The sequence below is a fragment of the Lolium perenne genome, chromosome 3 (genome assembly GCF_019359855.2).
Source record: "Lolium perenne isolate Kyuss_39 chromosome 3, Kyuss_2.0, whole genome shotgun sequence".
In the NCBI taxonomy this organism is placed as follows: Eukaryota; Viridiplantae; Streptophyta; class Magnoliopsida; order Poales; family Poaceae; genus Lolium; species Lolium perenne.
In genome coordinates this window covers 290,840,375-290,912,463 of record NC_067246.2, presented here as the reverse complement: position 1 = coordinate 290,912,463, position 72,089 = coordinate 290,840,375, and the positions used below count along the sequence as shown (strand labels likewise).

At 44.3% G+C, this 72,089-nt stretch overlaps 2 protein-coding genes across 3 annotated transcripts; both read left to right on the top strand.

Annotated features, from left to right (window-relative positions):
* The first annotated feature begins 48,338 nt into the window (after positions 1-48,338).
* On the top strand, positions 48,339-53,528 carry LOC127345199 (protein trichome berefringence-like 7). 2 transcript variants are annotated; one of them, XR_007878488.2, is made up of 5 exons: positions 48,339-49,637; positions 50,661-50,819; positions 50,989-51,266; positions 51,968-52,148; positions 53,250-53,528. XR_007878488.2 is itself a non-coding variant. In XM_051371641.2 (4 exons), exons 1-4 carry the CDS (start codon positions 48,820-48,822, stop codon positions 51,988-51,990), a joined length of 1,278 nt encoding a protein of 425 aa, XP_051227601.1. In that variant the 5' UTR covers positions 48,339-48,819; the 3' UTR covers positions 51,991-52,392. The 2 variants fall into 2 exon arrangements, 1 of the variants encoding a protein (XP_051227601.1); XM_051371641.2 differs by lacking the exon at positions 53,250-53,528 and having other exon boundaries at positions 51,968-52,392.
* A 4,647-nt stretch (positions 53,529-58,175) lies between these two features.
* Positions 58,176-61,409, top strand: LOC127340207 (probable pectinesterase/pectinesterase inhibitor 51). The gene is made up of 2 exons (XM_051365981.2): positions 58,176-59,179; positions 60,571-61,409. The coding sequence occupies exons 1-2, from the start codon at positions 58,246-58,248 to the stop codon at positions 61,257-61,259; spliced, it is 1,623 nt and encodes a 540-aa protein (XP_051221941.2). The 5' UTR covers positions 58,176-58,245; the 3' UTR covers positions 61,260-61,409.
* Positions 61,410-72,089: the final 10,680 nt, after the last annotated feature.

Below are 72,089 nucleotides of genomic sequence, written 5' to 3'. Positions count from 1 at the left end.
GATGATGCTGCTGCCCATCTTAATAATTTTGTTGAACTTTGTGAAATGCAAAAGTATAAGGATGTTGATGGTGACATTATAAAATTGAAATTGTTTCCTTTCTCCTTAAGAGGAAGAGCTAAAGATTGGTTGCTATCTTTGCCTAAGAATAGTATTAATTCATGGACTAAATGTAAGTATGCTTTCATTGGTAGATATTATCCTCCTGCTAAAATTATATCTTTGAGAAGTAGCATAATGAATTTTAAGCAATTGGATAATGAGCATGTTGCCCAAGCATGGGAAAGAATGAAATATTTGGTTAAAAATTGCCCTACCCATGGACTGACTACTTGGATGATCATACAAACCTTTTATGCAGGATTGAATTTTTCTTCGCGGAACCTATTGGATTCAGCTGCTGGAGGTACTTTTATGTCCATCACTCTAGGCGCCGCAACAAAGTTTCTTGATGATATGATGATTAATTACTCTGAATGGCACACGGAAAGAGCTCCAGAAGGTAAGAAGGTAAATTCTGTTGAAGAAACCTCCTCCTTGAGTGATAAGATTGATGCTATTATGTCTATGCTTGTGAATGGTAGATCTAATGTTGATCCTAATAATGTTCCTTTAGCTTCATTGGTTGCTCAAGAAGAGCATGTTGATGTGAACTTCATTAAAAATAATAATTTCAACAACAATGCTTATAGGAATAATTCTAGTAACAACTATAGGCCGTATCCTTCTAATAATGGTAATGATTATGGTAATTCTTACAACAATAATAGGAGTGTACCCTCTGGTCTTGAAGCCATGCTTAAAGAATTTATTAGTACACAAACTGCTTTTCACAAATCTGTTGAAGAAAAGCTTGGTAAAATTGATATTCTTGCTTCTAAAGTTGATAGTCTTGCTGCTGATGTTGATCTTTTAAAATTGAAAGCTATGCCTAATGATGAAGGAGATATGCCCTAGAGGCAATAATAAAGTGGTTATTATTTATATCTTTATGTTTATGATAAATGTTTATATATCATGCTATAATTGTATTAACCGAAACATTAGTACATGTGTGATATGTAGACAAACAAAGAGTCCCTAGTATGCCTCTTAACTAGCTTGTTGATTAATAGATGATTAGTTTCATAATCATGAACATTGGATGTTATTAATAACAAGGTTATGTCATTGTATGAATGATGTAATGGACACACCCAATTAAGCGTAGCATAAGATCTCGTCATTAAGTTATTTGCTATAAGCTTTCGATACATAGTTACCTAGTCCTTATGACCATGAGATCATGTAAATCACTTATACCGGAAAGGTACTTTGATTACACCAAACGCCACTGCGTAAATGGGTGGTTATAAAGGTGGGATTAAGTATCCGGAAAGTATGAGTTGAGGCATATGGATCAACAGTGGGATTTGTCCATCCCGATGACGGATAGATATACTCTGGGCCCTCTCGGTGGAATGTCGTCTAATGTCTTGCAAGCATATGACTAAGTTCATAAGAGACCACATACCACGGTACGAGTAAAGAGTACTTTTCAGGAGACGAGGTTGAACAAGGTATAGAGTGATACCGAAGATCAAACCTCGGACAAGTAAAATATCGCGTGACAAAGGGAATTGGTATTGTATGTGAATGGTTCATTCGATCACTAAAGTCATCGTTGAATATGTGGGAGCCATTATGGATCTCCAGATCCCGCTATTGGTTATTGGTCAGAGTGAGTACTCAACCATGTCCGCATAGTTCACGAACCGTAGGGTGACACACTTAAAGTTGGATGTTGAAATGGTAGAACTTGAATATGGAATGGAGTTCAAATATTTGTTCGGAGTCCCGGATGAGATCCCGGACATCATGAGGAGTTCCGGAATGGTCCGGAGAATAAGATTCATATATAGGATGTCATTTTATGTGAATTAAAATGATGCGGAAGGTTCTATGGAAGGTTCTAGAAGGTTCTAGAAAAGTCCGGAAGAAACCACCAAGGAAGGCGGAGTCCCGAAGGGACTCCACCTCCATGGCCGGCCAACCCTAGAGGGGGAGGAGTCCCAAGTGGACTCCCCCAAGGGGGGCCGGCCACCCCCTCCATGGAAGGTGGAACTCCCACCTCTAGTGGGAGTCCTAGCTTGGGTAGGTTTCCCTATCATATGGAAGGTTTTGGGTTCGGGTCTTATTCGGAGACTTGTAGTCCAACCCTTGGGGCTTCCACCTATATAATGAGGGACAAGGGGAGGGGGCCGGCCACCTCAAGACCACAAGCTGGCCGCACCCCTCAAGTGGCCGGCCACCCCCTCCCAAACCCTAGCCGCCCCCCTCTCCTCCATAGCTCCCGCGTGCTTTAGCGAAGCTCCGCCGGAGTTCTCCACCACCACCGACACCACGCCGTCGTGCTGTCGGATTCAAGAGGAGCTACTACTTCCGCTGCCCGCTGGAACGGGAGGTGGACGTCGTCTTCATCAACAACCGAACGTGTGACCGAGTACGGAGGTGCTGCCCGTTCGTGGCGCCGGAGGGATCGTGATCAAGATCTTCTACGCGCTTTTGCAAGCGGCAAGTGAACGTCTACCGCAGCAACAAGAGCCTCCTCTTGTAGGCTTTGGAATCTCTTCAAGGGTGAGACTCGATAAACCCCTCGTTGCTACCGTCTTCTAGATTGCATCTTGGCTTGGATTGCGTGTTCACGGTAGGAAATTTTTTGTTTTCTATACAACGTTATCCTACAGTGGTATCAGAGCCGTGTCTATGCATAGATGGTTGCACGATTAGAACACAATGGTTTTGTGGGCGTTGATGCTCTTGTTATCTTTAGTTTGAGTACTTTGCATCTTTGTGGCATAGTGGGATGAAGTGGCTCAGACTAACTTTACATGACCGCGTTCATGAGACTTGTTCCTCGTTCGACATGCAACTTGTATTGCATAAGAGGCTTTGCGGGTGTCTGTCTCTCCTACTATAGTGAAGATTCAATTTACTCTTCTATTGACAACATTAGTATCAACGTTGTGGTTCATGTTCGTAGGTAGATTAGATCTCTCTCGAAAACCCTAAACCACGTAAAATATGCAAACCAAATTAGAGACGTCTAACTTGTTTTTGCAGGGTTTGGTGATGTGATATGGCCATAATGTGATGATGAATATGTATGAGATGATCAGTATTGTATTGTGGCAACCGGCAGGAGCCTTATGGTTGTCTTTAAATTTCATGTTGAGTAGTATTTCAAAGTAGTTGTAATAGTTGCTACATGGAGGACAATCATGAAGACGGCGCCATTGACCTTGACGCTACGCCGACGATGATGGAGATCATGCCCGAAGATGATGGAGATCATGTCCGTGCTTTGGAGATGAAGATCAAAGGCGCAAAGACAAAAGGGCCATATCATATCACATATGAACTGCATGTGATGTTAATCCTTTTATGCATCTTATTTTGCTTAGATCGCGACGGTAGCATTATAAGATGATCCCTCACTGAAATGTCAAGATAATAAAGTGTTCATCCTTAGTAGCACCGTTACCAAGTCTTGTCGGTTCAAAGCATCTCGTGATGATCGGGTGTGATAGAATCAACAAGTACATACAACGGGTGCAAGACAGTTTTGCACATGCGGATACTAAGGTGGCCTTGACGAGCCTAGCATGTACAGACATGGTCTCGAAACACGTGATACCGAAAGGTAGAGCATGAATCATATGGTTGATATGATGAACACTTTGAGTGTTCGCCATTGAAATCACACCTTGTCTCGTGATGATCGGACTTAGGTGCGGTGGATTTGGTTCGTGTGATCACTAAGACAATGCGAGGGATATTGTTTTGAGTGGAAGTTCACCTAGATTTTTAATTATGTTGAATTAAAATTTGAACTCAATTTGTCATAAACTTAGTCTAAACTTTTGCAAATATATGTTGTAGAGATGGCGTCCCCAATCAATTTTAACCAGTTCCTAGAGAAAGAAAAACTTAAGAGCAACGGTAGCAACTTCACCGACTGGTTCCGTCATGTGAGGATCTTCCTCTCTGGCGGAAATCTGCAATATGTGCTTGATGCACCGCTAGGTGACCCTCCTGCAGAAACTGAAACCGATGAAGTAAAAGCTGTTTACGAGACTCGGAAAATTCGGTACTCTCAAGTTCAGTGTGCCATCCTGTGCAGTCTGGAATCCGATCTTCAAAAACGTTTTGAGCACCACGATCCTCATGAGTTGATGAAAGAGCTGAAAGCTATTTTTGAGACTCATGCGGGCGTGGAATGCTATGAAGCATCGAAACAATTCTTCAGCTGCATGATGGAAGAAGGCAGCTCCGTTAGTGAGCACATGCTCGCCATGACCGGGCATGCGAAGAAACTCAGTGACTTGGGAATAGTGATTCCTAACAGACTGGGGATTAATCGTGTCCTTCAATCACTGCCACCAAGTTACAAGAACTTTGTGATGAACTACAATATGCAGAACATGAATAAGGAGTTACCTGAACTTTTTGGCATGCTAAAAGCTGCTGAGATTGAGATCAAGAAAGAGCACCAAGTGTTGATGGTCAACAAGACCACCAGTTTCAAGAAACAGGGCAAGTCTAAGGGAAATTCAAGAAGGGTGGCAAGAAAGCTGCCACGCCTCCTGTGAAACCTAAGAACGGCCCTAAGCCTGATGCTGAGTGCTATTACTGCAAGGAGAAGGGACACTGGAAGCGTAATTGCTCCAAGTATATGGCTGATCTGAAGAGCGGCCTTGTCAAGAAGAAGAAAGAAGGTATATCTCATATACATGTTATAGATGTTTATCTCACTGGTTCTCGTTCTAGTACATGGGTATTTGATACTGGTTCGGTTGCTCATATTTGTAACTCGAAACAGGAACTAAAGAATAAACAACAACTACTGAAAGATGAAGTGACGATGCGCGTTGGAAACGGATCCAAGGTCAATGTGATCGCTGTCGGCACACTTCCTCTACATCTACCTTCGGGATTAGTTTTAAGCCTAAATAATTGTTATTATGTACCTGCGTTGAGCATGAACATTATATCTGGATCTTGTTTAATGCAAGACGGTTATTCATTCAAGTCTGAGAATAATGGTTGTTCTATTTTTATGAATAATATCTTTTATGGTCGAGCACCACAAAAGAATGGCTTATTTCTGTTAGATCTCGATAGTAGTGATACGCATATACATAACGTTGATGCTAAGCGAATTAAATTGAATGATAATTCTACTTATATGTGGCACTGTCGTCTTGGTCATATTGGAGTGAAACGCATGAAGAAACTCCATACTGATGGATTACTTGAATCACTTGACTTTGAGTCACTTGATAGATGCGAAGCATGTCTAATGGGTAAAATGACTAAGACTCCATTTTCTGGTATGATGGAGCGAGCTACTGACTTATTGGAAATCATACATACCGATGTGTGCGGACCAATGAGCGTAGCATCGCGCGGTGGTTATCGTTATGTTCTAACCTTCACAGATGATCTGAGTAGATATGGGTATATCTATTTCATGAAACATAAATCCGAAACTTTCGAGAAGTTTAAGGAATTTCAAAGTGAAGTAGAAAATCAACGTAACAAGAAGATTAAATTTTTACGATCTGATCGTGGAGGTGAATATCTGAGTTATGAGTTTGGCATGCATTTAAAGAAATGCGGAATACTTTCACAATTGACACCGCCGGGAACACCACAACGAAACGGTGTGTCCGAACGTCGTAATCGAACTCTCTTAGACATGGTTCGTTCTATGATGTCTCTTACTGATTTGCCGTTATCATTTTGGAGTTATGCATTAGAGACAGCCGCATTCACTTTAAATAGAGCACCATCAAAATCCGTAGAAACGACACCGTATGAATTATGGTTTAATAAGAAACCTAAGTCATCGTTCTGAAAGTTTGGGGTTGCGAAGCCTATGTAAAGAAGTTACAACCGGACAAGCTAGAACCCAAAGCGGAGAAATGCGTCTTCGTAGGATACCCTAAGGAAACTATAGGGTACACTTTCTATCACAGATCCGAAGGAAAAATCTTTGTTGCTAAGAACGGAACCTTTCTTGAGAAAGAATTTCTCACTAAAGAAGTGACTGGAAGAAAAGTAGAACTCGATGAGATTGATGAATCTATACTCGTTGATCAGAGTAGCGCGATCGAAGTTGTACCTATATCGCCTACACCGGCAACAGAGGAAGCTAATGATAATGATCATGAAACTTCGAACGAGGAAACTACTGAACCTCGCAGATCGACAAGGGAACGTGCCACTCCTGATTGGTATGATCCTTGTCTAAATGTCATGATTGTGGATAACAATGATGAGGACCCTGCGACGTATGAAGAAGCGATGATGAGCCCAGATTCCAACAAATGGCAAGAAGCCATGAAATCCGAAATGGGATCCATGTATGATAACAAAGTATGGACTTTGGTAGACTTACCTGATAGCCGAAAGGCTGTCGAGAATAAATGGATCTTCAAGAGAAAAACAGATGCTGATGGTAATATTACTGTCTATAAAGCTTGACTTGTCGCAAAAGGTTTCCGACAAATTCAAGGAGTTGACTACGATGAGACTTTCTCACCTGTAGCGAAGCTAAAATCTGTGAGGATTTTGTTAGCAATAGCTGCATTTTTCGATTATGAGATTTGGCAGATGGATGTCAAAACAGCGTTCCTTAATGGAGACATTGAGGAAGAGTTGTATATGGTACAACCCAAAGGTTTTGTCGATCCTAAAAATGCTGACAAAGTATGCAAACTTCAGTGTTCAATCTATGGACTGAAGCAAGCATCAAGAAGTTGGAACCAACGCTTTGATAAGGTGATCAAAGACTTCGGGTTTATACAGTGTCATGGAGAGGCCTGTATTTACAAGAAAGTGAGTGGGAGCTCTATAGCATTCCTGATATTATATGTAGATGACATATTATTGATCGGGAATGATATAGAACTATTAAGCAGTGTAAAGGGTTATTTGAATAATAGTTTTTCAATGAAAGACCTTGGTGAAGCATCGTATATATTAGGCATCAAGATTTATAGAGATAGATCAAGACGCCTAATAGGGCTATCACAGAGTACATATCTGGACAAGATTCTAAAGAAGTTTAGAATGGACGAAAGGAAGAAAGGGTTCTTACCTATGTTACCAGGCAAGGTCTTGAGTAAGACTCAAGGACCGGCTACGGCAGAAGAAAGAGAAAGGATGAGTAATATCCCCTATGCCTCGGCAGTAGGATCTATCATGTATGCCATGCTATGTACTAGACCGGATATAGCACATGCTGTTAGTTTGACTAGCAGATATCAAAGTGATCCAGGAATGGAACACTGGACAGCGGTCAAGAATATCCTGAAGTACTTGAAAAGAACTAAAGATATGTTTCTTTGTTATGGAGGTGACCAAGAGCTCGTTGTAAGTGGTTACACCGATGCAAGTTGGAACACTGATCCTGATGACTCTAAGTCACAGTCTGGGTACGTGTTTATATTGAATGGTGCTGCAGTAAGCTGGGCAAGCTCGAAGCAAAGGCACGGTGGCGAAGTCTTCAACAGAATCGAGTACATAGCGGCTTCAGAGGCTTCATCAGAAGCGGTATGGATGAAGAGGTTCATTGTAGAGCTCGGTGTGGTTCCTAGTGCATTGGACCCATTAATCATTTACTGTGATAACATGGGTGCCATCGCCAATGCACAAGAGCCAAGGTCACACAAGAGGCTGAAGCATATCAAGCTGCGTTACCACTCGATTCGCGAGTACATCGAAGATGGAGAAGTAAAGATTTGCAAAGTACACACTGATCTGAATGTAGCAGATCCGTTGACTAAAGCTCTCCCTAGGGCAAAGCATGACCAACACCAGAATGCCATGGGTGTTAGGTATATTACAATGTAATCTAGATTATTGACTCCAGTGCAAGTGGGAGACTGAAGGAGATATGCCCTAGAGGCAATAATAAAGTGGTTATTATTTATATCTTTATGTTTATGATAAATGTTTATATATCATGCTATAATTGTATTAACCGAAACATTAGTACATGTGTGATATGTAGACAAACAAAGAGTCCCTAGTATGCCTCTTAACTAGCTTGTTGATTAATAGATGATTAGTTTCATAATCATGAACATTGGATGTTATTAATAACAAGGTTATGTCATTGTATGAATGATGTAATGGACACACCCAATTAAGCGTAGCATAAGATCTCGTCATTAAGTTATTTGCTATAAGCTTTCGATACATAGTTACCTAGTCCTTATGACCATGAGATCATGTAAATCACTTATACCGGAAAGGTACTTTGATTACACCAAACGCCACTGCGTAAATGGGTGGTTATAAAGGTGGGATTAAGTATCCGGAAAGTATGAGTTGAGGCATATGGATCAACAATGGATTTGTCCATCCCGATGACGGATAGATATACTCTGGGCCCTCTCGGTGGAATGTCGTCTAATGTCTTGCAAGCATATGAATACGTTCATAAGAGACCACATACCACGGTACGAGTAAAGAGTACTTGTCAGGAGACGAGGTTGAACAAGGTATAGAGTGATACCGAAGATCAAACCTCGGACAAGTAAAATATCGCGTGACAAAGGGAATTGGTATTGTATGTGAATGGTTCATTCGATCACTAAAGTCATCATTGAATATGTGGGAGCCATTATGGATCTCCAGATCCCGCTATTGGTTATTGGTCAGAGTGAGTACTCAACCATGTCCGCATAGTTCACGAACCGTAGGGTGACACACTTAAAGTTGGATGTTGAAATGGTAGAACTTGAATATGGAATGGAGTTCGAATATTTGTTCGGAGTCCCGGATGAGATCCCGGACATCACGAGGAGTTCCGGAATGGTCCGGAGAATAAGATTCATATATAGGATGTCATTTTATGTGAATTAAAATGATGCGGAAGGTTCTATGGAAGGTTCTAGAAGGTTCTAGAAAAGTCCGGAAGAAACCACCAAGGAAGGTGGAGTCCCGACTCCACCTCCATGGCCGGCCAACCCTAGAGGGGGAGGAGTCCCAAGTGGACTCCCCCAAGGGGGGCCGGCCACCCCCTCCATGGAAGGTGGAACTCCCACCTCTAGTGGGAGTCCTAGCTTGGGTAGGTTTCCCTATCATATGGAAGGTTTTGGGTTCGGGTCTTATTCGGAGACTTGTAGTCCAACCCTTGGGGCTTCCACCTATATAATGAGGGACAAGGGGAGGGGGCCGGCCACCTCAAGACCACAAGCTGGCCGCACCCCTCAAGTGGCCGGCCACCCCCTCCCAAACCCTAGCCGCCCCCCTCTCCTCCATAGCTCCCGCGTGCTTTAGCGAAGCTCCGCCGGAGTTCTCCACCACCACCGACACCACGCCGTCGTGCTGTCGGATTCAAGAGGAGCTACTACTTCCGCTGCCCGCTGGAACGGGAGGTGGACGTCGTCTTCATCAACAACCGAACGTGTGACCGAGTACGGAGGTGCTGCCCGTTCGTGGCGCCGGAGGGATCGTGATCAAGATCTTCTACGCGCTTTTGCAAGCGGCAAGTGAACGTCTACCGCATCAACAAGAGCCTCCTCTTGTAGGCTTTGGAATCTCTTCAAAGGTGAGACTCGATAAACCCCTCGTTGCTACCGTCTTCTAGATTGCATCTTGGCTTGGATTGCGTGTTCACGGTAGGAATTTTTTTGTTTTCTATACAACGTTATCCTACAAATGAAACTAAAGATATTAAGTCATTTGCTACAGCAAACTCTATCCAAGTTCGAATTAATGAGAATATTAGATTGATGGCTGAATTGCATGCTAGGTGGGAAAAAGAAGAAAATGCTAAAAAGAATAATGTAGCTAAAGTTTGGACTATTACCACCACTAGTAATTTTGATACTTCACATGTTGCTACACCCCCTACTATCAATGGTAAAATAATTGGTGTTGGCAATGTTTCTACTCCTAATGCAAAGCGTGCAAAACTGCCTGAAACTGCTAAAAACTCAGAACTCGCTTGTGATAAAACTGCTGAAATTTTTCAAAATATTGGGGACAATGATCCCATTGCTGTAGAACATAATGGTTTAGATTTTGATGATTGTCACATCTCTGAAGTTATAAAGTTCTTACAAAAACTTTCTAGAAGTCCTAATGCTAGTGCTATAAATTTGGCCTTTACAAAACATATTACAAATGTTCTCATTAAAGCTAGAGAAGATAAATTAAAACTTGAAACTTCTATTCCTAGGAAGTTGGAAGATGGTTGGGAGCCCATCATTAAGATGAAGGTCAATGATTTTGATTGTAATGCTTTATGTGATCTTGGTGCAAGTATTTCCATTATGCCTAAGAAAATATATAATATGCTTGACTTGCCACCATTGAAAAATTGTTATTTGGATGTTAATCTTGCTTATAATTCTACAAAGAAACCATTGGGGAGGATTGATAATGTTTGCATTACGGTTAACAATAACCTTGTCCCCGTTGATTTTGTTGTCTTGGATATTGAATGCAATGCATCTTGTCCCATTATTTTTGGAAGACCTTTTCTTCGAACTGTTGGTGCTATTATTGATATGAAGGAAGGCAATATTAAATATCAATTTCCTCTCAAGAAAGGTATGGAACACTTCCCTAGAAAGAGAATTAAGTTACCTTTTGATTTTATTATTAGAACAAATTATGATGTTGATGCTTCATCTCTTGATAATACTTGATTCACACTTTCTGCGCCTAGCTGAAAGGCGTTAAAGAAAAGCGCTTATGGGAGACAACCCATTATTTTACTTCTGCACTTTTATTTTATATTTGAGTCTTGGAAGTTGTTACTACTGTAGCAACATCTTCTTATCTTTATTTTATTGCATTGTTGTGCCAAGTAAAGTCTTTGATAGTAAAGATAATACTAGATTCGGATTACTGCGCAGAAACAGATTTCTTGCTGTCACGAATTTGAGTAGGATTCCCTGTAGGTAACTCAGAAAAATCTGCCAATTTACGTGCGTGATCCTCAGATATGTATGCAACTTTCATTAAATTTGATCATTTTCATCTGAGCAAGTTAAGTGCCCCAGAAAAATTCGTCTTTACGGACTGTTCTGTTTTGACAGATTCTGCCTTTTATTTCGCATTGCCTGTTTTGCTATGTTTGATGGATTTCTTTGTTCCATTAACTTTCAGTAGCTTTGTGCAATGTCCAGAAGTGTTAAGAATGATTATGTCACCTCTGAATATGTGAATTTTTGATTATGCACTAACCCTCTAATGAGTTTGTTTTGAGTTTGGTGTGGAGGAAGTTTTCAAGGATCAAGAGAGGAGGATGATACAATAGGATCAAGAAGATTGAAAACTCTAAGCTTGGGGATGCCCCCGTGGTTCATCCCTGCAAATTTCAAGAAGACTCAAGCATCTAAGCTTGGGGATGCCCAAGGCAACCCCTTCTTCATCGACAACTTATCAGGTCACCTCTAGTGAAACTATATTTTTATTCCGTCACATCTTATGTGCTTTACTTGGAGCGTCTGTATGTTTTTATTTTTGTTTGAATAAAATCGGATCCTAGCATTCTTTGTGTGGGAGAGAGACACGCTCCGCTGTTGCATATGAACACATGTGTTCTTAGCTTTACTCTTAATGTTCATGGCGAAGGTTGAAACTGCTTCGTTAATTGTCATATGGTTGGAAACAGAAAATGTTGCATGTGGTAATTGGTATAATGTCTTGAATAATTTGATACTTGGAAATTGTTGTGGTCAAATAGATCATATTTAAGCTCTTGCATCATGTACTTTGCACCTATTAATGAAGAAATACTGTAGAGCTTGTTGACATTTGGTTTGCATGATTGGTCTCTCTAAAGTCTAGATATTTTCTGGTGAGGGTTTGAACAACAAGGAAGACAGTGTAGAGTCTTATAATGCTTGCAATATGTTCTTATGTAAGTTTTGTTGTAATGGTTCATACTTGTGTTTGCTTCAAACAACCTTGCTAGCCAAAGCCTTGTACTGAGAGGGAATACTTCTCGTGCATCCAAAATCCTTGAGCCAAAAACTATGCCATTTGTGTCCACCATACCTACCTACTGATACGTCTCCAACGTACCTATAATTTCTGATGTTCCATGCTTGTTTTATGACAATACCTACATGTTTTGCTCACAATTTACAATGTTTTTATGCGTTTTCCGGAACTAACCTATTAACAAGATGCCACAGTGCTAGTTCCTGTTTTCTGCTGTTTTTGGTTCTAGAAAGGCTGTTCGGGCAATATTCTCGGAATTCGACGAAACAAAGACCCAGTATCTTATTTTCCCCGGAAGACCCCATAACACCGAAGGAGAGTCGGAGGCGGGCCAGAGGGCCACCACTGACGTGGGCATTACCCTTCGGGTAACCGACATTGCCCTATCCTGTGTTGACTAATTGGAGGCCCATGAAGACACCTGGAGGCAAGATGGGCCACCTGGACGGCGCACCAGAGGAATCCTTGACGAGCAAGACAAGGAAGCAGCCGAACAAGGAAAGATTAGATCCAAAACTACTGTAAACCAAGTCGTATTCGGTTAGACCTCTTGAGACCTGGCCTCCTATATAAAGGCCATGAGAGGGGCTGCCGAGGGGGACAATCAATCATAGCAACCGTAGCCACCAAAAAATCTAGAGCTAGGTCGCTGTAGCACTTAGCCTCTCGACGAGATCTCAGCCGAACTATTCGGCACCCCATTGTAACCCATTATCATCATAATCAAGAACAGACAGGCAGGACGTAAGGGTTTTACCTCATCGAGGGCCCCGAACCTGGGTAAATCGCTCTCCCCGCTTGTCTGTGAACCGATGTCTCGTGTCAGCTTGCAGGATTCCGCTAACCCTAAGCCCCAAACGGAGGGCATTGCCGAGGAGTACCCTCGACAATTGGCACCGTCCGTGGGATCCCTGTCGGCACAAGATCGGACATCGGCGGAGCCCGTCATGTCATCAGCAGCTTCATCAACACCATCATCGCCTCATCTGGTAAGCCCGGTTCGTTTAGGCTCCTATGAATTCACCCCGCACAGCGATTCATCTCGCTCGACCTTCTCCGATCTGCAAGGCAACATGGAGATGACCTTCGGGAGCGTCCACTACAACATCAACTCGGAAGGAATCCTTCGGCTGCTGGAATCACCCATCTCCAGATCAACGAGCCCAAGCGCGTCATCATCACTCGACCTTTCGGCTGGCCTGACAAGCCCGTCGAGTTCGCCTGCGCCTTCGACTCCCCGTTCGGCATCTTCCATGTCGGTCGGATCCGACGATCCCGCGTCCTCGGAGCTAACCTCGTACTACTGCATGAACTGTGATACCAGACATGGGCTGGGATCGAGCGACACACCGTTCATCTTCAATGCCCATTATTCATCGGGAGAGGACAGCATCGACAGCATCGCCCGAGGAGACACCCGAAGAGCAGCGCCCCACCAAGTCTATTTCGCTAACAGGGGAGACGGAGATCGCACCCCCCGTTCCAGCATGCGAGCTAGTTTTGAAAACAGCGCCAGCAACAATAACAGCGACCACACCATCGCAGAGGAGGAGTGGGCAGCAGCCAAGGCAGCCGTGCTTAACAATACGCCACTTCCGGCAGGAACCACGGTTGGCACTCTCAATGCTTACCGTTCCATATTGGAGAAAAATCGGGAGCGACTGTCCAAGGAACAAGCCACCCTTGAAAGACGCCTATCTGCAGCAGACCGATCCAGCGAGCGGCGAAGGGCCTCGCAAGGAAGCGCCTCTCGAAGTACTCACGGGGGAGGCAAACATCGATCAAGAATGTCCAGGCTCTCGGAAGACGACGCTAGAGAAATAACATCAAATCTGACCAAGTCCTTCATGACCACGGATACCGCGGGCATGCCACGACCAAAGACCGTCGCGGGAGCAACCGCCAATCTCGCTGCATACCTCATCAATCAGCGTCCTGAAGGTTCCATGGTTCAAGCCCACCGAGGTGCCCTAGAAAGTCTCGCGATATTGGGAGACAATCTGGTCCCAAGAAAGGACAAGACCACGTTGCAAGCTAGTGGTTCAAAACATCATGCGAGAGATGCTCGGGATGAAATTACCCAGAGCAGGATCGATAAAGCGAGGCGGCGACGCGCCGCCAGGGAGGAACACGACAGTGATTCTTCGGATGAGAGTCAGGAGAACGACGGCGAGCTTAGGGGAGCCGATTGTTTAAGCTACAAAAGTAGGGAGGCGATGCCACCCAGGAAGTTCAAACCCACCCCTACTGACGCTGCCAAATACGATGGGCAGCAGGAGCCGAGATCCTGGATAGAGGATTATCTACAGACCGTGATTCTGCAAAAAGGGAACCAGATAGCAGCAATGCAGTGCCTGCAGCTTTACCTAAAGGACTCAGCACGAGCCTGGTTAAGAGGTCTGCCGAAGGGTTCCATCAAATCATGGGACGACCTAGTAGAAGCCTTCATCGCCAACTTCCAAGCAATGTACAAAAGGCCCGTCGGGATCGAAGAGTTACGGCATTGTCAGCAAAAGTAGAAGGAATCGATGCGCGCATACATCGGGAGATTCACCAAGCTCCTGAATGCTGCAGAAGACGTATCTGTCGATAGAGCAATCGACGCCTTCAGCGATGGCATTCGACGTGAAAGCTACATAGAAGAACTCAGACGCAAGAAGCCGAAAACCATAACCAAGTTAATGGAAATCGCCAACAGCTGGGTCGATGGCGAAGACAATGTTCGAAAGCCACGACAGCGCAGCGACGACGAAGACGATGACCAGCCAAAGCACGACTCGGGTGGTCGAAGGGATCGCAACAAGAGAAGGAAGAACCGCAGCTATGATGACAACAACTTGGTAGCGGCAGGGTACTCTGATCGGCAGGACGATCGGTATGACGACAGGCGAGATGATCGACAGGATGGTAATCGGAACAACTCTGGGAACCGTGGCAACTATAAACCACGACAACAGAGAACTCCCGAACTACCCTACGCTGAGCAGATCAACGCTCCCTGCTACCTGCATTCGTACACCAATTCCAAGGATGGTAAAATAAAGTCCAGCCACCTACTCAGGGACTATCGGCAGTTCATTGATATGCATAAACTCATCCAGCAGGCAGGCCAGCAGCAGCTACCACCACCACCACCACCCCCATCGCAACACCAGGTCCAGCAAGCTCGGCCTCATCAACCCAACGAGGCATTTCCACCACCACGTGGGCAAATGAGTATGATCCACAAGACAGGTGTTTCAAGGAGAGAAATGAAGAAGCTCACTCGAGAAATCAACCTGGCAGAAAGCATCATGGCGAACATCCCTGAGTATGTCGAGTGGTCGTCTCAGAACATCACGTTCAGCCGAGCGGATCACCCGATGACTATACCAAAACCAGGACACGCTGCCCTAGTGGTCGAAGCGCAGATAGGAGGATTCAAGATGAGCAAAGTCTTCATGGACGGAGGAAGTGGACTCAATCTGATATTCCTTGACACAATCAAGAGTATGAGGATCACCATGAGAATGCTAGAAGAATCAGACACCCGCTTCCATGGGATCCTCCCTACTTCACCAGCGTACTCTCTTGGCAAAGCGTACCTGAACGTCATCTTTGGCAAACCCGACAATTTCAGGAAGGAAAAGATCGAGTTCGAAGTCGTGAACTGGGAGTCGCAGTATCACGCTATACTCGGGAGACCAGCTTATGCCAAGTTCAGGGCTGTACCGCACTACGCATACCTCAAGCTGAAAATGCCTCAGAACAACGGGACAAACATTACAGTCTATGGAAGTTTCTCACGCTCGGACAATTGTGATCGGGACTTTCAGAGGATTGCTGCTAAGTTTGGCCTGAGGCAGGAAATTGTTGACCTTCCGCCGAAGACTTCGTCACGTAGTATTAAATAAGAAGAACGCGTTAGAGGAGCAAAGAAGAAGTCAGCCGACCTCGCCCTTGAAGCTCCGGCAGCACAAACTTCGGCAGCCCAAGCTTCGGCAGCAAAAGCTTCGGCAGTTGACGATGCAGAAGATATAGGAGGCAGGAAGACACTGACAATCGCTGCCCAGACCCCTGACGAAGTCAACGACGCTTCAAAAAACACCAACACGGTGACTAAGCCAGAAGATGAGAAGAACCCCTTCAATACATAAGCAATCTACTAGTGTTTAGTTTCATTTTTTCCAAGCAGGGTTTCCCCTTTTTTCGCCCTTTAGTCCCGCATTTTTAATTAATAAGAACTTAAGTTTTGATTCCTTAAAAAGCTTTGCAGTTGACTGGAGCACCTAAAACCGCATCTTTGTAAACCTTGTCCACGCCCCGTGGCAAACGATGGTCCAACACAGTACGCGGCAAAGGATTGTGCTCCGAAAAATGCCTCTACGAGTGCTACAGGATGCAAAATAAACAAGGACATTAACCCTTCCCTCTGCTATAGATGCCTCTACGAGCGCCGTAAATAGCAAGAGTCCGGAAGTACACATCAACACAACCCACGTTCGATATTTTACTTACGGAAATATCAAGGAACAACGGGTTCACCGGCAGTCATTACACCCGAATAATTCGGGAGTGACTGTCGAAGCATACATCGGTTGAAGGCAAAGTTGCGCATACAACGGGATTAGCAAAACCCGCAACACGAGCTGATCACTCAAAAGATTTGCCGACCAACGAAATACATACACGACTAAGCGAGCAATTAAGATTTGCTCCATCAAAATTTGCCAACGGCATCAACATGGTAAAAATACATATACATGTATCTACCAAATACTAAAAGATCCCAACACTTGGATCAAGTAGTCAAAATATCTATACAAACAACCTTAACTCCTGAAATCACCCTTGCGGAGTGTCTTTTTCTTCAGGTGCCTTCGAATCCTTCTCCAGCTTGTCGACAATCATATTGGCAGGTAGCAAAACCTTTGGATACAGCGTCTCCAAGTCACCAGTTGCATTGGCAATAGACAGTTTACTCGCTGAAGGATAACGTGCAAGGATAAGAGCAAGCGTAAACCTGGCCCCTGCAAAGACTTGAGCTCGCACCAAGTCCCGAATCTTCTTGGTATTCCCAAACTCCGACATCAGAGTTAATAGCGTGGGAGGAACTCTGTTCAAGGGAAACATTGTCCTCCAAACCACCCTCAGGGCTTTGTAGCATTTGTCGAAGAAATGGTGGACCTGTTGGACCCGATCTTGAAAATGTGCAACAGCCGAAGCTTTCGACTACTCCCGCCAAAAAATTTCTTCGGCTGACGACAACTGGGTTAATGCGTGTACGCGCTCATGGACCCGCTTGTTCTCTTCGGCACGATTCAAAGATATGACTGGCAAGGCAATCGACGGAAGATCAGCCAAATATGGTGTTAGCGGAAGAACAATGAATGCAAGGGTCAGGGAACTTACAGTTTAAACTTTCGGTGGCTTTATGAAGTTCAGTAAGGGCGTAGCGGTCCACATCAGCCGCAATCTCGCCCTTCTTCTTGATGATGGCAGCCAAAGCGTAGGTGCTGCGTAGATCCTTCTCTAACTGTGTGATCTGATCCTTCATACGTTGGATCCGATCACCTTCAGAAAGAGCACCCGAAGAATCTTCGACAGATGCGGGCACGGGGAACACCTGCAGGAAACAACGCCAACAAGCATGACGGACTGATTCACACCAGCATCGGAAGATACTCCCATCGGGAGAATGCAAGTGACAATATTATAATGAAGAGTGTGTTAGCAACATTGCTAGCACAAAAGTTTATTACAACCAAAGGTTATCCAAGCAAGACAATGTTTCACATCCAATCGAAAGAAAAGTCTGCTACAACAATCAGAGGGCTTGGGTCTGAGTTGATAAACTAGGGCCTGTCGATGCCTTCCTTGATGAAACCAACTCGAGGAGCTGGCGTGCACATCTAACGGCTGACGCCTTAAAGGTGCTCAAATCAACAAACCGCCCATCCTCCTCCTTCGGCAGTTCCTTGGACATTTCTTCAATATCGGCCTTAAAGCCGTGACCCATCATAAGCTGGAAGGCAAGGACGGCATCATAGGTACGCGAAGTACGTTTGAATACCTCGATAACCTCCTTGGTGTCAACCGCGAAGGCATCAATCAACTGCCCCAGAGTTTTATCTTGACTGATTTTGGGGAAGATCATCGAGTGTATCCGCGCCATGGCACCCTTTCCCTTCTCAAGAAGCTCCCGCGTGAGCTGATGGGAGGCAAGAGTCATCGACAGGCCGTTGGCCGGAGAGTTGTTTGGAATTTTGTCCAAGGCGTCGGCAGGAATGTTAGCGGCCTCTGCAGGAGAAAAATGAGAAAGATCATTGGTAAAAGGCCGAACCCATAAGTGAGATAATCAACAGAGGAGCACAAAGGAGATTACCAAGTAAAGCCAAGGAAGACTGACGAAGGAGTTCATCCTTTTCAGCCGCCCAAGCTTCGGCAGCCATCGTGGTCGCCTCTTCCTCCTTCAACTTCTCCTTTAGCTTGCTTAGCTCCTCCTTCAGGGAGTCGACTTCTTGGCGGGCCTCGGTAGCTATCTTGACCGCACCATCCAACTTTGAGGAAGAAGATTTGACCTCCTTCTGCAGCAGAACCTTCTCTGCCTCTAGAGAAGTGAATTGGGAAGCGAAGGCCTCCAAAGAGGAGATAACTCCTCGCAGGTCCTAAAGAAAAAAAAAGAGAAGAGAAATTCGATTAAGCAAGGTACACACCAGAAAGATTCGCGTTGCAATCAAAAGGGACTTACAGAAGGAGGAGTCCTGGTGACGGCAGTTGAAGGAGCATCTTTCCCTTTAGAAAGGGAGGAGGCTGTTGATACCTGGGCCGCGGGGGCTGCTTTAGGAACCGACGCTTCAGAAGCAGCGACATCCGGCAGAACAGCTCCGGATTTGGCCTTCTTAGCCGGCGGCTTGACAAAACCTTCATCACTGTGATTGACGAAAAGGAATGAAAGGAATGAAAGGAATGCAAGGAGTAAATGGACACTATGCAACTTCACGGAAAAAGATGCTTACATGTCGAAGAGGTCGTCCTCATCGGCAAAGCCGCCAGTCGATCTCTTCGCAGGTGAAGCCCTGGCCTCCTCCACAGGTGCATCAATAAAGGCATCATGATCAGCGTCATCATCACGCACTGATCCCTCTGTGTTGCAAGCATCGTCGGCTGAGGAAGGAAGGTTGGCATTGGCAGCTTCCGAATCTATCGGGTCATCATATTCGTCTTCTGGGTCTACATGTTCGGCAGTATGAAAATCAACGGGGACTGAGGAGCCTCTTCCTTCAGAATTGTCATTTGGTGAATCTTGTAAGTTTCCAGAAATTATGGGAACCTGCTGAAGAAAGGAGCAAATAAGAACAATGGAAAATATGTTGACTAATCGAAAGCAGCATAATAAGAGTATGAAGAAGAGAATTACCCCTGATAGCGGATGGTTGACGTCGAAAGGAGTATAGGAAGATATCAATGGGATCGAGTCCTCTTGGCTGAAGAGAGTAAGACGACGGACTTCATCGAGCAGCTCCTTTTCTGATAGTTCAGCGACATTGATCCTGGTTTCATCTTTTGGACCCGTATACAACCACATTGGTCGAACTCTCGCCATGATTGGCTGGACCCGACGCTTCAGGAACACCGCTGCTACCTCTGTACCAATCATAGTTTGTCCATAGGCTTCTTTGATCCGGAGGAATTTGGTGAATAATTCATCAGCAGCTACCCTTTCGTCGGGAGAAAGAATGTTCTTCCAGGAATCCTTCGGCTTAGCATCAAGGACATCGGCAAAGCAAGGGAGCTGGGACTCGGTTGTCACAGAGTCTTTGACATAAAACCATTTCAGTCTCCATCCTTGCACAGATTCTCTCATCGGGAAACTGAAATAGTTAACCTCCGAGCAAGCCACGAACCCCACGCCTCCAATGACGAAGGACCCATTGCTACTGTTGTACCTCTTAACATAGAAGATTTTCTTCCACAATCCAAAATGAGGCTCGATGCCCAAAAATGCCTCACAGAGAGTGATAAATACAGCAACGTGAAGGATCGAGTTGGGAGTAAGTTGCCACAGTTGGATTTCATAAGTCCGTAGAAGACGAAGAAGAAACTCACGGGCAGGGAGCGAAAGACCCCGATACAGGAATGATAAGAACACCACAGTAAAACCAGCAGGGGGATTGGGCCGAGAAATCGCACCTGGAAGTATCACGTTCCCCTCGTCAGGGGAGACTAATCCAAGGCTTCGATCTCTCTTCTCATCACGTTTCGTGATGGAGGACGCCAGCCAATCTCCTGGCTTGGCTATTGAGCCTGGCGGCGCCGGCGGCGCCGGAGCTGAGGGAGGAGCATCTAAAGAGCTCTTCTTTGGAAGAGTAGAGGAAGATTTGGCGGCGGCACCACCGGTCGAAGAGCTGCCGGCAGCAGTAACGCTCTTCTTCTTCACCATTGTCTGGATCTGGGGAAGATTGGAGAAACGGTGGTGGCGGCGCAGCAGTTGCGGAAGGAAGAAGAAAGGCAAAGGCAGATGCGGGAAAAGATTAGGGATTTCTTGCCCTCCGGAGATCTTAAAAGGAGAAGAGTTGTGATGTCTACGGGTGCTTCTATTCTTGTAGACAGTGTTGGGCCTCCAAGACCAGAGGTTTGTAGAACAGCAGCAAGTTTCCCTTAAGTGGATCACCCAAGGTTTATCGAACTCAGGGAGGAAGAGGTCAAAGATATCCCTATCAAGCAACCCTGCAACCACAAAGCAAGAAGTCTCTTGTGTCCCCAACACACCTAATAGGTGCACTAGTTCGGCGAAGAGATAGTGAAATACAGGTGGTATGAATAAGTATGAGCAGTAGTAACGGCGCCAGAAAAGTGCTTTGCTGTCCAGGACTGGCGTGTGGTTGATGGTGGAAATATTGCAGGCAGTACAGATGCAGAAAAAAGTAAACAAACAGCGATGATTGCAGTATTTAGGAACAAGGCCTAGGGATTATACTTTCACTAGTGGACACTCTCAACATTGATCACATAACAGAATAAATAGATAAATGCTATACTGTACACTCTCTTGTTGGATGATGAACACCACTAATTGTGTAGGATTACATGAACCCTCAATGCCGGAGTTAACAAGCTCCACAATATTCGATATTCATGTTTAAATAACCTTAGAGTGCATGACAGATCAACATAACCAAACCAAGTACGAACATAGCATGCACACTGTCACCATCACACTATGAAGGAGGCATAGATCACATCAATACTATCATAGCAATAATTAACTTCATAATCTACAAGAGATTACAATCATAACCTACGCCAAGTACTACACGATGCACACACTGTCACCATTACACCGTGCAGGAGGAATAGACTACTTTAATAACATCACTAGAGTAGCACATAGATTAATAGTGATACAAAACTCATATGAATCTCAATCATGTAAGGCAGCTCATGAGATCATTGTATTGAAGTACATAGGAGAGAGATTAACCACATAGCTACCGGTACAGCCCTTAGCCTCGATGGAGAACTACTCCCTCCTCATGGGAGATAGCAGCAGTGATGAAGATGGCGGTGGAGATGGCAGCGGTGTCGACGGAGAAGCCTTCCGGGGGCACTTCCCCGTCCCGGCGGCGTGCCGGAACAGAGACTCCTGTCCCCCAAATCTTGGCTTCGCGATGGCGGCGGCTCTGGAAGGTTTCTCGTACCGTGGCTTTTCCGTATCGATGGTTTAGGCCAGGGACCTTTATATAGGCGAAGAGGCGGAGTCGGAGGGCTGACAAGGCGACGACACAACAGGGGGGCGCGGCCCCCCTCTGGCCGCGCCAGGGTGTCATCTGGTGGCCCTGTGGCCCCTCTCTGGCGGCTCTCGGGTGTTCTGGAAGCTTCGTCCAATTCTAAGACTCTGGGCGTTGATTTCGTCCAATTCCGAGAATATTTCCTTACTAGGATTTCTGAAACCAAAAATAGCAGAAAACAGGAACTGGCACTTCGGCATCTCGTTAATAGGTTAGTGCCGGAAAATGCATAAATATGACATAAAGTATGCATAAAACATGTAGATATCATCAATAATGTGGCATGGAACATAAGAAATTATCGATACGTCGGAGACATATCAGCATCCCCAAGCTTAGTTTCTGCTCGTCCCGAGCAGGTAAACGATAACAAAGATAATTTCTGGAGTGACATGCCATCATAACCTTGATCATACTATTGTAAGCATATGTAATGAATGCAGCGATCCAAACAATGGTAAATGACATGAGTAAACAAATGAATCATATAGCAAAGACTTTTCATGAATAGTACTTCAAGACAAGCATCAATAAGTCTTGCATAAGAGTTAACTCATAAAGCAATAATTCAAAGTAAAGGCATTGAAGCAACACAAAGGAAGATGAAGTTTCAGCGGTTGCTTTCAACTTATAACATGTATATCTCATGGATAGTTGTCAATGCAAAGTAATATAACAAGTGCAATATGCAAGTATGTAGGAATCAATGCACAGTTCACACAAGTGTTTGCTTCTTGAGGTGGAGAGAAATAGGTGAACTGACTCAACAATAAAAGTAAAAGAAAGGCCCTTCGCAGAGGGAAGCATTGATTGCTATATTTGTGTTAGAGCTTTGGTTTTGAAAACAAGAAACAATTTTGTCAACGGTAGTAATAAAGCATATGTGTTATGTAAATTATATCCTACAAGTTGCAAGCCTCATGCATAGTATACTAATAGTGCCCGCACCTTGTCCTAATTAGCTCGGATTACCTGGATTATCATCGCAATGCATATGTTTTAACCAAGTGTCACAAAGGAGTACCTCTATGCCGCCTGTACAAAGGTCTAAGGAGAAAGCTCGCATCGGATTTCTCGCTATTGATTATTCTCAACTTAGACATCCATACCGGGACAACATAGACAACAGATAATGGACTCCTCTTTTATGCATAAGCATTCAACAATTATTAATTTTCTCATATGAGATTGAGGATATTTGTCCAAAACTGAAACTTCCACCATGGATCATGGCTTTATTTAGCGGCCCAATGTTCTTCTCTAACATTATGCATGCTCTAACCATTCTAGCGGTAAATCTCCCTTACTTCAGACAAGACGGACATGCATAGCAACTCACATGATATTCAACAAAGAGTAGTTGATGGCGTCCCCAGGAACATGGTTATCGCACAACAAGCAACTTAATAAGAGATAAAGTGCATAAGTACATATTCAATACCACAATAGTTTTTAGGCTATTTGTCCCATGAGCTATATATTGCAAAGGTAAAGGATAGAAATTTAAAGGTAGCACTCAAGCAATTTAGTTTGGAATGGCAGAGAAATACCATGTAGTAGGTAGGTATGGTGGACACAAATGGCATAGTTTTTGGCTCAAGGATTTGGATGCATGAGAAGTATTCCCTCTCAATACAAGGCTTAGGCTAGCAAGGTTGTTTGAAACAAACACAAGGATAAACCGGTACAGCAAAACTCACATAAAAGAAATATTGTAAACATTATAAGACTCTACACCGTCTTCCTTGTTGTTCAAACTCTTTACTAGAAATTATCTAGACCTTAGAGAGACCAATTATGCAAACCAAATTTTAGCAAGCTCTATGTATTTCTTCATTAATAGGTGCAAAGTATATGATGCAAGAGCTTAAACATGAGCACAACAATTGCCAAGTATCCAGTTATTCAAGACATCATACCAATTACTACATGTACCATTTCCCGTTTCCAACCATACAACAATTAACGAAGCAGTTTCAACCTTCGCCATGAAAATTAAAAGCTAAGAACACATGTGTTCATACGAACCAGCGGAGCGTGTCTCTCTCCCACACAAGCATTTATTCAAACAAAAACAAAAACAAAAACAAACAGACGCTCCAAGTAAAGTACATAAGATGTGACCGAATAAAAATATAGTTTCAAGAGAAGGAACCTGATAATTTGTCGATGAAGAAGGGGATGCCTTGGGCATCCCCAAGCTTAGATGCTTGAGTCTTCTTGAAATATGCAGGGGTGAACCACCGGGGCATCCCCAAGCTTAGAGCTTTCACTCTTCTTGATCATATTGTATCATCCTCCTCTCTTGACCCTTGAAAACTTCCTCCACACCAAACTCAAAACAAACTCATTAGAGGGTTAGTGCATAATCAAAAATTCACATGTTCAGAGGTGACACAATCATTCTTAACACTTCTGGACATTGCCCAAAGCTTCTTAAAGTTAATGGAACAAAGAAATCCATTCAACATAGCAAAAGAGGCAATGCGAAATAAAAGGCAGAATCTGTCAAAACAGAACAGTCCGTAAAGACGAATTTCTAATAGGCACCAGACTTGCTCAAATGAAAATGCTCAAATTGAATGAAAGTTGTGTACATATCTGAGGATCACTCACGTAAATTGGCATAATTTTCTGAGTTACCTACAGAGAATTAGGCCCAGATTCGTGACAGCAAGAAATCTGTTTCTGCGCAGTAATCCAAATCTAGTATGAACCTTACTATCAAAGACTTTACTTGGCACAACAATGCAACAAAACTAAGATAAGGAGAGGTTGCTACAGTAGTAACAACTTCCAAGACACAAATATAAAACAAAATTTCTGTAGTAAAATAAACACATGGGTTATCTCCCAAGAAGTTCTTTCTTTATAGCCATTAAGATGGGCTCAACAGTTTTAATGATGCACTCGCAAGAAATAGTATTTGAAGCAAAAAGAGAGCATTAAGAGGAAAATTCAAAACACATTTAAGTCTAACATGCTTCCTATGAAAAGGAATCTTGTAAATAAACAAGTTCATGAAGAGCAAAGTAACAAGCATAGGAAGATAGAACAAGTGTAGCTTCAAAAATTTCAGCACATAGAGAGGTGTTTTAGTAACATGAAAATTTCTACAACCATATTTTCCTCTCTCATAATAACTTTCAGTAGCATCATGAGCAAACTCAACAATCTAAGTATCACAGAAAGCATTCTTATCATGAGTCTCATGCATAAAATTATTACTCTCCACATAAGCATACTCAATTTTATTAGTAATAGCGGGAGCAAATTCAACAAAGTAGCTATCATTATTATTCTCATCATCAAATATAGGAGGCATATTGTATTCATAATCAAATTTATCCTCCATAACAGGCGGCACCAAAAGACTACTATCATTATAATCATCATAAATAGGAGGCAAAGTATCATCAAAGTAAATTTTCTCCTCAATGCTTGGGGGACTAAAAATATCATGCTCATCAAAGCCAGCTTCCCCAAGCTTAGAATTTTCCATATCATTAGCAACAATGGTGTTCAAAGTGTTCATACTAATATGTTCCATGGGTTTTTTAATTTTCGGATCAAACCATCCATGTCTTAAATCAGGAAATAGAATAAGAAGCTCATTGTTGTCCATTATGCCTTACTAGTGTAAACAAGAAACAAAAAGATGCAATTGCAGGATCTAAAGGAAATAGCTTCAAGCACAAACACAATGGCGCCAGAAAAGTACTGTTACCTAGAACCGGAGTATGAGTGCCTTTTACCTTTCCTCCCCGGCAACGGCGCCAGAAAAGTGCTTGGCGTGTGGTTGACGAGGGAGGAAATGGTGTAGCTTTCCTTCGTTCCCCGGCAACGGCGCCAGAAAAGTGCTTGATGTCTACGGGTGCTTCTATTCTTGTAGACAGTGTTGGGCCTCCAAGACCAGAGGTTTGTAGAACAGCAACAAGTTTCCCTTAAGTGGATCACCCAAGGTTTATCGAACTCAGGGAGGAAGAGGTCAAAGATATCCCTATCAAGCAACCCTGCAACCACAAAGCAAGAAGTCTCTTGTGTCCCCAACACACCTAATAGGTGCACTAGTTCGGCGAAGAGATAGTGAAATACAGGTGGTATGAATAAGTATGAGCAGTAGTAACGGCGCCAGAAAAGTGCTTTCTTTGTCCAGGATCGGCGTGTGGTTGATGGTGGAAATATTGCAGGCGATGCAGATGCAAGAAAACAAGAAAAAAACAGCGATGATTGCAGTATTTAGGAACAAGGCCTAGGGATTATACTTTCACTAGTGGACACTCTCAACATTGATCACATAACAGAATAAATAGATAAATGCTATACTGTACACTCTCTTGTTGGATGATGAACACCACTAATTGTGTAGGATTACATGAACCCTCAATGCCGGAGTTAACAAGCTCCACAATATTCGATATTCATGTTTAAATAACCTTAGAGTGCATGACAGATCAACATAACCAAACCAAGTACTAACATGGCATGCACACTGTCACCATCACACTATGAAGGAGGCATAGATCACATCAATACTATCATAGCAATAATTAACTTCATAATCTACAAGAGATTACAATCATAACCTACGCCAAGTACTACACGATGCACACACTGTCACCATTACACCGTGCAGGAGGAATAGACTACTTTAATAACATCACTAGAGTAGCACATAGATTAATAGTGATACAAAACTCATATGAATCTCAATCATGTAAGGCAGCTCATGAGATCATTGTATTGAAGTACATAGGAGAGAGATTAACCACATAGCTACCGGTACAACCCTTAGCCTCGATGGAGAACTAGTCCCTCCTCATGGGAGACAGCAGCGGTGATGAAGATGGCGGTGGAGATGGCAGCGGTGTCGACGGAGAAGCCTTCCGGGGGCACTTCCCCGTCCCGGCGGCGTGCCGGAACAGAGACTCCTGTCCCCCAGATCTTGGCTTCGCGATGGTGGCGGCTCTGGAAGGTTTCTCGTACCGTGGCTTTTCCGTATCGATGGTTTAGGTCAGGGACCTTTATATAGGCGAAGAGGCGGAGTCGGAGGGCTGACGAGGCGACGACACAACAGGGGGGCGCGGCCCCCCCTCTGGCCGCGCCAGGGTGTCATCTGGTGGCCCTGTGGCCCCTCTCTGGCGGCTCTCGGGTGTTCTGGAAGCTTCGTCCAATTCTAAGACTCTGGGCGTTGATTTCGTCCAATTCCGAGAATATTTCCTTACTAGGATTTCTGAAACAAAAAATAGCAGAAAACAGGAACTGGCACTTTGGCATCTCGTTAATAGGTTAGTGCCGGAAAATGCATAAATATGACATAAAGTATACATAAAACATGTAGATATCATCAATAATGTGGCATGGAACATAAGAAATTATCGATACGTCGGAGACGTATCAAGTTGCGTGGGCACGTGTCGTTGATGCCAGTCTATCAAGCGGACCTTTTCCCAATTGATGGTTGCGGGAATCGAGGAGACACCTTGGTAACTGTGCGCAGAGGGCGAAAATTGCTTGAAAATAGGACCAAACAGAGAGAGAATGGGCCCAGCGGGTCACGTCTTGTCAGTCAAAATCAAGACATCGATAAAACGTCATCAGTGACGTCATAAAGAATGCCTGGAGCACTCGAAGGAATAAAAAGCTATCGGATGGTGAATTTGAGTCTATGCGCACATTGCGAAGCATCTGCGCTTAGACTCGGGGGCTACTCCCATCGGGAGCGCTGACGCGCACCCGATATATTAAGGACTCGAAGAAAAAGGATGAAGAAAAAGATGATTGTTTAGCTCGAGTCTGCGCTCAGTTGCAAGCACCCGTGCCCAGACTCGGGGGCTACTCCCATCGGGAGCGCTGGACGCGCACCCGACTAAATTTTTGCGATCCAGGATCATGCCCGGGGACTTGATTCTGTGTAGAGTAACGTTGTTTTGCCATCGGTAGTTAACCAACAAAAGTTGGGCACGTTACTCATTATCCCTTGCAAGAGGAAAATATATCGGATGACCTATGAAGACCTGCGGAAAACTTTGGCATAGAAGAATGTTCGAGTAGTACAACTTGAGTCTATGCACGGAGTACAAGCATCCGTACCTAGACTCGGGGGCTACTCCCATCGGGAGCGCTGACGCGCACCCGACAAAAAGGACGATGCTGATTTAAGATGAACAAGGACAATCAAAAAGAAGAATATCAACAGAAGACATGCTTCAGTCTCTACCCGAACAACGTTCGGCTAGAGACTCGGGGGCTACTGACGTGGGCATTACCCTTTGGGTAACCAACATTGCCCTATCCTGTGTTGACTAATTGGAGGCCCATGAAGACACCTGGAGGCAAGATGGACCACCTGGACGGCGCACCAGAGGAATCCTTGACGAGCAAGACAAGGAAGCAGCCGAACAAGGAAAGATTAGATCCAAAACTACTGTAAACCTAGTCGTATTCGGTTAGACCTCTTGAGACCTAGCCTCCTATATAAAGGCCATGAGAGGGGATGCCGAGGGGGACAATCAATCATAGCAACCGTAGCCACCAAAAAATCTAGAGCTAGGTCGCCGTAGCACTTAGCCTCTCGACGAGATCTCAGCCGAACTATTCGGCACCCCATTGTAACCCATTATCATCATAATCAAGAACAGACAGGCAGGACGTAAGGGTTTTACCTCATCGAGGGCCCCGAACCTGGGTAAATCGCTCTCCCCGCTTGTCTGTGAACCGATGTCTCGTGTTAGCTTGCAGGATTCCGCTAACCCTAAGCCCCAAACGGAGGGCATTGCCGAGGAGTACCCTCGACAACCACACCATAAGGCGGCGCGGCCCCAGGCCTGGCCGCGCCAGCCTATGGTGAGGAGGCCCCAGGCACCTCCCTGCGCCGCCTCTTCGCCTATAAGACCCCTTTCGACCTAAAAACGCGATACCAATTGACGAAACTCCAGAAAGACTCCCGGGGCGCCGCCGCCATCGCGAAACTCCAATTCGGGGGACAGAATCTCAGTTCCGGCACGCCGGGACGGGGAAGTGCCCCCGGAAGCCATCTCCATCGACGCCACCGCCTCCATCATGCTCCGTGAGTAGTTCCCCCATGGACTACGGGTTCTAGCAGTAGCTAGTTGGTACTCTCTATCCCATGTACTTCAATACAATGATCTCATGAGCTGCCTTACATGATTGAGATCCATCTGATGTAATCGGTGTTGTGTTTGTTGGGATCCGATAGATGATACATTATGATTAGTCTATCTATAAAGTTTGTGAAGTTATTGTTGCTGCAATCTTGTTATGCTTAATGCTTGTCACTAGGGCCCGAGTGGCATGATCTTAGATTTAAGCTCTATAATTATTGCTTAGATTGTATCTACAAGTTGTTTGCACATATTGCTGTCCGGAACCCGAGGCCCCAAAGTGACAGAAATTGGGACAACCGGAGGGGAAGGCTGTGATATGAGGATCACATGTTTTCACCAAGTGTTAATGCTTTGCTCCGGTGCTCTATTAAAAGGAGTACCTTAATAGCCAGTAGATTCCCTTGAGGTCTTGGCTGCCACCTACCGGGTAGGACAAAAGATGTCATGCAAGTTTCTCATTGCGAGCACGTATGACTATATATGGAAAACATGTCTACATGATTAATAATCTTGATGTTCTGTCTTAATTCTTTCAATCCTATCAATTGCCCAACTGTAATTTGTTCACCCAACACTTGTCACTTGTTATTGGAGAGTTACCACTAGTGTAGATCGCTGGGAACCCCGGTCCATCTTTCATCATCATATACTCGTTCTATATGTCATTGGAAGTAGTATCAACTATTTTCTGGTGCCATTGCCTCTGTGTTACTGTTGTTGCTGCTGTGTTACTGTTACTATTGCTCTCATATTACTGCTACTTTCACATCACCCCTGTTGCTAGTGCTCTTCCAGGTGCAGCTGAATTGACAACTCAGTTGTTAAGACTTATAAGTATTCTTTACCTCCCCTTGTGTCGAATCAATAAATTTGGGTTTTACTTCCCTCGAAGACTGTTGCGATCCCCTATACTTGTGGGTCATCAAGACTATTTTCTGGCGCCGTTGCCGGGGAGGCATAGCTCTACTCATAAGCTCACCTGGGGAGTACACTCTACCTCTCTCTTGTTTTTATTTTATTTTGTTTTGCTTAGTTTACTTTTGTCTAGTTTATTTGTGCTTAGTTTATTTCTGTCTAGTATTATTTTTCTTAGTTTACTTTTGCTTAGTTTGTTTTTGTCTTGTTTTATTTTTCTCATATACCCAAAAATCCATAAAAATTTGAAAAACCGAAAAATTAAAAACTGTTGTTATGAGAGAACCCACAACCTATTTGGAGCTTATTGAGATATATAATAATTATAGAGAATCAAGAACGGGTAAAGTCATGAGTGTTGTGATAGAATAATTGAATACAATTGCTAAAATCTTGCTTAAACGTCATAATATAAACTGTTGCTCTAAACAGAATACTAAACATCTGAAATTCCAATGTGGCTTTAGTGAAGAAGTTTTAATTAAGAACTACAATTGGAATAACTATATTCATTTTGGGTTCGAAGAGGTAGAACAATTTTTCTTATTTATGGGAGCTTCTGAGATCGAATCCTTCATGGCAAAAAATTATGAAACTTGTGTTGTTTGTAAGGACCTCAAAGATTATGTCTCTTCTATCCTTAATTTTTGCATAGAAAGTTACAGTGATAATCCTTATATCATTGATTATAAAGAGAGACTCATTAATGCACAAGAACGCACTCACAATTTGCAGAAACCTGTGGAAGAAGAAATTGATGAACCTGAAAGCTCATTGGATGAAAAAGAAGAGGAGAGTGATGAACAAAAGGAGGAAGAATGGATTAGCTACCCATGCCAACCTTCTAATGAGAGTAACTCTTTATCTCTTACACTATTTGATTGTCATCCATGCTTACCAAAGGAGGTTGAATATTATGTTCATGTGGATTCTCTTGAAATATTGCCTATGAGTAAAACTTGTGAGAATAATTATGCTACTGTTATCTATGATAATCCATGCTATTTTGATAAATCTTATGATAATGCTTTTTTGTGCCTGATGTCGAAATGCATGGTACTAAAGAGTTTTGCTTAGCAAATGTTTATGATAAAGCTCTAGATGATGGTCCTATGTTACTTGATAATATTAATTGTACTACTAATGAAAATGGTATTTTGAGGTTACTCTTGTTTTATCTTCCTATGCTTGCCACTTTGTTCTTCATAAATTTATTTGTGTACAAGATTCCTATGCATAGGAAGTGGGTTATACTTAAATGTGTTTTGAATTTGCTTCTTGATGCTCTCTCTTGCTTCAACTCTTATTTCTTGCGAGTGCATCATTAAAATTGCTGAGCCCATCTTAATGGCTATAAAGAAAGCACTTCTTGGGAGATAACCCATGTCTTTATTTTGCTACTGTTTTGTTGTGTTTTGGAAGTTGTTACTACTGTAGCGACCTCTTCTTATCTTTATTTTATTGCAATGTTGTTCCAAGTGAAGTCTCTAATAGAAGGTTGATACTAGATTTGGATTTCTGCGCAGAAACAGATTTCTATCTGTAACGAATTTGGGCAGGGCTCTCTGTAGGTAACTCATAAAAATCTTCCAATTTACGTGTGTGTTCCTCAGATATGTACGCAACTTTCATTAGTTTTGAGTTTTATGATTTGAGCAACGGAAGTACCTCTTAAAAATTCGTCTTTACTGGCTGTTCTGTTTTGGCAGATTCTGTCTCTGTTTTTTGCATTGTCTCTTGTGGACTTTAAGTGAGGATTTCTAGACGTGGAGAGCTGTAGCTAATGTTTTCTTGATTTCTTGCAATGTGTCACTACAGGACTAAAGTGGATTAAAGTCTTTTTTTACTACTAACCATCTAATGAAGTTTATGAGAAGTTTGGTGTGAAGGAAGTTTTCAAGGGTCAAGAGAGGAGGATGATATATGATTAAGAAGAGTGAAAAGTCTAAGCTTGGGGATGCCCCCGTGGTTCATCCCTGCATATTTCAAGAAGACTCAAGCGTCTAAACTTGGGGATGCCCAAGGCATCCCCTTCTTTATCAACAACTTATCAGGTTTCTTCTATTGAAACTATATTTTTATTCGGTCACATCTTATGTGCTTTACTTGGAGCGTCTGTGTGTTTATTTTCGTTTGTTTATGTTTGAATAAAATCGGATCCCAGCAATCCTTGTGTGGGAGAGAGACACGCTCCGCTTTTTCATATGAAAACTTGTTCTTCGTTTTACTTTTAATGTTCATGACAAAAGTTGGAAGCTACAACACTTATTGTTATTTGGTTGGAAACAGAAAATGCTTCATATTGTCTTGGATAATTTGATACTTGAAAATTGTTTTGAGCTCTCAAGTAGATCATGATTAAGTTCTTGCATCATGTAGTTTAAACCTATTAGTGGAGAACTACCGTAGAGCTTGTTGAAATTGGTTTGCATGATTGGTCTCTCTAAGGTCTAGATATTTTCTGGTAAAAGTGTTTGAGCAACAAGGAAGACAGTGTAGAGTCTTATAATGCTCGCAATATGTTCTTATGTGAGTTTTGCTGTACCGGTTCATACTTGTGTTTCCTTCAAATAACCTTGCTAGCCAAAGCCTTGTACTGAGAGGAATTGCTTCTCGTGCATCCAAAACCTTGAGCCAAAACCTATGCCATGTGTGTCCACCATACCTACCTACTATGTGGTATTTCCTGCCATTCCAAGTAAATACTTCATGTGCTACCTTTAAACAATTCAAAATTTATCATCTCTTATTTGTGTCAATGTTATATAGCTCATGAGGAAGTATGTGGTGTTTTATCTTTCAATCTTGTTGGGCAGCTTTCACCAATGGACTAGTGGCTTCATCCGCTTACCCAATAATTTTGCAAAAAGAGCTGGCAACGGGGTTCCCAGCCCCAATTAATCACAAATAGACACTCCTCCATGGTATGTGAAATGTTGGAAGGCACCCGAGGATTCGGTTAGCCATGGCTTGAGAAAGCAAAGGTGGGGAGGAGTGTCATCTCTAAATAAAACTAAACTAAATAGACACTTCTTCATGGTATGTGATTGTTGGAAGGCACCCGAGGATTCGGTTAGCCATGGCTTGTGAAAGCAAAGGTTGGAAGGAGTGTCACCCAAAAATAAAAATAAACTACATCATGGGAGCCGCTCTTTGAAAGTCTGTTTGGCAAGGGGGTTAGAGTGCCCACTACCATTCGTTGACAACAACAAACACCTCTCAAAATTTTACTTTTATGCTCTCTATATGATTTCAAAACCTGAAAAGCTCTAGCACATGATTTAATCCCTGCTTCCCTATGCGAAGGGCCTTTCTTTTACTTTATGTTGAGTCAGTTTACCTACTTCCTTCCATCTTAGAAGCAAACACTTGTGTCAACTGTGCATTGATTCTTACATACTTGCTTATTTGCACTCATCATATTACTTTGTGTTGATAATTATCCATGAGATATGCATGTTGAAAGTTGAAAGCAACTGCTGAAACTTATATCTTCCTTTGTGTTGCTTCGATGCCTTTACTTTGAATTTATTGCTTTATGAGTTAACTCTTATGCAAGACTTTTGATGCTTGTCTTGAAAGTACTATTCATGAAAAGTTTTGCTATATGTTATCTATTTGTTAGCAACTATAGATCATTGCCTTGAGTCACTGCATTCATCTCATATGCTTTACAATAGTATGATCAAGGTTATGTAAGTAGTATGTCACTACATAAATTATTCTTTTTATCGTTTACCTACTCGGGGACGAGTAGGAACTAAGCTTGGGGATGCTGCTACGTCTCCAACGTATCTATAATTTCTGATGTTCCATGCTTGTTTTATGACAATACCTACATGTTTTGCTCACACTTTACAATGTTTTTATGCGTTTTCCGGAATTAACCTATTAACAAGATGCCACAGTGCCAGTTCCTGTTTTCTGCTGTTTTTGGTTCCAGAAAGGCTGTTCGGGCAATATTCTCGGAATTCGATGAAACAAAGACCCAGTATCTTATTTTTCCCAGAAGACCCCAAAACACCGAAGGAGGGTCGGAGGCGGGCCAGAGGGCCACCACACCATAAGGCCTTGTTTACTTCTCTCGTATTTTTCTTCCCAATAGGTATGGGGATGGGAGGGGATTTGGTGTTCACCCAATCCCCTCAAATACCCTTCCCCAAAAATACACTAGTATGATGGAGAGTTTTTGATTTAGGCAAAAAATGTGGGGATGGGAGGGGATGGGAGGGGATATCTCGGGATTATGTCGTTCAAAACCGGAGAAGTAAACGGACTAGTGGGGATTTTCCGGGATACGAAATAATCCCCTCCCATCCCCATAAATACCCTAGAAGTAAACAAGGCCTAAGGCGGCGCGGCCCCAGGCCTGGCCGCGCCAGCCTATGGTGAGGAGGCCCCAGGCACCTCCCTGCGCCGACTCTTCGCCTATAAGACCCCTTTCGACCTAAAAACGTGATACCAATTGACGAAACTCCAGAAAGACTCCAGGGGTGCCGCCGCCATCGCAAAACTCCAATTCGGGGGACAGAATCTCTGTTCCGGCACGCCGCCGGGATGGGGAAGTGCCCACGGAATCCATCTCCATTGACGCCACCGCCTCCATCATGCTCCGTGAGTAGTTCCCCCATGGACTACGGGTTTTAGCAGTAGCTAGTTGGTACTCTCTATCCATGTACTTCAATACAATGATCTCATGAGCTGCCTTACATGATTGAGATCCATCTGATGTAATCGGTGTTGTGTTTGTTGGGATCCGATGGATGATACATTATGATTAATCTATCTATAAAGTTTGTGAAGTTATTGTTGCTTCAATCTTGTTGTGCTTAATGCTTGTCATTAGGGCCCGAGTGGCATGATCTTATATTTAAGCTCTATAATTATTGCTTAGATTGTATCTACAAGTTGTTTGCACATATTGCTGTCCGGAACCCGAGGCCCCAAAGTGACAGAAATTGGGACAACCGGAGGGGAAGGCTGTGATATGAGGATCACATGTTTTCACCAAGTGTTAATGCTTTGCTCCGGTGCTCTATTAAAAGGAGTACCTTAATAGCCAGTAGATTCACTTGAGGCCCGCCACACCTGGTAGGACAAAAGATGTCATGCAAGTTTCTCATTGCGAGCACGTATGACTATATATGGAAAACATGCCTACATGATTAATAATCTTGATGTTCTGTCTTAATGCTTTCAATCCTATCAATTTCCCAACTGTAATTTGTTCACCCAACACTTGTCACTTGTTATTGGAGAGTTACCACTAGTGTAGATCGCTGGGAACCCCGGTCCATCTTTCATCATCATATACTCGTTCTATATGTCATTGGAAGTAGCATCAACTATTTTCTGGTGCCATTGCCTCTGTGTTACTGTTGCTGCTGCTGTGTTACTGTTACTATTGCTCTCATATTACTGCTACTTTCACATCACCCCTGTTGCTAGTGCTTTTCCAGGTGCAGCTGAATTGACAACTCAGTGGTTAAGACTTATAAGTATTCTTTACCTCCCCTTGTGTCGAATCAATAAATTTGGGTTTTACTTCCCTCGAAGACTGTTGCGATCCCCTATACTTGTGGGTCATCACCTACTACATGGTATTTTTCTGCCATTCCCAGTAAATACTTCATGTGCTACCTTTAAACAATTCAAAAGTTATTATCTCCTATTTGCGTCAATGTTTTATAGCACATGAGGAAGTATGTGGTGTTTTATCTTTCAATCTTGTTGGGCAGACTTTCACCAATGGACTAGTGGCTTCATCCGCTTATCCAATAATTTTGCAAAAAGAGCTGGCAGCGGGGTTCCCAGCCCCTAATTAATTAACTTTCATTAATAATTCTCTTCACATGTTTTGCTCTGATTCATCAGTAAGCAACTTTATTTTGCAAATAGACACTCCTCCATGGTACGTGAAATGTTGGAAGGCACCCGAGGATTCGGTTATACATGGCTTGAGAAAGCAAAGGTTGGGAGGAGTGTCATCTCTAAATAAAACTAAAATAAATAGACACTCCTTCATGGTATGTGAATGATTGGAAGGCACCCGAGGATTCGGTTATCCATGACTTGTGAAAGCAAAAGGTTGGAATGAGTATCACCCAAAAATAAAAATAAACTAAACTAAAGTACATGTGTAAACAAAAGAGAAGAGGGATGATCTACCTTGCTGGTAGATATAACGTCCTTCATGGGAGCCGCTCTTTGAAAGTCTGTTTGATGAGGGGGTTAGAGTGCCCACTACCATTCGTTGACAACAACAAACACCTCTGAAAACTTTACTTTTATACTCTCTATATGATTTCAAAACTTGAAAAGCTCTAGCACATGATTTTATCCCTGCTTCCCTCTGCGAAGGGCCTTTCTTTTACCTTTATGTTGAGTCAGTTTACCTACTTCTTTCTATCTTAGAAGCAAACACTTGTGTCAACTGTGTGCATTGATTCCTACATATTTGCTTATTTGCATTCATCATATTACTTTGTGTTGACAATTATCCATGAGATAAACATGTTGAAGTTGAAAGCAACTGTTGAAACTTATATCTTCCTTTGTGTTGCTTCAAAACTTTCTACTAAGAATCTATTGCTTCATGAGTTAACTCCTATGCAAGTCTTATCGATGCTTGTCTTGAAAGTACTATTCATGAAAAGTCTTTGTTATATGATTCAATTGTTTAATCATTGTCTTTACCATTGCTTCGAATCACTGCATTCATCTCATATGCTTTACAATAGTATTGATCAAGATTATGATAGCATGTTACTTCAGAAATTATCTTTGTTATCGTTTACCTACTCGAGGGCGAGTAGGAACTAAGCTTGGGGATGCTTGATACATCTCAAACGTATCTATAATTTCTTATGTTCCATGCTACTTTTATGATGATACTCACATGTTTTATACACACTTTATGTCATTATTATGCATTTTCCGGCACTAACCTATTGACAAGATGCCGAAGAGCCGGTTGCTGTTTTCCGCTGTTTTTGGTTTCAGAAATCCTACAAAGGAAATATTCTCGGAATTGGACGAAATCAACGCGGGTCTTATTTTTCCACGGAGCTTCCAGAAGACCGAAGGAGTTACGAAGTGGGGCGACGAGGCGCCAACACCACAGGGCTGCGCGGCCAGGGTGGGCCCCACGCCGCCCTATGGTGTGGGGCCCTCGCGCCGCCTCCAACCCTACCCTTCCACCTAATTAAATCCTTCGTCGCGAAAACCCCAGTACCGAGAGCCACGATACGGAAAAACCTTCCAGAGACGCCGCCGCTGCCAATCCCATCTCGGGGGATTCAGGAGATCGCCTCCGGCACCCTGCCGGAGAGGGCAATCATCTCCCGGAGGACTCTTCATCACCATGATCGCCTCCGGATTGATGTGTGAGTAGTTCACCCCTGGACTATGGGTCTATAGCAGTAGCTAGATGGTTGTCTTCTCCTCATTGTGCTATCATGTTAGATCTTGTGAGCTGCCTATCATGATCAAGATCATCTATTTGTAATGCTACATGTTGTGTTTGTTGGGATCTGATGAATATGGAATACTATGTCAAGTTGATTATCAATCTATCATATATGTGTTGTTTATTGCATGCTCTCCGTTGCTAGTAGAGGCTCTGGCCAAGTTGATACTTGTGACTCCAAGAGGGAGTATTTATGCTCGATAGTGGGTTCATGCCTCCATTGAATCTGGGATAGTGACAGAAAGTTCTAAGGTTGTGGATGTGCTGTTGCCACTAGGGATAAAACATCAATTCTTTGTCTAAGGATATTTGTGTTGATTACATTACGCATCATACTTAATGCAATTGTCTGTTGTTTGCAACTTAATACTGGAAGGGGTGCGGATGCTAACCCGAAGGTGGACTTTTTAGGCATAGATGCATGCTGGATAGCGTTCTATGTAATTTGTCGTAATGCCCTAAGTAAATCTCATATTAGTCATCATGATATGTATGTGCATTGTTATGCCCTCTCTATTTGTCAATTGCCCAACTGTAATTTGTTCACCCAACATGCTATTTCTTATTGGAGAGACACCACTAGTGAACTGTGGACCCCGGTCCATTCTTTTACATCTGAATACAATCTACTGCAATCATTGTTCTCTATTGCTCATTGCAAACAAACATCATTTTCCACACCATACATTTAATTCTTTGTTTACAGCAAGCCGGTGAGATTGACAACCTCACTGTTAAGTTGGGGCAAAGTATTTTGATTGTGTTGTGTAGGTTCCACGTTGGCGCCAGAATCCCTGGTGTTGCGCCGCACTACACTCCGCCACCAACAACCTTCACGTGTTCCTTGACTCCTACTGGTTCGATAACCTTGGTTTCTTACTGAGGGAAAACTTGCTGTTGTACACATCACACCTTCCTCTTGGGGTTCCCAACGGGCGTGTGCTTGACGCGTCATCAAGAATGTTTTCTGGCGCCGTTGCCGGGGACCTGAAGAAAAGTTACACTACAGAGATCTCTAACTCCCACGTCAACTTCACGCCAGCAACCGCCTTCGCACCACATATCACATGTAATATGTACAAGCTAGCTATCTGAGAATCCATGTGGCTTCTTCCGGTGTCCGGCCGAATCTGATGGAAACTGACCGGATTTAAACTAGGGGTACACTTTCTGTCGCTCAATAAATTCCGGGGAAAATGTTTTTAGGTCTACGACACATCACTTTATGTGCTAATTTTTTCTGTTTAGCGCGATGGTGAACGGGTGCACCAGCGCGCCCGGTACTGCCATATCGCATCTCCGTGGGGCCCCGTTTTGGCCAAATGACAATTTAAACGAAGTCAAAAAAATCCCGTGGAGCCGCATGGTATCATTTTATGTGTCCTAGTAACCACTCCAAAAGTCAGAATTAGGATACTGCAATTTTTTTTGGAAAACTCTTCACAAATAGGACTATCACGTCCGGAGTTCTATGGCTTTTAGGGCAAATGAGTAGGAAACGGCCGGTGACATCTCATAGTTTGTCGGAACGAGCCATATTTGGCACATGTGTGGTCCCTGGGATGGGAAGCAAGGCCCCGGGAGCGGATTTCCAATCCGACCCATGGGCGATGATTTTTTCATTTTCGAGGTGTCAAAACGGTTTTTTTTTTTGTGAAGCATCTATATGGAGCGCATTTTAGTATTGCGCGAGACCTTCGCGTAGTGTTAGGACACCGCCTCCGGACCACATATCACATTTCATATGTGCGCGCTAGGTATCTGGCAATCCCTGCGGCTTTCTGCGGTGTCCCGCCGAATCCGCTGGAAACTGACCGGATTTGAACTAGGGGTACACTTTCGCCGCTCAATAAATTTCACGAAAAATATTTTTAGGTCTATAACACATCACTTTATATGCTATTTTTATCCGTTTAGCGTGTTGGCGAACGGTGCACCAGCGCGCCCGGTACAACCATTTCGCATCTCCCGAGGGGGCTGTTTTGGCCAGATGGTAAACTGAACGTCATATTTGGATTCCTCTAATTTTTAGGTTCAAATGATGATATGGATGTTATATTTAGATTCCTCTCATTTTTCTGATCTATTTAGACATATTATTTGTAGAATTTCGATTTTTTGATTTAAAGATATTAATTATTCCATATTAAATAGAAAAAAAACAAACAAAATCATTTTATAGTTATTTGAATTCAATATTATTATTACTTATATATTCATTGTTGTTTAGTTAAGTAATTATTTGGAATTCAAAAATAAAGAGGTGTGACATCACGGTCCAAGGGTTAATAGGGTTGATATGCTATTATTATCAGCAAGGTGTTAATTCTGTAATGAAAACTTATTCAAATGGAACCAAGAAGTTAAGCGTGTTGAGCCTGAAGTAGTGTGAGGATGAGTGACCGGCTGAGAAGTTTAACCATGATTGTAATTTGACCTAAGATTAAGTATACTTAGAATTAAAAGTGTCTTGGGTGAAAGATAAATAAGTAAAAAAAGAAAAAAATAATGGTGTAAAATAAATTAAAATTTAATTTTTTTTAAAACTATATGCCGGGGGTTTTGCAGTCAGCATAGCCAAAAATGATATTTTTCCGATTTTTTTTTGGAATTTATTTTAAAATGGAAATTTGATTTTTTAATTTGTATGCCGGCGGTTTTGCCGTCAGCGTAGCGTCCTACGCCGAGGGCCTGGCTACGCCGACGGTAATGATGACTCTGCCGAGGGAGGTAGCCGCCGAGGAGATATGCCGAGGGTGGCCCTCGGCGTAGCCTATGCCGAGGGCCAAAACAGGCTACGCCGAGGGTTCCCGGCCCTCGGCATATCGCCCCATTCCTGTAGTGATTAGGTGTTCTAATCATGCAATCAGTACATGTTAATGTCATGCCTAATGACGAATTTAGTCTAACAAAGTATATGGAGTGGGGAGCAGTGATCTACCTTTGAAATGAATAAAATCCGTGGACAAAATCTTCAAGGTGAACAATCAATTTGATTTAGGTATATGTATAATGGAGCCACGAGCCATTTCAGAGGAGTGACAAACTAATAGATCGTTCCCTCTCGATACAATTGATCGAGGGCTTTATTCGTATATATAGAGAGAGATAGTTGTTACGGGGTAAGTCGGTACCAGATAGTATACAATACGTGATACTAGTTACAGGATCATACTAGAAATCGTAATAGCTATAGAATCTGAAACTAATTTCATCTCTAGCACCCTCCATTAATCATAACTTCGTAAATTGAGATTATTCTTGAATCCTTCAAAAGATACGTACTGGCAAAGGTTTTGTAAAACCATCGGCCACTTGATCCTTTGACGATACAAACTGAATCTCCAACTGTTTGTTCAGAACTTTTCTCTAACAAAATAAAAATCTATTTCAATGTGTTTTGATCTTCCATGAAACACTCGATTTTCTGAAAGATATATGTTATTCCCATGTTGTCACACCATAAACACGACGGCTGATCTAATTTAACTCCAACTTTATTAAGTAAGGATTGCACGTAAATTACCTCAGTTGTAGCATCAGCAACAAACAGACTTAGGGTCTGTTTGTTTGGGCTACAACTTTTGAAAAGCAGCTTTACCTGGTGGGCTACGAAAAAGCAGTTGTGAGAAGCAGCTGTTGGAAGCAGAGATTTAACGTTTGGCAGAAGTGTTTTTTGTGGCTGCAGCTGTAGGTTTTAGGAGTGAAATACCCAGAATGCCCATAACTACTGAAGATGTCATATAAATACAGATTTGAAACAAATTAGCTATTTCTAATTGTTTTATTACGTAAATACTATGTTTAGTAACTGAAATAGCTATTTCTAATTGGCATTTGGCTTGTAACTCGAAGTTTTCACGGCTTCTGTAAAAAGTGTAAACGCTATTACAAGATGTATCCACATAATCAAACAAATAACATATACATCAATAAAATAATTTTATCAAAATTTATATATATTTGATTAACTCCAATGTACATGTTCACCATCTCACAAGATATCACACCAATATATTAGCTATTCAATTCATAAGCATGCATACATATTTCAGCAATTTAATCCAATTCGATCCAAATTTACGTATGAATAAATTGGGGAATGTATTAATCCAATTCATCTCACTAGAATGTATTTCTGAGATTATTTGGTGTAGTCGTCGTAGTTTCTTGTGCAGCAGGGAGGTGGAGATCGCCTGCGGCAAGCTGGCGGGGTCAGAGAAGGACGTCGGAGAAACGGCTGAGAAGGTCACAGGGACGGCGGCGAACGAGGAAGGGCAAGGCGGCGGCTCCATCTGCTCCCGTCTCCTGCGGTCAACAGGATCGAGTTCGATCCGTGGTGCGCCCGGTCGAATCTGGGACGGCAGGAGGTGGAAGAGGTCGGGAACAGAGCGGGGGAAGAAGGATTGCACGTCGGCGGCGGGTATCAGCGAGGTAAGCGGCGGGGAACGGCGGTGGCGGTGGGGAATTGCTAACCCTAACCCGCCATTAGATGAGGACGGGGTGGGAAAATCCGTTCGCTGGGGGCATCGAGAACTACAGCAAAAGCTGGGGAAAGCACCCCTCGACTAGCTTTCAGTTTTCCTCGTCTGCCCCGTTCATTTCCTGGCAGCGCTTGTCAACCACACTTTTCTATTTCGTGCTGTTTGTTTGGGTTTATGTTTTTTGGACCCAAAAGCAGAAGCACAAGCCCAGATAAACACAGCCTTATACCTCCGCTACAGTACTAGATTTTGACACCGTGCCATGTCGCAAGTCGCAAGCCAGCGGCTTTGTTCAGACTTGTTTCTTTTTGGTTGATCATTCCGAGGCACTCCGACGCCACGTGCTGGTTGGTTGGACGCCGCCACGAGGAGGCTGTCAAAAATGTCACCACATCTCATCGTTGGCAGGGTCTTTGTACGGCTGAGGTATATGAGTATGTTTGGTTCACGCCCCAGCGCGCCCTACCAACTTGCGGGCGTGCCAATTTATTGGCGAACGAATCGCCCACCCGCAGATGGCCCATGCTTTGGCTAAAAAAATACACTGTGCCCACCTTGCGAACTAGGGCTCGCCAACAAATTGGAGGCAAACCAAACAGCAGCTGTGGGTCACGGGCTTGCCAAATTTTTGGTCCGGCAAGCTTTGGCCAAGAACCAAACACACCCTATATCTTCTTTACAAATCTGGATCCTTCTACATATTTGAGGGCCTCTTTGGAGAAAAACACACAAATAGGATATAATTACATATGGATTGAAAAACCACATGAATGTTGTGAAATTAAACTAGTGCACCGTATAACCCTCGACTGATAGTTTTGGATAATATCAATACAACCACAAACATATACATATACACTAACGCATCTAAGATACCCCCAAATTGTCCTATAGGTAGATAATGGTTTTCCATCTAGTTATGAGTCGTCTATATACATTTATAAGTAATTCGCTTTATCAAAATATGCAAAACGAAGACATAACACAATTTGTACCGCAAAGAGTTTTACTTTACAATTGGAGTATTTACAATCGTAAAGGTTTCATTTGTGTAACATACACTTCGTATTATCTTTAAAAAAATTGTTGAGATTGTATCGTGATTTTTGTATCAATAAAAAAGGTTATAATATGTAAGGCTAAAAGAAAGTTAATATATAAGGTAATAATGTTTAGTACAAATATGATCGTTCTGACAAAAAACAAGTTTATTGTAGAAAACGAGCTGACTGCCGACGAAAAATAGAATGTTGCACAAAAATAAAACCACACTCCACACAATTTGGCCCCACAACACTCAGTTTTGGAAACACATTTTCTACTGAACTAAACCACTATCAATTCTTACGACACAGTATTGAAGAGTAAGAAAAATGATGATCTTTGGACAATTCGACCGCACGCTTATAGAAAACTATAAATCTAGTTTAAATCGATCTCAATTGACCCTTGGGATATCATATTAGAAAGTTTTGGCGTGGCGTGGGATGTCATTGATGCTTGCCAGACATCTGTGGAAGAATGATCAATATCCCATCATATGATTGATTGACATACAACTTGATCTGTAAGACCGTAAATTAACTATGTTGGAAATATATCCTAAAGGCAATAATAATATTGTTATTATCGTATTTCAATAAATATTTATACTCCATGCTAGAATTATATTAACAAGAAACATAATACATGTGTGGTTTCATAAACAACATTGTGTCCCTATTAAGCCTCTACTAAACCAGTCCATTGATTAATGATAGTTAAAGTTGCCGGACCATAGACACATGTTGTTAATTAATAACGGGGTTACATAATTAAGAGAATAACGTGATGGACAAGCCCTAACTAAGCAAATCAATATGATCGTGATACTATGTTCAAATTGATGTAACTTTCCAGTGTCAAATATATACCAATCCTTAGACCATGGGATTATGCTACTCCCTAGTACCGGAAGAATTACTTTGAGGGCATCAACCATCACTTATTTCGGTGATCAGAAATGTGTTCTTTGGGTATCTTACAAAATACTTGTTGGGTAGTATGTATCAAAAGTGAGATTTGTTCATCCACGCGATAGAGAGATATACTCAACATCTGATGAGGTAACACACATTTTATATCGCTTGAAAGCACGTGATTGATGAGTTGATCACAATGAATGTTGTATAAGAGTAAAGAGTACTTGGTAGGAACATGATTGAACTAGGTATGATGATACCGACGATCAAATCTTGGGCATGTAAAATATTGCGACACAAAGGAAACATAATATGGGATTGTTTGAATCCTTCACATCTTGGTTCAACCGATAAAGATCTTCGTGGAATGTGTGGGAAATGTTATAGACATTTAGGTCATGCTACTGATTATTTATCAGAGAGATGCCTCGATCATGTCGGCATATTCTCGAACCCTTAGGGTCACATACTTAGCGCTCAATAGCAATAGGATAGTAATGGGATATTAATATGTTGGAGATAATGCTCTAGAAGCAAATAATAAAGAGTATTTATTATTATATATCAATAGTTCATAATAAGTTGTATGCCATGATATAACTATATCAATCAAAAACATTGGTGCACGTGTGGTATGTTAACAAACCAGGGTTCCTACAAGCTTTATGCGAACTAGATCATTGGTCAACGGATGATCCAGGTTTCCCCATCATGGAAATTTATGTCAATTGACAACGGGATAATGTCATTGGGTGAATGATATGATGAACATTCCTAATACAAGTATTGCAACACGATCAAGTCAAAAAATTCACGTTGCATAATTATGAAAGTGTAGTAACCTAATCCTTAGACCACGAGGTCATATCTAATCACTATCACCGGAGGCTACCTTGTCTGTACCATCTGTCACACCGTAACATGGTGATCATAAAAGTGTGACTCAGGTATTCCAGAGGGATAGGATGAGGCGTATGGATCAAGTGCGGGATTTGTTCATCTGCATGACAAAGATACTCTAGGCCCACTCGGTGAGATTACATCCAAGTTGCGCAACACATGACTAGGTCATGAGGATGGGATCACATAGGAACGAGTTGAATGGTCTTGTCGGTAACGAGATCGAACTAGGTATGGTGATATTCATGATCAGGTCTCAAACTAGTGCCGGTATCGAAGTAACAAATTAAAGGGAATGGGACTCGACGTTTGCGGTTCAACGACTTGATGCATTCGTAGAATACATGGGGATCATTATGGTTCTCCAAAACCCATGGTGATCATTTATCAGAGAGGCGTCTCGATCATGTCTGTGTCGTTCTCGAATCGTAAGGAAACACGCTTAAGGGTTCAATGAAACTTAAGATAGGTTTGGATTCATTGGATACATCGAAGAAAAGAGAAGAGAGAACCGGAAAGGGTTTCGGGATAATCTGAAGGATCTTCAGAGTGGTTTGAGAGGTGTCTCCGATCATAGGGAATTAAATAGTATGTATTATGTATTAATTTAAGTGAATTAGTATTTAATCATATCTATTTATTAATTAAAAGGAGCAGCCCGTTAAGTGGTCGGCCACCCCCCATGGGGTAGGGTTAGGCTGTCGGGGAGGGGGGTGGGCCTTAAGAGGGCCCAGCCGGCCAACCCCTCCTCTCCTTGCCTAGCCATATGCTTCTCCCTTCCGCTTCCACTATATATAATGGGGCACTTCAGGGTAGGAGGAGACAGAAAAAGGGCAATTCCCTTGAGGAAAAGGAGAGGCCCCCTTGGGCGCCTCTCAACAAACTACAAAGTTCATGCATCATACAGGCGCACGGTACGAGCAGGCTCTTCCCATACCAGTGCTCGTTAACACCACTAGATTCATCTCTACGCCTCCATTTGACTTGTGTATATTGGCAACTCCCGATTCTTCCCTTTTTCTCTCGAGATTTCCCCATAAAAATATGATTTCCTATATCACACAATTTAAAGCAGAGATTTGCACATCTTTGCAATAATTAGTCATTAGCAGCAAAGCTAGAGAGATATTTCATCAATTTCTTGACCTAATATATGATTTAAACACGGATAAAGATTGTTGTTTTCACAGCCATCAACATCTCCAAGCTTAAACCTTGATCGTCCTCGAGCAAGAAACCAAAAGTTATAAGGAACTCGACGTTTAAAACTGAAACAATGAGAAAACAAGTTCACTTATAATTGGTAGTTTCATATCTCCATCACTTCTTAGCATATATAGAGTAAGTGCAAGAACATCATACACGCTTTGTTAAATCAAGAAATCACAATAGATATTTTATAAGCATAACTAACTAGAAGTCAAACAAATACTCTAATTCCTCTAGTCAACTCTCAGCTTGCCCGATGAACACTCGAGAATTTCATATTAGCATATTAAATGTGAGAGATCATGTCAAAAGAAGCATAACAATGGCGTGTCTTATTGGCACCACATCAACAAATCAAGACTATCAAATACTTGTTTCTAACAAAACAAGATACTCAAGCACGAAGGCTATCACGCAAGTAAATAACACAAGTAAAGAGATTGGTTAGAAATAACCGAGGCATGCGGAGACGAAGATGTATTCCCGTGTTCCCTTCCTTGAGGGGAAGGTACGTCACACTTGGAGAGGTGTGGGCTCCACGAAGGACTAAACCTGTGTGTATACTTAGAGAAACCATTAGTCCGCACAATAGCTCCGGTGTTATTGTTAATCAAAATAGTGGTTAAAGGTAAAATACCCTTACAGTTGTGGCGTACCATGAGTGCGTCAAAGGTGCAGAAATTCATAAGTAATATTATACTTTGATCAACAACTCAAATTTTGGCATGCTCTCAACTACCACTAAGCATTCATTCAATGGAACAAAAGGCCTTTCAAGAGTATCAATTCTATCATTATATCTATGGGCTGAGTATCTTCATGGCTAAACTCCGAAGATAATTAAACATCACATAAGTTATAATTCTAGACTTTTCTTGTTATATTGTTTGACAATATTATTTTCAAGGCAAGACTCGGTTAACTACAAGGACTGGAGTAAAAGCTACACAACTAATTATCCATACAAATAAAAAGCTTCACTCTAACTCCCTTTGTTTACTATCACTAGCACAACATTTTACAAATACTACTAACTAGCATAAACATTTCAAACTTCCAAAGTGGAAGTACAAGACATACCTATCGTAGTGACTTAACAATTCTCTTCCATATGTTGTGTTCCTTTAAAACTAAGAATAAATCACTCTTACAAAAGCAAAGAGGAAAATGGCAATCCACTTTTCACTAACAAAGATAAAAGGGATTTTTTATTGGCTTTAAAAAAAGGATTAGCAAAAAAACAAGGTATTAAAAACAAATGAACAGAGAAACGAAAAGAAATAAAAAAGCAAAGTGTTGGAAGAAGTCCAACATGAGTGTTTCGAAGCTCACAGGAGATGTAGTACAACCTCATTATTACATAAATTGCTTAGGAAACACAATCCAAGGTTAGGCTTTTGCAAGGACACTTGATGCTCATTGTGGCGGTGGAGGAAAGTCCTGGAAGTTGTATTGGCCACTCCAATGGCTAAACTGTGACGCAAGGTTTGGAGCGGAGTCTTGAAGGCCAATGACGAAGTTGCTCATGTTAATATTGCCTTCAAGCATGTACATGTCTTACGTGGTGGAGGGGTTTGTTCGCTGCTGCTCCTACTCGGGTTCCCCTTGTTGTTCTTCTAATTCATCATATTCTTACCTTTGAAAAGAAAGAAAAAAATCGTGGATCATAAAATCTTCAAGGTGAACAATCAATTCGATTTAGATACATGTGCACACGAGCCAATTCAGAGGAGAACGTCACAGCTCACCAACTTAGGGCTTGTTTGGTAATAGAGTTTTAGTGGGGATTAGCGGGGATAATCCGCTCCAAACTTTAAATCCCCACTTATCCCAATGCATGTTTGGTGCTAGAGTATGAGAGAGTTTAATCCCCACTTATCTCCACTTTTTCCCCAAATTTTAGTGTAATTTTTTCAATCCTCAATACTGTACCCCTACCTAGTGGATTGGGGATGGGATTTTGTGGGGATTGGGTAACAACAGTGATTCATCCAATACTTTAGAGTATTATTCCCACTAATCCCCACTGAAACACTAGTACCAAACAAGGCCTTAGAAGGAGTGAAAGTGGACGGGCTGCTTTCAGCACGCCGAACTGTCAGGAAGCGCTACTGAACATGTCGGTGGATGAAGCAGAAAAATTGTCAAAATTCCGTCCAAATCCTACCTGAGGTTGATGACGATGGATGGCCGAAATTCCAACCGGCTTCACCATCCTTGGCTACTCTCTCTCGCCCCCCAAACGCAGAAGTTGGCCATTTCCGGCCGTTTCCGATGATAATCCAAACCCGTGCCGGCGATGCCGCCATGCCGGCGTGTCTTCTTCCTGTTTCATCGAAAAACGATGCACAAGCACGGCCACCGCCGCCTCAAAACCATTCCAGATGCGGAAGCGAGAGCGCGCCACGTCACGGAGCACGCCGCCACTGCCAGGTGGGGCCGGGGCAGCGAGTTAGATCCTGCGGCACCTCGAGTCAACACGACATGAACGAACAGACATCCACCCACCCCGCACCCACTCTGAGTCCGAGTCGTCTCCTTCCTCGGAACTTGTCCTCCTCGCAAGAGAGCTCACCGAGCCGCCGGTCGCGAGGACACGCCACCAACCACCTGCCTGCTTCCAAGTCCCTCAGCCAGCCGCTCTGGTCTGGTGGGATAGCCTGTCGCCGGAATCCGGTGAGTTCCCCGACCCCCCCTGCGACCGCTACCTCGTGTCTCGACACAAGCAGCCGCCCCTGGATCCCAGCACCCGCTCGGGAGCACTCTGATCTCCACAGCCGCAAGCCTCGGGCCGGCTCCCCACGAGCTCGATCCGCTCAATTTGCCGGACAAATTTGACTCTCCGGCACGAGGAGCACCCGAAGCCGTCTTACGATTCGCAGGGCTCTGCGGTGAGAACCGATCCGAACGGACTCCCCAACCACAGCCAGCGCGTTGTGGAATGGGATATCGCCGGCCAGCCACCGCGGCGAGATGGTGACGGGGAGCTTCAGCCGGAGCACGTCGGCGCGGCTCACAGCTCGGGGCGGCGCGGGGAGCCCACGTGTCTCTTCCACCGCGCAGCGCAAGTGGTGGTGGTGGGCGCCCCCGTCTCTCGAGACCGTCGCGCTCGCCTGCTTCCTGGCCTGCTGCGCGCTCATGCTCTCGGGCGGCCTCTACCTCTCCGTCTCGCGCTACCTGGGCCGGGACCGCGCGGTGGCGGACTTCGCCGGCGGCGACCGCCCCCTCGACTCCTGCGACGTGTTCGACGGCAGCTGGGTGCGGGACGAGAGCTACCCGCTGTACAACAGCTCCGAGTGCGCCTTCGCGGAGCGCGGGTTCAACTGCCTCGCCAACGGGCGGAGGAGCACCGAGTACCTCAAGTGGCGCTGGAGGCCGCGGCGGTGCGACCTGCCGCGGTTCAGCGCCCGGCGCGCGCTGGAGTGGCTGCGAGGGAAGCGGGTCGTGTTCGTGGGGGACTCCATGAGCCGCACGCAGTGGGAGTCCTTCATCTGCATGCTCATGACGGGGGTGGACGACCCCAGGACGGTCTACGAGGTTAATGGCAACCAGATCTCCAAGACGATCCGGTTTTTAGGAGTGAGGTTTGAGTCGTTCGACCTCAGTGTGGAGTTCTTCCGGTCGGTGTTCCTTGTGCAGCAGACCCCTGCTCCTCCTTTCCATGGCTCCAAAAGGGTCCGTGCGATCCTCAAGCTTGATAAGTTGGATGATAGTAGCAGGAGATGGGAGAATGCCGATGTGCTTATTTTCAATTCAGGGCACTGGTGGACTCCCAGCAAATTGTTTGACATGTGAGTCTTCTTGCTTTTATTCTCAAGTATCTATTGTTCATGTGTAATTGTTTGGTATTGTTATTACCGTCCTGCTAATTTGCAACTATCTGATTGTTTAGTTTGGTCCAGTATATCTGTTTTTCAGTATAATCCTTAGTAATAGTGTGTAGTAATATGTTAGCTGTAACTTCAAACTGACACTAAAATATCCCTTTTGTACGGAATCAATGACCAGGACTGATTGTAACAAAACTTCCACGGATCACAAATTGCAAAAATATATCACTGGATTGTACTGCTAATTTGGCGCCATACCCATTTCTAGTTGTTTCTTGAGGTTTGTTAGGTTCTTATACATAGTGAGCCAGATGTTGATAAATGACCTTGCCTGAGAAATGGTTTCTGGGTAGGTACTACTCCCTCCGTCCCATGAAGCATGTCTTAACTTTATCTAAATTTGGATGTATCTAGACACTATTTAGCATCTAGAATTCTAGATGCATTCAAATTTTGACAAAGTTAAAACAAGTTTCATTAGACGGAGTGAGTATTTAGTATGTCTTGAGGATGCTAAGTTTCATGCATCTTCTATACAAGAGTATTTCCTTTTCTGGTATCCGAAAATGGTTGCCCTGTTTTTCATGTTTGTAGATCTTGCATGTTAAATTGTAAATACTAATGAAATTTTATGGCCTGGTCTAATTTGTACTGTAATTTCTCATTAGTGAATACATTTGGATTTTTGTTTGCCGCAACAATTGGTCTTTTGAATTCTCAGTCTTAATGTAGATCACATACTTCTCAATGAACACTCATGCTCCTTAGAATCGCTCCACTCATGTGGATGCTCTATTACTGGTAATGCAAACTAGTGGCATCTTATACCATTATGGCCGGTCAATAAATTCTCATTTTACTTGTCAGCTCAGTAAAAATGTACTGTCCTATTTCCTTGTTATGTGTATGGTGTCCTTTCATTATGTAGTAGTATTAAACTTTATCTCATATAGCTTAGATATTCTAGCTTGGTGTTTACAACAGGGGTTGCTATTTTGAGGCTGGAGGTGTGCTTAAGCTGGGAACATCCGTCAATTCTGCTTTCAAAATGGCGCTTGAAACATGGGCTTCATGGGTGAAGGAAAAAGTGGACTTAGAACGAACACGTGTCTTCTTCCGGACATATGAGCCATCTCACTGGAGGTGTTTCTCAGATATACTTAATCTCCCCCTAGTGTTTTTATTTGTCTTTGTTACTGCATTATCAGACGATATCTGTAATTTGAACTGAAGTTGTAAGCCTGCTGTCATTGCGGACGTCCAAATTATTATTTGAAAAACATTCAGTAACTGAATTTTCTTTTCTTTGCAGTGGCTTAAACCAAAAGGTATGTGAAGTAACAGAAAAACCTACAACTGAGGCCAAAGGAACTGATATGAGTGAATTTAGGGATATACTTGCTGATGTTGTTGCGAACATGAGCGTTCCCGTGACTATACTAAATGTTACTTTGATGGGGGCCTTCAGGAGTGATGCACATATTGGTATCTGGAGCCATCCTTCTACCATACTTGATTGCAGCCACTGGTGCCTTCCTGGAGTTCCAGATGCTTGGAATGAGCTAATATTTTCTCACCTATTGACAAATGGTGAGTTCCTTATTTATGAAAAAAATCTTCCGTGATGTTATTATGATCGATAACAAATTAGTGTACAGTGACTAGATAAAGTATTGCCATCTTATATACTTTTTCTGCTTGGAACACAATCTGGAATTTTTGAACCTTGTCCTTGTGTATGTACCATGCACAGATAGCTGTATATATATTATTCGGTAGCTATGCTGTAACCTGAACTTCCATAATTTTGTATGGTGAAAATTGAATACTGCCTCCGTTTCAAAGAATAAGGCTTATTTTTTTCAAAAAGTCAAACTACGTAAAGTTTGACCAAGTTTTTAGCAGAATTTGTTAATATGTACAAGCCAAACTCAACACCATTAGATTCATCATGAAATATATTTTTATATGATATCTTTATATTATCGTGGTTCTTGATAGATTTTTCTAAAAGTTTGCTCAAATTTACTTCGCTTGACTTTTCCAAAAAATATAGGCCTTATTCTATGAAACAGAGGTAGTAGAGTGCATTAGATGAGAGTTGAGACTGACCTGTATGTAAAGAAAATGAAAACTAATTTTCAGCTGATTACAGAAATTTTCATTCCATACTTAGTTTGCAGCGTTTCCTACTTAGTTGTGCATGTATTTCTGTCCTTTTAACTTGATGACTTCCTCATTCGGGGAGTTGAATAATGGCTTCTGATGTTGCTTCATGTCCAATTCCGCAGGTTGGCGAACGCTGGCTACCTGACTATTGACATTGTACGCTCAATTTTGGTTCTTTTGCTCGAATACCACGTCTGCTTCTTGCATTTTAGTGTGCTGCTAAGGAGCCAAGACATGAAGTCTCACAGACATCATTATCTGTACAAGTTGTTCGACTCCCCATCCGTTTCCTCAATTGCTTGAGTAAGAATGCACATATCCTGTCAGATAGATATTACATTGTTGTCTCCTTTTGCGTTTTAGACATAGAGAACATCACGATTTGTAAGATGTGCTTGTAACAGCAACCGAACCGCAATTTTGGAAGCCCATTTCTCTCGGATTATGTCTGCTGCCATTTGTTTGTGCATCATCAGACTGAACATAACAGTTCTTCATATCGGCCTTCTGTTTGTGCTATACGTGCAAAAGATAATGTTTTGTAAAACGTCTATATCTTTTCCCGAAAGTTAAAGTGGTGAAAAATCATCGATTCTAGAATGGCATTTATTACGTCGATTCTGGAAAATCATGCGGGTAAAACATAAGTCTTGAGGGCTAGGAAGGAGTGGGAGGTAGAAAGAGAGGCGTTGATGGGGAAAATGATGCTCTTAAGGAAGATAAGAAAAAAAAGTTAGAGTATATCGTGTTCGATCTCCTTAAACTATTTTTTAAACATGAATAAGTTGACGAGGATTTGGGAAGTTTGTGATGAAATATACGCTTGCATGTAATGTAGGATAATTAGCCTTTCTTTGAATTGTGAACCTTGCTTATGTGTGATCTGTTGTATAATCACAACCAGTATGATCTGTTGTATGATGGCACTTTGGCTTTGTTTGGTCTGTGAACCTTGCTCTGATTTAACTTCATAGCTTTGGCCTATGTGTGAACCAAATGAGGTCTACCTTGTCTTTGGGTAGTGATATGATGTGTTTACTACATGACATCATAATTGATGCTATCTAACCTTGTACAAAGCACAAACAGTCCTCCTTGTGCCTTGTCCTTTTTTGAATAGTATCAATTGTGGTGTTCAATGATTTGCGACTTTATGGTTTTGCTTCCATCATGTTTCTTCTATGTCCAATGATTTTCTATGTGGCACAATGCAAGGCATGCAACAAGATTGCTTGTACGCTAGACTTAGTTTGCGCATAATTCTTTTGCCTTGGATGTCCATTGATATGAGGCCTTCTTTCTCCTGTTCACATACTGTCATATAAGGCTCAACCTGCATCCTTGCTTATTTTATCACCACACACTTCTATTTGTGCTCATCCAAATTGCTTCTTATCGTTGAAGTGCTCGAAGATGATGATGGGTGGACCAGGCAGGATCTTTGGCGAAGGTTGTTCCAACGAAGCTGGAGAAGGCAACACTGGCAAGAAGGGAAGGCCTAAGATTTAATTTATTATTTGCTCGATATTTTGCTGGATACTGGCCGTATATAACCCTGAACATAGTATATCTTCGGATATGGACAGATATTAGTAAAATCATATCATTTTCCGTATCCGTTTATTACTAGTTGTATCTGTGACCGTATCCATCAATTATCCGAGCGAATTCGTTTTCACCTTCCGCAAATCTCTAGTCGATCGGTCGGAAATAATCCGTTCTGTTTTCACCCCTAGTGGTGACAGGCATTAGAGGGGCTGCAGTTACCGAATGCAATGGTGCCTAACTCAAGTGAGAAAGTGGAGAGAGCCACCTTGATAAGCCATTATCGTGGAACACTCCACTAATAGCATCTCCAGCCGTCTCCCCGGAAAGCCCTTAGGACGCCCTTTTTTCATCTGGATGGACGAAAACGGTCCAGTCGCGCCCTCGGCTCCTCGTTTTTCCCCGGAATAGGCCTTTCATCCGTCCGGCGAACCCAGGCCAAAAGCGCGGGAACCGTCTGGTGGCCCCGACCTATCGGCGACAAAGGCCTGGGTTCTACGGCAATACCCTCGTCTTCCCGATATACGACACTCGTGCGTTTCGGGGAAAATTTGTAATTCTACGGCAATACCCTCATCGAACGAAAGCTTTGAACAAACTAAGTGGTGCAGCATAGACAAATTACATATAAAACTTCGAATAAACATAAAAATACATATAAAAACTATAAAACAAACTTAAACTACTTCTTCTTCCTAGATGGCCCCGCCTCATCGTCCTGGTGGCGACGCTTCCGACTCGTCACCTCCTCCGAAGAGCCGGTGTCCTTCGACGTTTGGGCTCCCCAGAGCACTTCGCGGACCATTAACGGCGGTTCAATGCGTCGAGGGCACTCCGACGGTTTCCCTTCCCGACGACTGCACCGTCGCTATGCACGCGGTGGGTGAGCGTCATAAGGCGATCATGGACTCGCTGCTGGGAAAATGGACCTCCCCAGATCAAAAAATACATCTATTTAGCGCCGGATTTCGGTCTGGGGAGCCCCAACGGATGGGATGCTCTAATGAACTAGTGGGAAGCAACTGACATTATCGAATCGTTCAGATCTCACCCATTGTGGTCCACAGTTCCGCAACGAGCTTGCATCCTTTCGCGGCACCGTCATGCGAGCATCTCCATTCGGCGTCCCCTAGGCTGCAGCTATGTGTCATACTCCACGAAACACACTAATGCCATCTTCAACGGACCGATCTAAATAGTACTGGATATCTACGGTTGCCGTGGACAGGTGGATTGCTCACACACGCTACACTAGGGCGACACAAGCGGACCTATCTGGCGGTCGCAACCCATTGGCCTACCAAATTTGGGAAACCAATGCGTCGGCGCAGATGCTGCACGGATAACGCGCGCCCGTCCATGCATTTCGTGGGTCCGCTTGGAAGCAACCCGACGACAGAAGGCTGATGGCAGCAACGTTTAACCATCAAGGCCGTTGCTAACCACTACGCCCGCCGCCTCAACTCCTGTGTCGACATTAATGCCGATGGCACTGGAAGCTGCGCGTGCGCACGCCGGCATTGCTGGCCAGAGGTACTTAAACCACCGCTGCGCCTGCCCCTTCTCCCCTAATCCTAGGGCCGCCACCATTGACACTCCTCCGAGATCTCGCCACGATGAAGCTCCCAAAGTGGATAAAGAATACCGCCAACGACCATGAGGCTGCGTCCTCGTCCGTCCGCCGGCGCCACCAAGATTCTCCGCCTCGGCGGAACCCTGCGCGTGCCCGCCTGCTTCCTCGACCCCCGCAGCCGGCGCTGTTTGTCGGTTCACAAGCGGCGGCGGCACCGGCTCCTCCTCCGCAACAACCGGGCCGCAATAAGCGATATGTGCTAGTGCTTCCTTCGCAACCTATTCGTCGAAATGCCACCGCCCCTCTTACCCGCCAGCTAACAAGGTATGGCCGTGCCCCGCATGTCCATTATCATATGACATAGACTTGTGATGACCAATAATTTGTAGGCCTATTATGCCAAGGACAACGAGACCTACATGCAGGCCATGTTCAATGGTGGTGGCTTCATCCTGAGAGACGACCTTGGGACTGAGAAACAGACTCAAGGGTACGACATCGAGGGGACCATTGTTTTCCCGATTCACCTAACCAATGGCCCAAGACACAACCGTGTTTGATGATGGCGAGGGTGGGGGCTTTGATGAGGGTGAGATCGAGGTCGAGGACGAGGGCGTTAGTGATGGAAAGAAGAAAGGAGTGAGCCAAAGGACTGGCGGCTACATCGACAAGGAGGAGCTCGTGTTGTGCCAATCTTTGCTGGCAACTAGCCAATATTCTATATGTCGTGCCGAGCAAAAAGGCAATGCGTACTGGAGGAATGTCACCAAAGATTTTCATGAGCACCGGCTACTGCCCCCTTTCGAATTAATAGTAACCGCGACCAACTTTCAATCCAAAAGAGGTGGTCGTACATCCAACAAGAGACTAACATGTTTTGCGCGATGATCTAGCACATCGTTTCGCGCCCTGTGAGCACCCTGGGCATCGCCGATATGGTAAGGGTACATCCGTTTTTTTCAATCTGGCAATGTACATGGCTTTGCATATTTATAAAATCTATAAAATTGCATATGTGTAGATGCCCCGTGCCTTGGAATTCTTCAAGGCAACTTGGAAGAAGGGCAACTACATGGTCCATTGTTGGAGGGTGGTCAAGAATGCTCCAAAGTGTATGCTTGGCTATGACGCCTACAAGATCAACGTCAAGAATGGCGGAGGCGGTGTGGAGAGATGACGGGACTATTATGCCGAGGACGACGAGACCTACATGCAAGCCATGCTCAATGGCGGCAACTTCATCCCGAGAGATGGCCTTGTGAGTGAGCAACAAAATCAAGGGTATGATATCGAAGAGAGACATTGTTTCCCCAATTCGGCCAACCAATGGACCAAGACATAACCGTGCTTGATGATGGCGAGGGCTTTGAGGAGGGTGGATCGGGGTCGTGGCCGAGGGCGTCGGTGATGGAAAGAAGAAGGGAGTGAGCAAAAGGACAAACAAGTACACCGACAAGGTGGACCTTGTGTTGTGACTATCTTTGCTGGCAACTAGCCAATATTCTATATGCGCTGCCAAGCAAAAGGCAATACATATTGGAGGAATTTCACCCCAGATTTTCATGAGCACCGGCTACTTGCACCCTTCCGAATTAATAGAAACCGCGGCCAAATTTCAATCCAAAAGAGGTGGCCATACATACAACAAGAGACTAACAAGTTTTGCACTGTGATCTATCACATTGTTTCACGCCTCGTGAGCGGCCTCGTCATTGCCGATGTGGTAAGGGCACATCCCTTTTGTTAATCCGATAATGTACATGGCTTTGCATATCAAAAACATCTACCGAATTGCATATGTGTAGGTGCTCCGTGCCCTGGAATTCTTCAAGGCAACTTGGAAGAAGGCAACCACATGGACCATTGTTGGAGGGTGGTCAAGAATGCTCCAAAGTGGAGGCTTGGCTACGATGCCTACAAGATCAACGTTAAGAATGGTGGAGTCGGAGTCACATGGGCCATTGATGGTGAAGAGGAAGCTTTGGGCACCAATGCCCTTCCATCTCGGCTAAGGGGCCACAAGGCCAGCAAGGCCGATCTCAAGCGTGACGCTTAGACAGTTGCATTGAGTGAGACCTTGAAGACGATGTTGGCCAACAAGGAAAGGCGCTTGCCAAGATGGACAAAATACAGTGTCAGGAGAAGGAGGCCACTGCTGCCACGTTCAACGAGCTCAAAAAACAAGCCATAGAAATTCAAAAGATTGAGGCCGAGGTCAAGTTGCTCGCGGTGAAGAATCGAATCATGCTCGTCGACTAAGCATCATGAACCTGAAACAAAAAGGTTGGTTCGAGAAGGAGCAAGCTAGCATCTGCCAACACGACACGTGATCACACACATCTCTCATACTTTGCCTATTTTCATTCGAACTTGTGCCCTTTTTGCTACTCCATATTCGGTAGTCCCTTCCAAAAAAAGTTTCTCAATATTTTGTAGATACGGATGTACCTATAGCTAAAATATGTCTATATACCTTCGTATCTTGACAAAGTTGAGAAGCTTTTTTTTAGGAAAGGGAGTACTTGTGTGGAGTATGTGATTCCCTAAATTAGCCGAATTTTAGCAACTATTTTCAATTTGCATGGCCGCTTTGATTTATATATTAGTCTATTTTGGTGAAACTAGGGAAAAAATTGGCCAAGACGGACCAAATGCGTGGTGTCTGCGGGTAGCTACCCTAAACAGATATATAGGTGACCGGATTGTTGTTTTCCTGTTGGCGGTTCAACCCAAACGGAAAGAAAAATGAATGCATTTTGAATTGCGCCCGGCCCTGAAGATGCCCAAATAACAACGAAAATTGGAAGCATATTCCAAGAGAAAAAAGATTACATGTACTACTACTTCATTATTTCTATTTTTTTTCAAAATGGGGAAAATATCGCCCCAGCTTCTGCATCCAAAAGATGCACACGGCTTTTTTATTAGATTATTCACGAAACCTTAAAAAAATATAAAAGATCAAACTCGAAGCAACCTTACTATACCTACAGTGGGATGAAGAGGGTGACAATACATCAACTCAAATCATCCAAAACTAAATGCCTTCTCAGACCGCCCAATAGCAGGTGAGAAACACATACTCCATTTTTTCCATGGTATCAATAATTTCCATTTCCGTTACATTTCCATGGTATTTATTTACCATCAAATATTTCCTTTTCTCAATTTTGACCCTTCTTCCCCAACGATCCTACTTCTTCTCTCCGCTCCCGTCGCCATTATAACCAACCACACCCCATCATCCACACACTCTCACTCCGTGCAATTCAGCCATCAGCAATGCCTCCTCCCCTTCGCCTCCTCATCGTCCTCTTCCTCTTCCACCTCCCCTTCTCCCTCTCTTCCCACCACAGCCACCGCGCCCCGCCGCCGTCCGGGAGCCAAACTCCCCCCGCAGCCTCCTACGCGGCGCCGCTCCCGGTCCTCCTCGCCTGCAACGCCACCCGCTTCCGGCCCGCCTGCGTCTCCACGCTCTCCGCCGCCAACGCGACCTCCGAGTCCTCCGCCTCCGACCTCCTCGCCGCCACGCTCTCGGCGCTCCGCGCCCGCATCCCGCCCGCCGTCTCCACCGCGCGCTCCGTCCTCGCCTCCTCCTCCAACGTCAACCTCTCCGGCGCCGCCACCAACTGCCTCACCCTCCTCGCCCTCGCCTCCCACCGCCTCTCGCCGCCGCCGTCCCCGTCGGCGCTCCACCCCGCCTCCGCCGCGCTCCTCCACCTCTACGACTGCTGGTCCGCCTACAAGTACGTCAATTTCACCAGGACCATCTCCGACGCCATGGCGTACCTCAACGACACAATCACCATCAGCAGCAACTACATCTCCATGCTCACCGCCCTGCAGCGCTACGGCGACGACACGTCCCGCTGGGCGCCGCCGCAGACGGAGCGCGACGGGTACTGGCCGCCGCCCGCGGCCGATGGGGCCGACGTGGACGCGCTCGGCGTGCCCAAGGGCCTCCCCGCGAACGCCACGGTGTGCGGCTCCGGGTGCGATTACCGGACGGTGCGGGAGGCGGTGGCCGCGGCGCCGGACGGCGGGGCCGAGCGGTTCGTGGTGCACGTGAAGGAGGGCGTGTACAAGGAGACGGTGAGCGTGGCGTGGGAGAAGGCTAACCTGGTGCTCGTTGGCGATGGCATGGGGAAGACGGTCATCACCGGCGACCTCAACGCCGACACGCCCGGCATCTCCACCTTCAACACGGCCACCGTAGGTGCGTATACGATCCTCCTTTTCCCGCATTTATGTGGTGGTATACGTACATATACACATGGTTTTGGTAGTCTCTACTGCGATCGTACACGTACATTCACGAGATGATTGCGGTGACGTTAAAGACGGTGCTCGTGATCGACCGGCCCATTTAGCACTTTGTCCGCACCTAAAAAACGCTTTCCGTGAAGTAGCATGTTGTGGTGGAGTTGTGGGCCATCAATTCTTAGCTTTTGTACGTTGCGTCCAGCATTGCACATGACAACGGAAAACATCTTGGTCAAATTTGTAAGCAACTAAGAATAGTCTCGGCCTAAGTTGAAATTGTCTCCGGAAAGAAATCACCCATGGATGTAAACGCTAAAGCTGAGTCGAAACCAAATGAATTTTATGGTGATCACAATATTCATTGCCGGGGAGGGTCCAAAAAATTCTGTTTTGCTGATACTTAAGGATTTGTGAAAATGTTTATTCTTTATATAATGTTGTTGAGTCTGTTGAGCTCTATAGTATCTATCATCCACCAGAATTTTCATGTAGAGACAACAAAACCCAACCTTGCTAAATTTCACCATAGCTTTCCACAATTGGTGAGGGAAAGTGGAAACACTGCCAAGCTTTCAATCATTTTTACCGTTATGAAACCCAAAACCAAATTTTTAGTGTTGAATTTTTTTTTGAGAAACACAGTACAAACGCAGACGCTCACATACACTCACCCCTATGAACGCACACACGCACACCCTACCCCTATGAGCACCCCCGGAAGACTGAGCTGGTGGATTGGATCTTGAAATTTACGGTTCGCCACTTATACCATGTCATTTGATTTAAACGTCGCCTCCCACTGAATGAATATTCCGCCTTTTATGAGACACACAGATGTCAAACCTGGGGTCAAATTTCACCATAGCTTTTATGTGTTGAATTTTGATATAGAACCAAGTACCAACACAACGTAACCTTGCCAAATTTCACCATAGCTTTCCATAATTGGTGAGGGAAAGTGGAAAACATTGACGAGCTTTGGATCATTTTTAGCGTTCTAAAACCCAAAACTGAATTTTTAGTGTTGAATTATGATGTAGAGCCAACAGAATCTAACCTAGCTATCAGTCATGTTGGAAGCGACAATGTGACGTCCCGACACGACCTTGCCACACCGAGTTTTCCCGTGATCTCCAACGCTGCCAAGCAGATGTTGCTTCTCCCCCGCACACAGGCTAAACCAGACATGGTCCCTCTACGAGTCAATTCGATCACAAGCCCACAGCTTTAGCTTTATCGGCAAATCTGCAACCCGCGAGTCACGGGTCCGAGTTTTTTCTCGACAAACACAGTGATCTAGCCGTAAATTTGTCATCGCTTAACCATCCGTGGTTTACTTTTCAGGCGTGCTTGCCGATGGTTTCATGGCACGGGACCTGACGATCGCGAACACGGCGGGGCCGGACGCGCACCAGGCGGTGGCATTCCGCTCGACGGGCGACCGCACGGTGCTGGACACCGTGGAGCTGCTGGGCCACCAGGACACCCTTTACGTGCACGCGATGCGGCAGTTCTACACCCGGTGCCGCGTCTCCGGCACCGTGGACTTCATCTTCGGCAACTCCGCCACCGTGCTCCACGACAGCGCCATCATCGTCCTGCCGCGGCAGCTGCACCCGGAGAAGGGCGAGAACAACGCGCTCACGGCGCAGGGCCGCACCGACCCGGCGCAGCCGACGGGGATCGTGCTCCGTGGGTGCGTCGTCAACGGCAGCGAGGAGTACATGGCGATGTACCGGCAGAAGCCCGACAAGCACCGCGTGTACCTGGGACGGCCATGGAAGGAGTACTCGAGGACGGTGTTCGTCGGGTGCACGCTGGCGGAGATCGTGCAGCCGCAGGGGTGGATGCCGTGGAGCGGCGACTTCGCGCTCAAGACGCTCTACTACGGCGAGTATGACAGCGCCGGGCCTGGAGGCGGCGATCGGAGCGGCAGCAGGGTGGCGTGGAGTAGCCAGGTGCCTAAGGAGCACGTCGACGTCTACAGCATCGCCAGCTTCATACAGGGACACCAGTGGATACCAAAAGTGTAGTTTGTAGGCTTCGTGGTAGTAGCATAATCGAGAGTCCGCATGAGTTAGTGGGTTAATCGGCTGAGGTGCTGCCTTGACGTAGAGGGGCTGCAGTTGTGCAAATGCAATGGTGCCTAACTCAAATGAGAAAATGGAGACTCATCTTGATAAGCTGTGCTTGGCGAACACTCCACTAATGAAGCTGTTGTGCGCTGGTCGCTTTAGGCACCATCATGATGGCCGCCAAATCGAGCAGAAGCAATCTCTAAAATCATCCAGCGACCAGCGGCATCCCTCAAACCGCGTCTTAAATGGCTATTGGGTGCACCGGAAAGGAATACGCGCCTAGCCATGCGCTCCAAATTTGGTTTCTATCCGGTGCTGCCCAATAGCCTATACAACATCCTCATGCCGTTCCCAAACCACATGGTGCGCACGATGGACACAAGTGACAAGGTGGGTATCGATAGACGGGCCTCATATGCATCGACACATTTGACTTTCCTTTTCCTCTTCCACTTCATTTCTCACACCTAGTTGATACTCTTTCTCGCCCAGCACATGCCGCGCTGCCAACGCAACCCAATTCCCTAGCCAACGTGCTGCCAAAAGGCACTTAAGGAGGCGAATGGCGTGAATGGGGCTTTTGTCAAGCCACAAAGGCGGGTGCAACAGAAGATGAAGCCGGCGGGGATGACGGAGGAAGAGTGGGATGCCATCTTCCTCTAGCGGGAGGACTCCACGGCAAAACGCCAGGTATGACGCATCAAGGCGAGCATAAAGAAGGAGGCGGCCTCGAACCTTGCCATAATCCAAGGGTTCGGCACAGGCACCGCTCCCGCCACCATCCGTGCTGGCCAACGTAGTGTAGGGATTCGTTTCATAGAAAACAAAAAATTTCCTACCGCGAGAACGCAATCCAAGCCAAGATGCAATCTAGAAGACGGGAGCAACGAGGGGATGATCGAGACTCACCCTTGAAGATTTCCAAAGCCTATAAGAGTAGGCTCTTATTGCTGCGGTAGACGATCACTTGCCGCTTGCAAAAGCGCGTAGAAGATCTTGATCACGGTGCCACGATCGGGCAGCACCTCCGTACTCGGTCACACGTTCGATGTTGATGAAGACGACGTCCTTCTCCCCGTTCCAGCGGGCAGCGGAAGTAGTAGCTCCTCCTTGAATCCGGCAACACGACGGCGTGGTGGCGGTGGCGATGGAGAACTCCGGCGGAGCTTCGCTAAGCGTGCGGGAGAGGTGGAGGAGAGAGGGGCGGCTAGGGTTTGGGAGAGGGGGTGGCCGGCCTCAAGGAGTGCGGCCAGCTTGTGGCTTTGTGGTGGCCGGCCCCCCTCCCCTATGCCCCTCATTATATAGGTGGAACCCCAAGTGTTGGACTACAAGTCTTCGAATAAGACCCCAACACAAGAACCTTCCATGTAGTAGGGAAACCTACCCAAGGTGGGACTCCCACCTCAAGTGGGATTCCCCCCTTCCATGTGGGGGGGTGGCCGGCCCCGTTAGGTGGAGTCCACCTTGGACTCCCCCCTCTAGGGTTGGCCGGCCATGGGGAGGTGGAGTCCCTCCGGGACTCCTCCTTCTTTAGTGATTCCTTCCGGACTTTTCTAGAACCTTCTAGAACCTTTCGTAAAATCACCGAATCATTTTCAAACTTATAAAATGACTTCCTATATACGAATCTTATTCTCCGGACCATTCCGGAACTCCTCATGATGTCCGGGATCCCATCCGGGACTTAGAACAATACTTCGAACTCCATTCCATATTCAAGTTCTACCATTACAACATCAAACCTTAAGTGTGTCACCCTACGGTTCGTGAACTATGTGGACATGGGTGAGAACTCTCTCCGACCAATAACCAATAGCGGGATTTGGAGATCCATAATGGCTCCCACATATTCAACGATGACTTTAGTGATCGAATGAACCATTCACATACGATACCAATTCCCTTTGTCACGCGATATTTTACTTGTCCGAGGTTTGATCATCGGTATCACTCTATACCTTGTTCAACCTCGTCTCCTGACAAGTACTCTTTACGCGTACCGTGGTATGTGGTCTCTTATGAACTTATTCATATGCTTGCAAGACATTAGACGACATTCCACCGAGAGGGCCCAGAGTATATCTATCCGTCATCGGGATGGACAAATCCCACTATTGATCCATATGCCTCAACTCATACTTTCCGGATACTTAATCCCACCTTTATAACCACCCATTTACGCAGTGGCGTTTGATGTAATCAAAGTACCTTTCCGGTATAAGTGATTTACATGATCTCATGGTCATAAGGACTAGGTAACTATGTATCGAAAGCTTATAGCAAATAACTTAATGACGTGATCTTATGCTACGCTTAATTGGGTGTGTCCATTAGATCATTCATACAATGATATAACCTTGTTATTGATAACATCCAATGTTCATGATTATGAAACTAATCATCCATTAATCAACAAGCTAGTTAAGAGGCATACTAGGGACTCTTTGTTGTTTACATATCACACATGTATTAATGTTTCGGTTAATACAATTATAGCATGGTATATAAACATTCATCATAAACATAAATATATATAATAACCACTTTTATTATTGCCTCTTGGGCATATCTCCAACAGTCTCCCACTTGCACTAGAGTCAATAATCTAGATTACATTGTAAGGTACCTAACACCCATGGCATTCTGGTGTTGGTCATGCTTTGCCCTAGGGAGAGCTTTAGTCAACGGATCTGCTACATTCAGATCAGTGTGTACTTTGCAAATATTTACTTCTCCATCTTCGATGTACTCGCGAATCGAGTGATAACGCAGCTTGATATGCTTCAGCCTCTTGTGTGACCTTGGTTCTTGTGCATTGGCGATGTCACCCATGTTGTCACAGTAGATGACTAGTGGATCCAATGCACTAGGAACCACACCGAGCTCTACAATGAACCTCTTCATCCATACCGCTTCTGATGAATCCTCTGAAGCCGCTATGTACTCTGATTCTGTTGAAGACTTCGCCACCGTGCACTGCTTCGAGCTTGCCCACCATCGCAGCACCATTCAATATAAACACGTACACAGACTGTGACTTAGAGTCATCAGGATCAGTGTTCCAACTTGCATCGGTGTAACTGGTTACAACGAGCTCTTGGTCACCTCCATAACAAAGAAACATATCCTTAGTTTTTTTCAAGTACTTCAGGATATTCTTGACCGCTGTCCAGTGTTCCATCCCTGGATCACTTTGATATCTGCTAGTCAAACTAACAGCATGTGCTATATCCGGTCTAGTACATAGCATGGCATACATAATAGAGCCCATCGCCGAGGCATAGGGGATCTGACTCATCCTTTCTCTTTCTTCTGCCGTAGCCGGTCCTTGAGTCTTACTCAAGACCTTGCCTGGTAACATAGGTAAGAACCCTTTCTTACTTTTGTCCATTCTAAACTTCTTTAGAATCTTGTCCAGGTATGTACTCTGTGATAGCCCTATTAGACGTCTTGATCTATCTCTATAAATCTTGATGCCTAATATATACGATGCTTCACCAAGGTCTTTCATTGAAAAACTATTATTCAAATAACCTTTTACACTGCTTAATAGTTCTATATCATTCTCAATCAATAATATGTCATCCACATATAATATCAGGAATGCTACAGAACTCCCACTCACTTTCTTGTAAATACAGGCCTCTCCATAACACTGTATAAACCCGAAGTCTTTGATCACCTTATCAAAGCGTCGGTTCCAACTTCTCGATGCTTGCTTCAGTCCATAGATTGAACGCTGAAGTTTGCATACTTTGTCAGCATTTTTAGGATCGACAAAACCTTTGGGTTGTACCATATACAACTCTTCCTCAATGTCTCCATTAAGGAACGCCGTTTTGACATCCATCTGCCAAATCTCATAATCGAAAAATGCAGCTATTGCTAACAAAATCCTCATAGATTTTAGCTTCGCTACAGGTGAGAAAGTCTCATCGTAGTCAACTCCTTGAATTTGTCGGAAACCCTTTGCGACAAGTCGAGCTTTATAGACAGTAATATTACCATCAGCATCTGTTTTTCTCTTGAAGATCCATTTATTCTCGACAGCCTTGCGGCTATCAGGTAAGTCTACCAAAGTCCATACTTTGTTATCATACATGGATCCTATTTCAGATTTCATGGCTTCTTGCCATTTGTTGGAATCTGGGCTCATCATCGCTTCTTCATACGTCGCAGGGTCTTCATCATTGTTGTCCACAATCATGACATTTAGACAAGGATCATACCAATCAGGAGTGGCACGTTCCCTTGTCGATCTGCGAGGTTCAGTAGTTTCCTCGTTCGAAGTTTCATGATCATTATCATTCGCTTCCTCTGTTGCCGGTGTAGGCGGCACAGGAACAACTTCCGGTACTGTGCTACTCTGATCAACGAGTAAAGATTCATCAATCTCATCGAGTTCTACTTTTCTTCCAGTCACTTCTTTAGTGAGAAATTCTTTCTCAAGAAAGGTTCCGTTCTTAGCAACAAAGATTTTGCCTTCGGATCTGTGATAGAAAGTGTACCCTATAGTTTCTTTAGGGTATCCTATGAAGACGCATTTCTCCGCTTTGGGTTCTAGCTTGTCCGGTTGTAACTTCTTTACATAGGCTTCGCAACCCTAAACTTTAAGGAACGACAACTTAGGTTTCTTATTAAACCATAATTCATACGGTGTCGTTTCAACGGATTTTGATGGTGCTCTATTTAAAGTGAATGCGGCTGTCTCTAATGCATAACTCCAAAATGATAACGGCAAATCAGTAAGAGACATCATAGAACGAACCATATCTAAGAGAGTTTGATTACGATGTTCGGACACACCATTTCGTTGTGGTGTTCCTGACGGTGTCAATTGTGAAAGTATTCCGCATTTCTTTAAATGCATGCCAAACTCATAACTTAGATATTCACCTCCACGATCAGATCGTAGAAATTTAATCTTCTTGTTACGTTGATTTTCTACTTCACTTTGGAATTCCTTAAACTTCTCGAAAGTTTCGGATTTATGTTTCATGAAATAGATATACCCATATCTACTCAGATCATCTGTGAAGGTTAGAACATAACGATAACCACCGAACGATGCTACACTCATTGGTCCGCACACATCGGTATGTATGATTTCCAATAAGTCAGTAGCTCGCTCCATCATACCAGAGAATGGAGTCTTAGTCATTTTTTCCATCAGACATGCTTCGCATCTATCAAGTGACTCAAAGTCAAGTGATTCAAGTAATCCATCAGTATGGAGTTTCTTCATGCGTTTCACTCCAATATGACCAAGACGACAGTGCCACATATAAGTAGAATTATCATTCAATTTAATTCGCTTAGCATCAATGTTATGTATATGTGTATCACTACTATCGAGATCTAACAGGAATAAGCCATTCTTTTCAGGTGCTCGACCATAAAAGATATTATTCATAAAAATAGAACAACCATTATTCTCAGACTTGAATGAATAACCGTCTTGCATTAAACAAGATCCAGATATAATGTTCATGCTCAACGCGGGTACAAAATAACAATTATTTAGGCTTAAAACTAATCCCGAAGGTAGATGTAGAGGAAGTGTGCCGACAGCGATCACATCGACTTTGGGTCCGTTTCCAACGCGCATCGTCACTTCATCTTTCAGTAGTCTTTGTTTATTCTTTAGTTCCTGTTTCGAGTTACAAATATGAGCAACCGAACCAGTATCAAATACCCAGGTACTAGTACGAGAACCAGTGAGATAAATATCTATAACATGTATATCAGATATACCTTCTTTCTTCTTCTTGACAAAGCCGCTCTTCAGATCAGCCAGATACTTGGAGCAATTACGCTTCCAGTGACCCTTCTCCTTGCAGTAATAGCACTCAGCATCAGGCTTAGGGTCGTTCTTAGGTTTCATAGGAGGCGTGGCAGCTTTCTTGCCACCCTTCTTGAATTTTCCCTTAGACTTGCCCTGTTTCTTGAAACTGGTGGTCTTGTTGACCATCAACACTTGGTGCTCTTTCTTGATCTCAATCTCTACAGCTTTTAGCATGCCAAAAAGTTCAGGTAACTCTTTGTTCATGTTCTGCATGTTGTAGTTCATCACAAAGTTCTTGTAACTAGGTGGCAGTGATTGAAGGACACGATTAATCCCCAGTCTGTTAGGAATCACTATTCCCAAGTCACTGAGTTTCTTCGCATGCCCGGTCATAACGAGCATGTGCTCACTAACAGAGCTGCCTTCTTCCATCATACAGCTGAAGAAGTGTTTCGATGCTTCATAGCATTCCACGGCCGCATGAGTCTCAAATATAGCTTTCAGCTTATTGACCAACTCGTGAGGATCATGGTGCTCAAAACGTTTTTGAAGATCGGCTTCCAGACTGCACAGGATGGCACACTGAACTTGAGAGTACCGAGCTTTCCGAGTTGCGTAAACATTCTTTACTTCACCGGTTTCAGTTTCTGCAGGAGGGTCACCTAGCGGTGCATCAAGCACATATTGCAGGTTTCCACCAGCGAGGAAGATCCTCACATGACGGAACCAGTCGGTGAAGTTGCTACCGTTTCTTTTAAGCTTTTCTTTCTCTAGGAACTGGTTAAAATTGATTGGGGACGCCATATCTACAACATATATTTGCAATAGTTTAGACTAAGTTTATGACAAATTGAGTTCAAATTTTAATTCAACATAATTAAAAATCTAGGTGAACTCCCACTCAAAACAATATCCCTCGAATTGTCTTAGTGATTACACGAACCAAATCCATCACACCTAAGTCCGATCATCACGAGACAAGATGTAATTTCAATGGCGAACACTCAAAGTGTTCATCATATCAATCACATGATTCATGCTCTACCTTTCGATATCACGTGTTCCGAGACCATGCCTGTACATGCTAGGCTCGTCTAGGCCACCTTAGTATCCGCATGTGCAAAACTGGCTTGCACCCATTGTATGCATGTAACGACCCTGGGTAGTATCCCTAATAGAATTGTTTGTTCGTTTTTATTTTATGCACCATCATGTCATCATGCATCATATCATTCATGTTTTCAACAAAATAAAATTATTTTGTAAACCCTAGCTATTTTGTTTTTCCCTCTCATATGGTTTTATTAAACCTACCCCTTTTTTTATTTAATAAAATCTAAAATAAAACTATATTTTGTTTGGCTATAAAATATTTGGCCCTTATCTTATTTCTCACCAATTGTATTTTTCAAAAGAAAACTCAAATCTTGGTTTGATCGGTTTTCAAATCAATTTTACAAACAGTTTTCTAATTTTCAAAAACAGAAAAGGAAAACCCCTCTAACCCTCCATCTGGGCCCTCTCTCTCCCTGGGCCATTCCTCCCCTCCACCCTTCTCTCCCTCCGGCCCATCCTCTCTTCTCAGCCCAACCTGGCCCGTACCTCTTCGATGGAGAAAACTATCGTTGTCGTCTTCCTCCTCCTGGTCACGCACGGAGCGTGAGCGTGGTCCTCCCTCAACCACCGCACCACCACCAAGCCCTCCCCCTTTCCCCCTCTTAAATCCCCAACTCGAGCCCCAGCAAACCCTAGCCTCCCATCTTCCGTCCTCGCGCCGCCACCCTCTTCTCCCTCCCCCTTTTTTTTCTCTTCTCTGCAAACCACCGAGTTCCACCTCACAGCACCACCATGGCCCCGTCTTCTCCGTCCACCCCATGCTGGTCCGAGGGCACCGGCGGGTGCGCCTCGATGTCCTCGTTCTCCTGGTGGCCTCAATCGAGCCGGGGGCGCCCTACATCGCCGCCCTCGTCCTCTTTTCTTCCTCGGCTCCGGCAGCGAATTCCGTCGATTCGTCGCCGACTGTCCTCCTCCGGCCAAACCGAGAAGACCAGCGTGTCCCTGGTATCGTAGCGCTCCTCCTGGACCCCTTACTCCTCCTTATCTCGTCCTGGTTTGATTTCTCATCGGTGACCTTGTTTCCCCGCCCGCAGATGCTCACCGCCGACGGTTCTCCGGTGATGCCCCGGTTCCGGCGACACCCCATCTTGCTTCCCCATGGCGAGGCGCACCCCCGCAGCGCACTCAATCATCCTGGTTCGCTCCGTGCCGCCAAATCCGAGCTCGACTCGAGCTCAGTCATGGCGTTCTGTCTCAGACCCCGCCTTGTTCTGGGTCAAAACAGCGGCACGTCTTTCTCTAATCAAAACAGACCGATCAGCTTAGTGGTAATTCCCTTGATCCCCCTTTCCGTAAGACCCAAGTTCAAATCACGAAGACAGTGGATTTAATCCAGCCTTTTTGTCCTTCTCTACTCAATCTGGCGCCCGACGGGCCTCGGCCCAGATCCTCTGCCGATGCATCCATCGCCCGCGCATTAGCCTAGAAGCCGCCACCACCTCGCCTTGAGCGGCAGGTAGCAAACCATCCAGCCCAGTCCCTTTTACTCTGTTTTTCTTATTTTGCAAATCTGACTATTTCATAACTTTTAAACTATAGCTCCAAATGCAAAGTGCTATATATGAATTTTGATCAGAAAAATATGATAAACATGTATATGGCATCCATACATCTGCTTGCACATTGCATCATGTCGTGACGTGATAGTTCGTGCATACCACGTAACATATATGCGGAGTATTTTGGATTTCCAACTAGGATTTCCCCGCTCCGTTTAACATTGAAGTAGCGCACCCCTGCCATGATATGACATGCTAATCAACACTTAACTTTGTCGGTAGACATGCAACTCCAACTCTAATTTATTTGTCCGGGGTTCCGACTCCGATTAATTTGGATAAGTGAATCGCATCATATCTGCCATGCCATGCATATCATCTTGATCATGCCGGTTGTTATTCGTAGTTGTAAGACTTGCATCCGTTGTTTGTCCAGCATTTGCTTCTTCACGGATAGGATCGCGAAGTGGTGTGGTGAGTTGCGACGAGTTCTCCGGATGTTCCTCGGCAAGCTTTAACAGGCAAGCATTTCCCTTATACTCCTGCCCCTGCAGAAGTCGCTCACCTATTTTATTTTGCCTTCTCCCTCATGCTATCCTTAAGTTGCGTTCTTGTCACGTGTCCTTTCCACTTGTTACCTCAAGCAGCCCATATTGCCACCATCACCTCCCACGGCTATTGTTTGGTTATCGGGTCTGCCTTGCGAGTCGTAGTGCATGCTAGTGCTGTTTTACCTCGTTACCGTTACTGTTATCCTATCGGGTTATATGTTGGGAAGAATCATGGTTACTTTAGTTGTTGACATTTGTTTAGCGGAGGCATCGGTGGGTCAGCTGCTCGTTTTGTGACGGCTCACTTGTGTTTCCTAAATATCTTAGGACCCCGAGTTCTTGTTATCTGTTTCGAGACTGAGCGCTCTAACCACACGTGGGTATGCTTACCGGGTCTCCCCTCGACCACTGCTGGAATCTACAGCTTTGTCCAGTGGCCACAACTAGTTTGGATGTTTGTTTTGTTTCTCTCGGGCGTGCAAGCATGTTTCTTTGTGGTCAGATGATATGATGTTACTTTTGGGGAAGCCGTGAGTGCCTTGTAACCCCGTTGTCTCTTGCATGCTCGTAGGCGCGGTCCGCATTGTTAAGAGGTCATCCTCTAGTGGGCTCTGATCCTCTTAGCCGTTCTCGCAACAGCTAGGTCCGCCTCGGAGTTTCGATCGGGCTCCGAAACGGGTTAACTTAGTTAGGTGGCTTCCTGGACATTGTTGTAGTGAAGGAGAGTGCGTGTCGTGATATCCACCTGTCGTAAGTGGGTTGATCGTGCGTGTGGGCACATTTGGGCACCCCTGCAGGGTTACAATCTTATCGATAAGCCGCGTCCGCGGTTATGGACGACTTGGAGCTGTATGACTCGACCATAGACAACTTACACCTGTTGTTTCAATACTAATAACTTGCATAGTAAGATAGAACAACTTAAATAATAACTGGTTAAAACTTGACAACCGTGTGAGTGCCTTTGTAAGTACCTCCTGGCGAGGGGGGAACACATCGGTTGGGTTATGTCTGCAGAGTATAGAACTGTTAGCTTATACGCTCTCTCATCTCCTCTGATTAGACGAATGTTGTAGAGTGTCTCTATAGGTTTTTAGTGCTTGCGCGTTGCCGCTTAACCCCACCATATTGTCCATGACGTTCCTCTTGCGTCCTCTAAGTCCCCTGCGTGCCTCAAGTACAAAGGACGACTGGTTGACGAATGCTTATACGTCTTGAAGTCTTGTTAAGTACGAACCCGTACTTATTGCTGCTTCTACGGGATATAACCGGGCAGGTATGAAGATATGTTCGATGAAGACGACGTTAGCAAGGTTACCCTTCCGGCTTGGCCTGGGCAGGGTTATGGATGCCGCTGGTTATCTTCCGGACTCTTAGTCCAATTTGTATCTTGTCCGTACTCGGACGTATTTGATCTTCTGTATGATTTGGATATTTGTATTGTATATTTGTATCTTGACTCGTTGGAGTCGTTGTTGTAATATATGTATCTTGTGGGCTCTATTGTAATCCTGTTGTAATGTTACCGCTCGTGTTAATTCCTCTGGCATCACGTGTGTGATTCGTCTCGCACGTCATGTCGGAGGGCGTCTCTGGATCGATATCGTGTGGATTTCGGCGGGATCGCTGGAATCCTCATGGTACCGGTTTTGGGGCGTCACAAGTTGGTATCAGAGCTCAGGTTGACGGTACCCCACTAGTCCGAGCATGTAGGATAACCTTGCCAACGGACGTTGTTGTGTCTAGTGTCAAAATCTATTTTCTAAAATTCGTTGGATAGATCTGAATAGCTCTGATTTTTCTCCTTACCTCTCTTCTTTCTCATCTTACCTAT

Excerpts from the sequence above, each read along its gene's own strand:
- LOC127340207 (XM_051365981.2), top strand. The coding sequence starts at position 58,246 with ATGCCTCCTCCCCTTCGCCTCCTCATCGTCCTCTTCCTCTTCCACCTC. Across the intron at positions 59,180-60,570 it reads CTTCAACACGGCCACCGTAG|GCGTGCTTGCCGATGGTTTC; the intron begins GTGCGTATACGA and ends TTTACTTTTCAG.
- LOC127345199 (XM_051371641.2), top strand. The coding sequence starts at position 48,820 with ATGGTGACGGGGAGCTTCAGCCGGAGCACGTCGGCGCGGCTCACAGCT. Across the intron at positions 50,820-50,988 it reads TATGAGCCATCTCACTGGAG|TGGCTTAAACCAAAAGGTAT; the intron begins GTGTTTCTCAGA and ends TTTTCTTTGCAG. Across the intron at positions 51,267-51,967 it reads TTCTCACCTATTGACAAATG|GTTGGCGAACGCTGGCTACC; the intron begins GTGAGTTCCTTA and ends CCAATTCCGCAG.